Source organism: Vanessa tameamea, chromosome 31, assembly GCF_037043105.1.
Source record: "Vanessa tameamea isolate UH-Manoa-2023 chromosome 31, ilVanTame1 primary haplotype, whole genome shotgun sequence".
Taxonomy (NCBI): Eukaryota; Metazoa; Arthropoda; class Insecta; order Lepidoptera; family Nymphalidae; genus Vanessa; species Vanessa tameamea.
In genome coordinates this window covers 1958163-2018059 of record NC_087339.1, presented here as the reverse complement: position 1 = coordinate 2018059, position 59897 = coordinate 1958163, and the positions used below count along the sequence as shown (strand labels likewise).

At 36.1% G+C, this 59897-nt stretch overlaps 1 protein-coding gene and 3 non-coding genes across 4 annotated transcripts; 2 read left to right on the top strand and 2 right to left on the bottom strand.

Moving 5' to 3' along the window:
- The first annotated feature begins 11411 nt into the window (after nucleotides 1–11411).
- On the top strand, nucleotides 11412–53434 carry Orp8 (Oxysterol-binding protein-related protein 8). The gene is made up of 20 exons (XM_026629421.2): nucleotides 11412–11579; nucleotides 12948–13011; nucleotides 15267–15373; nucleotides 17895–18068; nucleotides 18711–18797; nucleotides 19370–19514; nucleotides 20335–20455; nucleotides 21508–21605; nucleotides 42572–42726; nucleotides 43028–43206; nucleotides 43453–43633; nucleotides 44714–44810; nucleotides 45298–45437; nucleotides 47689–47745; nucleotides 48397–48522; nucleotides 50145–50285; nucleotides 50998–51118; nucleotides 51704–51746; nucleotides 52198–52362; nucleotides 53005–53434. The coding sequence occupies exons 1-20, from the start codon at nucleotides 11460–11462 to the stop codon at nucleotides 53243–53245; spliced, it is 2562 nt and encodes an 853-aa protein (XP_026485206.1). The 5' UTR covers nucleotides 11412–11459; the 3' UTR covers nucleotides 53246–53434.
- Nucleotides 14980–15053, bottom strand: Trnan-guu (transfer RNA asparagine (anticodon GUU)). Its single transcript has one exon. It is a non-coding gene; the product is annotated as a tRNA-Asn (tRNA).
- Nucleotides 16872–16943, bottom strand: Trnac-gca (transfer RNA cysteine (anticodon GCA)). The gene has a single exon. It is a non-coding gene; the product is annotated as a tRNA-Cys (tRNA).
- Nucleotides 46441–46514, top strand: Trnan-guu (transfer RNA asparagine (anticodon GUU)). The gene has a single exon. It is a non-coding gene; the product is annotated as a tRNA-Asn (tRNA).
- Nucleotides 53435–59897: the final 6463 nt, after the last annotated feature.

Sequence of the window (59897 nt, the reverse complement as noted above, 5' to 3'; positions counted from 1 at the left end):
CCGTCGTTACTTCTGATTTTCCCTAACACAAGTGCTTTAGCTACTTACATTGAGATCAGAGTAATGTATGTGATGTTGTCCAATATTTATTTATTTATTTAATATTTGTAGTATACTAGCGACCCGCCTCGGCTTCGCCCGGGTGCAATGCTGATACTAAATATACTACAGAATGTCTTACAACGTTCACAGTTTTTCAGTCATTAGACAATACAAACCGCTATGTGCCTGCGTTTTAAATCTGTAATATCTTCGAAAATATTGATTTAAATTACACGCTGTAAAGGGCCATATTGATGTATATTAAATGCACGATTTATCAAAGGTACTTATTTGGTTAAAGATTAATGCTGTATTGCTTAAAATCGCTTCCAAAATAAGCCATTATTTTTCGTAATAAGTCAAGGCTAAAAAATGTTTATTGTGGGATATCCCTAAGAGATAGACATATACCATCCCGGACTTTTTTGAAGACATTTTTAAGTAATACTGTAGTACATTATTTTGATCTATCTCGTAGGGTTCAGCCAGCGTTTGCAATTTAAGCGCAAAAAATGTGCTTATTTACGACATCACTTTAGAAACCTCTAAAGTTATCAGCGTTTCTCTACTACATTGTGCATGTATTATACATATAAACCTTCCTCTTGAATCGATCTATCTATTAATAAAAACCGCATCAAAATCCGTTGTGTAATTTTAAAGATCTAAGCATACACAGGGACAGACCGCGTTAAGCGACTTTGTTTTATACTGTGTAATGATATTAATATAGAATTATTTAAAGCGATTTCGGTCGAGATGAACAGTCAGGAAACTCAGTAGTTACTGTTATTTACATATTGTAGTTAACATATATTAATTATTTGTAAGTATATTAATATAAACTTAAGATGTACTAGCTCTCCGTCCCGTCTTCGATTTATCTTTGTTTTGTGTAAATTGCTAATATATCAGATATATTGTGAACTACTAACGGTTCTTGATTAATATATATATATGTATATATATATACTCAACATAGTATATAACAAAGTCGCGTCCCGATGTCGATACGCACAGATGTTTTAATTTAAGCAATACGAGCGATTCAAGAGGAAGGTTTATATGTACAATACATGCGTATAATTGTGGAGAAAAGTTGAGATTTTTAACTTTTCTAGTCGGACGAAAGGTAGACTTGTTTTTTTTTTTTTACGCTATCGGTCCTCGGAGCCAGTTCCCGTATCCTCGCTTCGGGCGGACCTCGCGGCGGTATGTTCTTGAACGAAGTTATTATGAAGTCGTCTTCGTATTCAATCAATTCTTCTGGTTGCCGTGGACTGAAAAAAAAATACTGGGTAATTCTACTAATATATTGTCCGTCTATCGCAATCGAATCGAAACGAAATCGTTGCCGTTCAGCCGTTTTCCTGTTCCACTAACAAAACGATACATTTGAGGTTCGGTTGAAGTTTGATCGAAATAATCTGGAGCGTTATATAAAATGTTTTATGGCGTAGATTGGCTGACGAGCATATGGGCCATCTGATGGTAACTGGTCACCACCGCCCATAGACAATGGTGCTGTGAGAAATATTAACCAATCCCTACATCGCCGATCCGCCACCAACCTTTGGAGCTAAGATGTTACGTCCCCTGTGCCTGTAGTTACACTGGCTCACTCACCCTTCAAACCGGAACACATCAATACTGAGTACTGCTGTTTGGCGGTAGAATTTCTGATGAGTGGGTGGTACCTACCCAGACGGGCTTGCACAGAGCCCTACCACCAAGTAAACTTTTTTTTTTATATTTATAATTCAATTTAATAGTTGTATGTAGACACTTATTGTGCCCAGATAGGTATTTATAAAACAATACTTTATATTTGCTTCCGAAATTTCGATAGCAGTTCTGTCGACGTTCAAAACGGCAGTTTTTTTCGCATATTCCATAATGATAATCATAGATTATTCAAGCTCTCGACCAATGATGTCGCGTCATAACAAGGCCAAAGTTGTTTATTTGGCTTTTGTCCTTGTCGTTGGAATAATCTATACGTCTATACTTAATATTATAAATGTGAAAGTAACTCTGTCTGTCCGTCTGTCGCTCTTCCTCTACCAAAACAATGAACCGAATTTGACGAAATTTTGGTACGCAAACTTGAACTCCAAGGAAGGACTTTTTTTGCCTAACACATGACAACAACGTGAACAAAGCCTAGGGCGACAGCTAGTGATACGTAAATCGTTTATATTTAAAGACAAACATACAAATTCAAAATAAATAATAAATAAATATTGGACAACATCACATACTTTACTCTGATCCAAATGTAAGTAGCTAAAGCACTTGTGCTATGGAAAATCAAAAGTAAAGACGGCACCACAAACACCCAGACCCAAGACAAAATAGAATACTAATGAACTTTTTCTACATCAACTCGACCGGGAATCGAACCCGGGACCTCGGAGTGGCGTACCCATGAAAACCGGTGTACACACTATTCGGCCACGGTGGTCGTCGCAAAATAAATTTATATAGTTTTTATATACGCTAATTAAAATATAATTATATGTATACGAATTTAATTTTGAATATATTATCGAAGCATGGGAGTTTTTTTTTTTATTTTTAATTCTCACACATTGTGACGAAGGTTTCTATGCGTAAAACATTGTGTTGAGGTCTACACACAAAACGCGGCGACGCAGGTCGGAGTGACGTTGACGTTTCGGTGTATTTATACAAATATCCAAGAAAAATAAAAATATAATTTATTCTAGTAGACTCATGCGAGCACTCTTGCATCACTGGCTCGGAACAGGGCCGGCGTAACCGGTATCCCGGACCGGACATGCATTTGACCCATTTATATTCGACTGGTGTCAGACAGGGCTCTATGGGCCCGGCCGGTTCTATTTTCGTAAAGTAAGATCGAGGATCGACTCTAACGATGAGTGCAGATCACAGTGTTGAGGGTATACAGCACAGGAGGCAGGATAATCCAGACTTCTCGTTCCATCACGCACGCCCCTAACCTTGGCACTGGTTCGGAATGTATATTGTACCCAGAAGAACCGCCAAGAAACTCAGTTAGTACTCTTTTCTGACAATCAGTTACATTGATAATATTACCTTGAGTCATCGCCATGTCCAGTGCTTGCAAGTGGCTGAAATGAAGATGTTTAGGTGGATGTGCGGTGTGACCAGACGTGACAAAATTCGCAACGATTAAGTTCGCGGTAGCCTGGGAGTACGTGACATCGCCGACAAGCTCCAAGAAAGCAGACTGCGCTGGTTTGGGCACATCAGAAGAAGATCGCCAGAGTACATAGGAAATTTAGTGACCAGTCTAAACGTTACAGGATCAAGACCCAGAGGGCGACCTAAAACCAGATGGACAGATGTGGTCAGCAAAGATCTTAGTTCCTGCAATGTTACCGAAAACGATACGTCAAATAGATCGAAGTGGAAGCTAAAGACTAGGAAGGCAGACCCCACCATCAGATGGGAATAATAAATGCACGGGAGAGAGAGAGAGAATTACATTGATAATATAAACAATAATCCAATGATTCCTCATCTCACATGGAAGTCAACGAATCCTAAATCCATAATTCTTTATCGTCTCCTCAATTCTTTATCAAGTAATGCGCCTTATTAGTCAAAGTTTTCTCAAAATATGATTGAAGTTTATTAATACGCATAGGTAAAATTGTTTGAGAATTTTTTTTATAGAAGCGAATTCCTCGCGCAAGGAACGTTGTCTTTGTTGAGACGGTAACCAGTTATTACCAGTTTTTATTTATTACTTGTGTTTACACAGCTTTTGTCATTGTTTCCGTAAATATATTCATTTTGTTTATGTAGTTGATAGGCCATCGGGCAAATGGGCCAACTGATGGTAAGTGGCTACCAACGCGTTTGGACATCAGCGCCGGTTTTAATCATACCATAATCTCCAATGCGTCACCAACCTTGGGGATTGAGTTATTAAATCCCTTTTACCTGTAGTTACACAACTCGCCCTTCAAACTGGAACACAACAATACAGACTTGTTTGACGGTGGAATGATGAATGAGTGGTACCCATTCAGACTTGCACAAAGCCCAATATTGTTATTGTGATACGGCCGAGCTCTCAGATTGTAAATAGTTCTAATGTCTCCTTTTTTGTAAATGAATATAATTTCGTTATCAGCAGACGAAACATCCTGAGGAAACCTGCATAAAGCGCATGAGAATCTGTCCACATATACCAACACTTTTACCCAGCTTTAGCCCAGTAGTGGGTGAGTTATAAAATGTCGGTTGAACCATTATATGCACCAAGGTGTGGTGTGATGTAATCGTAGCTCAAAACGCTGTAAGACCAAGAAACGAAGCAAGGGTGCAATGTAAAACAGTTAACACTAGTTAATATTTAAAGCCTTTTCAGCATCATCGTAATTGTCGGTCATCTTCGAGTAGGCGTTAATTATCGGGTAAGGAGACGGTACCACAATTTAATAAAAATAAAGAAAAAAACACGTTGATGTAACTCCATTGCCGTTTTAAGACTGACATGACTACACGTCGAGCGTTGCGACGCCGCAATGGTCGTGTAGCCTCACTTGTAATACTGCATAAACAAAATTAAAATACTTAATTATTTGAAATTATTATCGGTTACGGTTTCGGATTGATTTATTTCGGATATCCGATAGTTTCGGTTACGGAGCTCCATAACAATCCTAATTTATACAGTATCCTTTTCATTATTAAAGAAAATTCCCAAGCCGGGTCGGGTCGCTGGGATGTAATACGCGTACGGCTAGGTGGGTCTCGTGTGAAGACTCCTTAAGATTATCGCTAATTATTAAAATATCGGTATATTAGATTAGAATAATACTTTGTTTATTAAAACACTAAAGTACAGGAAATACGAGAATGAGACGTTAAAAAAAACTTTTAACAATAATAAATAGAAGTTAAAGTATAACGAACTAGTTGCCGCGGTTCTGTCCGCTTGTGTAGGTGGGGACGGCTGATCAGGTGTTAGGTATCCTATGTTCTCTTATGTGGAGGCAATAAGGCGAGGTGATATACTTTTAATGAATATTTGCGGTACAACTCCAAGGTCCAAGTTTCAACAGCAAATGGGACAAAACATTTTTTTTTACGATATCTGTGCGTGGACAAGCATATGGGACACCTGGTGGTAAGTGGTCACCACCTCCCATAGATAATGGCGCTGTAAGAAGTGGTAACCATTCCTTACATCACCAATGCGCCACCAACCTTGGGAACCAAGATGTTATGACCCTTGTGCCTGTAGTTACACTGGCTCCATCACCCTTCAAATCGGAACACAAAAGTACTGAGTACTGCTGTTTGGCGGTAGAAAATCTGATGAGTCGGTGGTACCCAGACGGGCTTGCAAAAAGGCCTACCACGAAGTATTTGGAATAAGACACGAATTTTTGGATCGTTCGTGGTAAACTTTTTTGTGTATTGTCTAAAATATGAGAACAAATGAAGATGTCAGATAAATCAAGCCGACTGCGAGTTTTACGTGCGTCGCGTAAACCTGTAGTATTACGATATAAATAAATAAAAATTTAAATATATGTAAAAATATGATTGTTTGAACCCGTGCGAAGTCTGGACGGGTAGTTAGTGATAAACAAAACAAATATATTGGATACAATATCATATGTTGGATGTTATCAAACAGCTTATCAGACATATATAAAAATAATGTATATACAGTTTTTTTTGTTATATGTTGGTCATTTATCAGTTAACGAAGTATAATGTCTCCGTCCAGGAACGCTCGGTTTTGTGACGTTGGCGGTTATGAATTATTTAATCTGTATATTTAAAAGCGAAATACCACACACTGTTTAATCACGAAATTTCAGAAACTGTAACACGTACAAATTTGAAATTTGGCAGGTAGGTTCTTTATAGGGTGTAGACATCTGCTAGGATTTTACGAAATTCCACCCCTAAGGCGGCAAGACGGGGGTTTCGAAGAAGAAGACTTGAAATTTAAAATGTATGCTCTATAGATGGTGTACAAATAATCTTTAGAAATCAACACCCTATTGGGGTTAAATCGGAGGTTGGTTGTCACAGCTAGTTTATAATAAAAGAATGGGCATGACCGTAGAGGGGGGAGGAGAAGAGGAACCTAAGAAGACATTAATGGAGTGTGTGAGCAGGGATATAATGAATGAAAGAATGAATGAAAAGACATGCTGTGCGGACTCCAAATAGACTGGCACGTGGATCACATGGACCACATGTCACCGTCGTTAGAAGCCGTGAATATAAACTCTTTGATTCCGAGTTTTAACTCGCGTTGAAGCAACGTTGTGGATCATGCTCCGACCCATCTCTAAGGAGAAGAGGCTTAAGCCCAGTCGTGGAACATTTGGAGGCTCTTATTAAAAACAATCACAGTCGTTGAATATTAACACCTTTTTCTTGTTATTAAATTATAACTATATATTTAAAAAAAAAAACAGAGGTGTCGTGGGTAATCCTTCCGTGCGGGACGAATTCGCTTTCGTTGTATATTATGTATTGAATAACAGACTCAATGAAATAAATGAACATCGTTTGACAATAATTAAATGTCAATGAAAAAAATATAGAACAGTTTACAATAGAGAGAGACAGAGGCAAAGAGAAAGAGAGGTAAATATCGTCTGGAGGCGTAACTCTTTTTCCTTACGTGACGAAATCCAGTTCAGTCAACTGTAAGCCGAGTAAAAGAACTTCGTTCCAAAAATGTAATGTTTAATGTACATTTGGGTCATATAACTGTTATCGATATAAGTACAACTTTGACCCGGAACATCGTTTAAGTACAATTAAGGCACGAGTATTACCCGTTAGTGATCAAACATGAAAACTGGTACACTTCACAACTCATCATTCATTCGTTCGTTCAATTATTGTTTCTAATTAAAAGTGAACGAGCGTACGATTTGGGTTTCGAATTGCTTAGATTTTATACTTGGATCTGAGAATGGTGTTGATCTGGTGTTATTACCAGATTATCTTGACCTCGTCATCGGTCAAGGCTCAGACTCTAGCCGTGGGCGCAATGAAAATTATTTTGAGTATGTCCGTAGAGAATTGACAAGAGAGACTTGCCAAAGTTTTCACCAAGTTTCGGAAAGTAAAGAACGAATTGAGTAAAATTATTAATAATAATTTGACCATATTTCTTATCAGATACGAAGTTGTTATCAGTTTGTATTGAATGAGGCATACAGTGAGTTCAAGATATTATGAGCGTTCTGCTTGGAATTAAACTGTTTTTCGAATTTCAAATTCTGATAATCAAAATCAGAGTGGTCTCAACTAGATTAGGAGTAAACCGATAAACAAGTTTGACCTTGAATTGACGTAAATTCATTGGTCGAAATCTTGAATAAAATCTGTCGTATTCGTTAAGGATTCGTGAAAATTTAATTACTTATAAGTAGTTGAGTAGAGAGTGTACGTAGAGAGTTAATTCCATAAGAGCATAATATAGCAGAGCTACTAGCGAATCCCTTGGTATATGTACTTTGTACACTATTCAAATAGGTTTGAAGAAATATACTATTAATGTTCTTCAGTGTAACATGAAAGATATTCTTGGCCATACTGGGACCCGGATAAGAGCTCACAATCACACGGAACTATTATTTATATTGTTGTCTATTAAAGAAATTACGTAATTTCTGAGTTATGGACAGGCCCGTTTTAATCCTGAACTCAGCTGCTCGTTGGTTTTGTCTCAACGATGATCGAGTCTTCGAACATTGGGAATAAGCTGCTTCAGAAGATCTTTTAAAAATGTTTTTAGGGGAGGAAGTGAGATTGGCTAGACCCTCTGTAAGACATTTCTGTTGCCCACGTCGAGACTATTGGTTGCTAGTGAAAAAATTACGATGGAAAACTCTTATTTTTCAACATCAACCTTGACCTTGGGCGCGATAACAAAATATATAATCTATAAATATTCCATTGACTGTCAATGAGTTGGCAACTAAGAGGTCTAAGATGATGCATTCGTAGCGGAAATAATTAGGTTTTTTTTGCAATGCGATGCCAGTGTAACTACAGGCACAAGAGATATGACACAATAGTTACCAAGGTTGGCGTATTGGCGATGTGAGGAATGGTTGCAAAGTCCATAGGCAGCGGTGACTTAGCATTGGATGGCCCATTTGCCTATCTAACCAATGTTATGAACCAAAACAAGACTAGTCTTCAAGAGAAAGTAAAAAAAAGGCCTGTAAATCTCAACTTAGAAGATTCTGCATTACAGTCTAAAAATGGCGATCCATAACAGTAGTCTGGTTATTCCTTTTATCGATGACATCGAAGGTGATTGCTTTAACCGTAAGATCAGGGCCGGACCGTAAGTTTAGGGGGCCCTCGGCTAACACTACTCAGGGGCCCACCTAAGACATATCTGAACGTAGACTTGAATTAAATTAATTGAATGGGTTTGATTAATTGCAGGACTTGCAGCAAACCATACGATCTGTTTAATTTAATAAAGTTACGGAATCTTTCGCATTGTCGTCTATTTTTTACTTTGACTTGGCTTAGCTGAGGCCCCCTTGAGTCCACGGGGCCCTGGGCTGAAGCCCAAAAAGCCATATGGTAGATGTGATCCTGCGTAAGGTGATTGTGCCAGTTAACTAACTTAGTTACTTTGAATTCAGATATTTAATACAGTTGGAATTTATCAAAACTGACATCGTTAACAGTCTGATAAGAGATAAGATTACCTTGAGACCAATAAGTGTTGATTGATACGAGAATTTTTGGGCCGAAAACATTAGATGATACAATGTGTTCATAGTTAGCCTGGTTTGCGAAGAGTTTATTAGCATAACTAGTATTATTTGAAATCTCATGATATAGGTTTTTTTTTTTTAATTTTATCAGTAGGCAGACGAGCAAATGGGCGACCTGATGGTAAGTGGTCACCACCCATAGACAATGGCGCTGTAAGAAATATTTACCATTCCGTAAATCACCGCCACCGACCTTGACACCTAAGATGTTACGTCCCTTGTGCCTGTAGTTACACTGGCTCACTCACCCTTCAAACCGGAACACAACAATACTGGGTACTGCTGTATGGCGGTAGAATAGTTTTTTTGGTAGGCGGATGTTATTAGTCTGATGGTAAGTGTTCACCACAGCCCATAGATGACTCTGTGAGAAAATATTAATGATTCCTTATGTCAATGCGTCAAAAATCTCGGTTACTTAGTTATATCCGTTGTGTTAGAAGTTCGTTATATAAATGAACGAGTACTTCATTACATACCCAAAACGTAAACTCTATATTATATATATTTATATAATAATGTATGCTTTTTGATTTACCTTTTAGGAAGTAACCTAGGCGACAAAGCTCCGCTCGGCTCGGCCATGTGACCATTTGGAAATGAAAATTGTTTCTTGTGAAAACACATAAATTTCATTTATGTATATATAACTATATATAAGCATACACAATGAGCCGAGATGGCCCAGTGGTTGGAACGCGTAGCTTAACCGATGATTTCGGGTTCAAATCCAGGCAAGCACCACTGAATTTTCATGTGCTTCATTTGTGTTTATAATTCATCTCGCGCTCGGCGGTGATGGAAAACATCGTGAGGGAACCTGCGTGTGTCTAATTTCAACGAAATTCTGTCACATGTGTATTCCACCAACCCGCATTGGAGCAGCGTGGTGGAATATGCTCCAAACTTAGCCCAGCAGTGGGAAATATATAGGCTGCTAATGTAATGTAACGTAAAAAATACACAATGAAATAAATTAACAACCTTTGAAAATAGTTAAACGACAAGAAAAAGAATTGTAATTAAAAATCTAATAACTTTAAATCATGTTTATTCAAATCGTAAACGAGGGAAAGGTCGTGTCGAGGGGTCATGAAGTATTTACCTTACGTGACCATTTCAGCCAGGTCACTCTATCGTAAGCCGCGTACAAAAGAAAAATCTTCGCCCTTTCTCGACTATAATACGTAATAAACATATAAACGTTCCTCTTGAATCGCTCTGATTATTGATGAAAACTGCATTAAAATCCGTTGCGTAGTTTAAAAGATCCAAGCGTACAGACGGGATGCAATGCTGATACTAAATATACTACAGAATGTCTTACAACGTTCACAGTTTTTCAGTCGTTAGACAATACAAACTATGTCCCTGCGTTTTAAATCTGTGATATCTTCGAAAATATTCATTTAAATTACACGCTGTAAAGGGCCATATTGATCTATATTTTATTTTTATTTTATTTTTATTAGGACAACCAACAGTAGATACAATATCACATCTAAAATAAAAAATTACATTTAAAAATTATCAAGGCAAAAGTTCTACTACGTACAGGTAGTCTCACCGTGCATTATCATATTACACAATGTAATTAGTGAAAATATGAATTAAACATAAGCATAATAATTAAAAATAAGAAAAACAATACATTTTTTAAACTATTATATAATAAATAATAATTAATAAAACCAATATAATAATAATTTAATATTAAATGCACAATGTATTTAAGGTACTTATTTGGATAAGGATTGATACTGTATTGCTTAAAATCGCTTCGAAAATAAGTCATTATTTCTCGTAATAAGTAAAGAATAAAAAATGCTTGTTGTGGGCTATCCCTAAGATCTTTTTAAGGTGTACAATATTGGAGTACATTATTTTGATCTATCTCTTAGGGTTCAGCCAGCGTTTGTAATATAAGCGCAAAAAATTTGCTTATTTACGACATCACTTTAGAAACCTCTAAAATTATCAGTGTTTCTCTACTACATTGTGCATGTATTATACATGTAAACCTTCCTCTTGAATCGATCTATCTATTAATAAAAACCGCATCAAAATCCGTTGCGTAATTATAAAGATCTAACCATACATAGGGACAGACAGCGGTAAGCGACTTTGTGTTTGTAATGATATGTTTTAATTGATTGTTAATTTTTTCCAGGTGACCCCTTCATTCCTAATACCTATACCTTTAATTAGCATTCCATTATTAATATATAACATTAAAATACACTGCCAGTCATAGTATAATAAAATTATATTTCGTATAAAATCCCAAATTCCAAGAATACCATTCCATTAAAAAAAAAAAGAAATCTTAAAAATTTACAGTGTCTTTAACGGTGATAATAAACATAGAAGCAATATTTTAACTGTTTTATCTCGCTTTAGTATAAAAATAAAAAAAAAACACTATTTAAATAATAGATAATTATATTAAATTATAATAAATAAATAAATATATGTATATATAATATTATTATTAATATTTCACATTGCACTAATTCCATATAATATTAAAACTTTTATTATTCTAGTGATTTGCTAATTGCCTGTTCGTATTTCGTCGCCGTAACGTTTTTTTTTGTAAAATGATCGGATAATATATCCACTATGAGTTCATCCCCAGCCATCGAGGCTACCCCTACCGCAACCCCTACCGCTACCCCATCCTCCCCCGCGTTGAAGGCGCCCGACTACCATTTCCAGACGTCAACGCCGAATTATTACAAGGTAACTTTTTTTTTTTTTTTTTTGTTTAAAATGAGTAGGTAGGTTATTAAAATTAAATGGCCGCAACTGCCCTAAATATATAAAGCTTGGTAACTAATATGTTATATCCCCTGTGTCTGTTAAACCGGTTCACGCAAACTTAAGTATTGCTCTTTGACGATAGAATATATAATGACTGGGTTATACCAAGCATTGTATATCTTAGAATTCGAAATTAAAATGCTTACTTTATTCGAGTAGGCTTTTTTTACAAGCACATTTGAATCGCCATTTTACAGGTACAAAATTTAAAACTTCCCCCGGTTCGGAATGTATGTATATTCTACTGAGAAGTACCGGGAAACTCAGTTGTTACGCTTTTACAACATTTGAGATACAATATCATGTCGATCAAATACAATTAATTTGACATTAATATATCCTGTTTGATAGTCAACAAGTACCAGCTCGACGATTTTTTATTATCTGTATAATTTTGTGTTAAGTAATATCCTTTATTTTTCTTTTAACAAAGTATTTGAATTTATGCATTGGCAAAGTTAAATTTGTTAAGCATTTTTTTTTCTGCGTTGCGTTCGCACTACAAGAAATAAAGAGGGAGAGTCTGTTGTATTATAGCTCCTACGCAGTTGTAACGTCTTTCAAAATGGCCGCTGCTGTCAAAATTAAGTCAAACTGACATTATTACAATTTTTTACATACCAATGGCAGGATAAGTAAAGATAAACAATCGTTTGATTTAATATTTAATGCGTTTTGCTAAAACTTCTGGTATATTCTAAACTACAAACAGATTCTCGATTGATATATCTCTATTTATAATACAACATTATAACACTTAACTCTTGTACATTTCAATTTTACTTTTGATGTTCAGATAACAGCTTCGATGACGTTTCTAAACGTCATTCACGAATCTACAATGACGGCATAGATTATTATGATCAGTGATGTGACGTCGATTCAAGGTCAAATTTGTTTATCATTATTCCTGACATTGGCTTAGACTATGCTATTCGTCTCGTATTGTCTTGTCTTGTACAATATGTTCGAAATGGGAAGTACATAATTGTGAATATATATTTGTACTGGCTACCCGTTTCGGCTTTACACGGGTACAATAGGGGCCTATAAACCAAGTTTAGATTTATGAAGAAACATAAAAAGAAAAAATCCTTTTTTTTCGGCTGGGAAAGTTCAAATTCTCCTCTATAATATGTATGTATTATACATATAAACCTTCCTCTTTTGAATGTCTTTGTTTATTGATGAAAACTGCATTAAGATTCATTACGTATTTACGGGAATATACTTTGTTTAAACTGTGTTGAGATCGTGTATGTGATCGTATTTTTTATGTAATTTCAGAAACAACATCAACCCCTGAGCGTGGTATTATCAGCAACAGCCCCGTCGACGCCCCCTACTTACGGTTAGTAAATAAATTAACAAATAATTTAATTTGTACTTTGTACATAGTAAACAACCTGTGGCGTCCCACTGGTGGGATAACGCCTATCCTATTTGAGGAGTAGGCTTGGAGTTTATTTAATCACTTATAATGCGAATTAGAGGAACGGACATGTTGCAGGTTTCCATGAATTATAAGCATAAATCAAGCACAGCTAATCAAAGCGGTGCTTGTCTGAATAAAAAACACTTGGAAATTCGAGCCAAATATAATTATTACTACTTTTTTTTAAGCATGCATTTTTTCGATTTTTTATTAATAACACTGAAGTTCATCATAGCGACCAAAAACGAGAGGACTCGTGGGATCCGGTTGGAACGAAGTTGCTTTTGCTGTATATTATGTATTAAATAAAGGACAATGAAATAAACCAACAACATTTGATAAAAGAATCAATAAATATTTTTTACATAAAAAAATCTTTGTGTATGAATAAAATAACAAAAAATAAATTTACATAGTGTAATATTTCTGACAGTTCACTCTACTGTGAGCTGCGTAAAAGAACTTCGTTCCAATAAAAAAGAAAGTCGGTTTTGTCTTTGAAGACTGATGAGGGCCAGCGTTTGTGGTGGCAATAGTTGGCGCCACTAGCGTGTGAAATATCGCTGTCATTGAAAACGTATTCTCTGTTGCAAAGTCATGATTTTATTTTAAATTTGATAATCAAATAAATAATTATCACGCTCGAGTGAAAATATTGTTTGCTCTCTTGAATCTGAGAATAATTGACGATATTAATGATAAACCAATACCTCTTCGAATATTTATACATTTATCTAGATAGTGTCGCAGTACAAAAGAACTAAAACGTACGAGTCAACTTTTTTATCTTTGTGTGCGTGACAGCTATGATTGACACTCGCCGAACGTCATACTACTTTAGTAGTGTGCGTTGGTGGTCGAACAGGTGACAATTATTTTTTCGACGAGTTCTCAGCTTTGAGTCTTTCTAGACATATGAATCATCAATGATTGACCTATCGATTTGTTTCGTTATCATTTCGTGATTGCTCAGATGTTACGGTCAAAAAATTATAAAAAAAAGCAAGACGTGACGTAACAAAAAAAGTACCTTGTACTTTAACTGACCTATCGGAGACATATTTGGAGACGGATTTGTGTTAAACCGTACAAAAATGTTTGTACTGAAAAATTGTATGAAGGCGATGATGTCTGAATGTCTGACAGTTACAATATAATAATGTCCTAAGGACGTTCTGAGCGCTTCCATTTTTGTTGTTAGTTAGGTTAGGCGTACGAAGGGTGTCTGTCATATGTTTTCCCCTCCGACGTCGAGGTTCGGTCTCACAGGACGCCTTTAGGACGCGCGTACTCTTAGTCCGTCAGTGAGCTCCCAACGTCCGGTGTCTCTATAGAGACCGCTGTGGCCTCACCATCTACTGAAAAATATATAAATATATATATACGGACATTTTTGGACTGTACTGTGTTTTATTGCAATCACCCCGTAATGGTAATAAATGTCAATCATAACGACGGAAGTTGTTTTTCGGATCTTGAGTGTACAATTTGCTAAATTTGTATAGGTGATGGGAAAATCTGACTGCTGACGTTTGATATTTCAAGAGATCTTATTCTACACTAGCGCCTCTGATGGCGAATTCAAGGGCGATTGTTTTGAACCATATGTTTAATACACCGGACTACACATTAAATATTAATCTTCTAATGTTATTCTTTATATTTGTTTACGAATACAATCGTAGGTTTGTTTAAATTTGGTCCTCCTGCCATTGAAATATATGTTAGATGTTAGTGTCTGTCTTCCGCAATTGTCAAAAAATACATCTATAATTAATATGTTTTAAATCGATTATGACGTCGTAATTATGTAAATATGAACTAAAGAATATTTATAATAATTTTAATATAATTTTTTTTATTTAAAATTACAAAAATGTGTGCCGCCCCCGGGTGGGCTCGAACCACCAACCTTTCGGTTAACAGCCGAACGCGCTAACCAATTGCGCCACGGAGGCGATGGGAGATCTTGCGAAATAGAGAACCGAGTTTCACCAAGACATATTCGTGACGCGTGACATACTTCATTATCTATGTACTGTTTTTATTTTTTTTATTTTATCTTGTGTTTTTTGTTATCTGGTCGGGTATGCTTATTCCAGCAGAGATATATACAGGATGTTATTTTTGTTTGTTTTTCGAATATAACATCTTCAAACGTCACTTTCCAGGAGAACCGACGCTCACGCCGCCCCCGCGGTCCCCAGGCGCCCCGCTAGCGACTCCGGCCTCTGGTGACGGGAGGGCTCACCCTCCAGACGGAACATCCTCAGATAAGGTACTGATAATTACACTATAGCTATAAAAAAGGTTATCGAGGTTGACCATATTATTAATGAATAAAAATAGTTTTTTTTTTATGTCTGAATATCGTAATTGTGAAGTCAAATCAAAATATTATTTATTCAAGTAGGCTCATAAAAGCACTTTTGAAACGTCATGTTCCGAATATTCCGAAAAGAAACTCAGTAGTTACTTTTTTCCACCATTTTAATTACAGAGTATTTATTATTATATATATATATATATATATGTATATATTTATGTATTATATTAAAAAACATTTTTTTTTAATATCTGCCTCAGTCAATAAATACCAAGTCCACGCTTTTTATCTTTAATATAATCTTGTAGTGTGTAATATGCCTTATTTATTAATGTCTTTTTGACAAGAGCTGTATTTTTTTTTAATAGACTCAGTACTATCTGATTTTATAATTACAATCAACAATAACATTAATTACTTTAAATGAATAATAATTGATAACAAAATCTAACTAAAATTATAAATTTTCTATGACTCAGAAATAGTATGTCCGAAGCACTTAAACTTCGCGCCAAAAAGTAAAGTCAAGCCGCTGTGACAGGCAATCGCGCGCTTTTTTTTTTTTAATATAATACGCTATAAGGTATTGATGCATTCGACTGTAAAAAATATATATTTTTAAAGTAAAGATGTACGAGAAATGGGCCAGCTGGTGGTAAGTGGTCACCACCACCGGAACACAACAATACAAAGTATTAATTAATATTATATGGTAGAATATAATATGATGAATGGGTGGTACCTACCCAGAAGGACTTGCACGAAGCCCTATGTAATATTGAATGAAAAATTTGTATTGAATTTAACCAGCTAGCACCAAATGTGTGTAATATTTCAACACAAGCGGTTGTCTGGTATATGTGTGTCAATACAACTTAATATTTGATCGAAACAAACTATATTATGCACAAATTTTAAAGCCTATGGTGATTGTTAAAGAGTTACTCCATTCAGCCAATCCTGGGTTTGGAATCAGTTCCCCGATTACATAGGGTTAGTAACTCTTTTGTTGGGCTATGAATACCTTTTTTACAACAACATCCCAGTAAACCTTTTAAAATATTCAATTGTAAAATTAATAATTATAAATTAAAAAATGAATCGATTAAAAAAAGATCCCGCTGAGTTTCTTTGGCCGGTTCTTCTCAGGTCCGAGGTGTTAATTTCCGAACCGGTGGTACATTTTTGACTGTCAATAAGCAAGTGTAACTCTTCTATATTGAATAAAGATTTTGACTTTGATCACGACTACCATAAAAAATGGTCAACAGAGAGATTTCAACTCTGTATCATGACAGGAAGCATATTAAGCTTACAAGATTTGATCTAAACAAACATTGCAAGTTGAATAAAAGCTTGTGATAAATTTACATAATCACAGATAAAAAGTATATGTAATATGTATGATAAATAAAAATAAACAAAAAAAATATATAAAAGAAATTTTCCTAGGGGACACCCGGGTTTGAACCGGGGACCTCTCGATCTGCAGTCGAATGCTCTACCACTGAGCTATATCCCCGTTGAGTAATATGTTGAAAAATGTCATTATATTGTGTTGTAACGATTTTTTTTTTTTTATTATCTATAATAATTTAGGTCTTTCATAATTCTTACTAATATTTTAATGTGAAAGTCGATCCGTCTGTTACAAGATTTAAATATAATAACGTCTTTAATAAAAGTTTCAAGTGAATACCGATTTGTGCGTTTAATGGCATTGAAAAATTTTAATTATTAATTACTAAAGGGGTTAAATAAGGGATGGGAGTCTGTGTAATTATTCGTTATTTTTGAAAATTAGAAGTTAGGTATTTGATAAGTAGGTTTTTGTTTTTGAGATAATTCATGTGATTATTTTTTTTTTGTTATATTTGCGAGTAGCGACCTGCTCCGTCGTGTAATTTAATATCATAACATGATATAAATATAATTTACTAGCGACCCGTCCCGGCTTCGCACGGGTTATCCCTAAGAGATACACGTATACCATCGCGAACATTTTTGAAGACCGTTTTAAGACGTACAATACTGTAGTACATTATTTTGATCTATCTCGTACGGTTCAGCCAGCGTTTGCAATTTAAGCGCAAGAAATCTGTTTATTTACGTTAGTTAGACCTCTAAAATTATCAGTGTTTTTCAACTATATAATGCACGTGCTATAAACCTTCCTCTCGAATCAGTCTATCAATAAAAAAAAACCGCATCAAAATCCGTTGTGTAATTTTAAAGATCTAAGCATACGTACAGACAGACAGCGGGAAGCGGCTTTGTTTTATAGTGTGTAATGATCCCATAGCACGCAGGGATAATGTAGCTCTCTACCTTAGAAGAAAATGATCATTAATTTCGGAGATATATATATACTATACATACATAATTGGACTCATTTTTAATATTAGTATAGATTATCTTCATGTTTAAAATAATATTGCAGGTTTAAGTTGTTAATTGTTATTGAAATTTTCAGTCGTCAGAAACAGCTGTGGGGGGAGTATCGCGCACGGCAAGCACAGCGCTCTCGCGTAAAGAGAGTTACAAGGCTCAAAGGCAGCACTACAGGAAGGAGAAGAAGAGAGCTGCCTCCGCCCTCCTGCACTCCATAGAGGATCCATCGGTCGTTGTGCTCTCTGATTGGTTGAAGGTGAGAACTGAATCACTGGTCTATTCGACTGCTTATCTAGTGGTTTTGGGTTTTAACTTTAATTCCATGTGAATGGATTCCTTTGGTTTTTTTTATTATTGTACATTTATTTTTTCCAAACCTAGTTTGGCGGACGTGCAAATGGGCCATATGACAAGTGGTTACCACTGCCCACCACCACAATTTAGTGGTCATTTATAGGCTGTACTTTACCTTTGTTTTAACTTCCTCTTGAAAATCAGCATTTTTTTCTGTTCATAACATTGTTTGGCGGTCAGGTGAATGGGCCACCTGATGGTAAGTGGTCACCACTATCAATAGACATTGGCGCCGTAGGAAATATTAACCGTTCCTTACATCGCCATAGTTACACTGGCTCATTCACCCTTCAAACAGCAATACAATAATACTGAGAATTGCTGTATGGCGGTTGAATATGAGATGAGTGCGTGGGACCTACCTAGATGGACTTGCACAAACCTTTATCACCAAGAAGATGACAGCATTCTCAAGTACTAAAGTCAAGTACTGTAGGCAATATAAACATTACAGCAGGGTTCTTGGAATTAAAACGTGGAATCCCCCATACGGTTCCATATCCAAAGTAGTCTTGTACGTTCCTCAAAGTTGGCAATTCTCCAGGTTCGTGGATCGCTGAAGTCATGGACGAAATTGTGGTGCGTCTTGAAGCCTGGTCTGTTGCTGCTCTACAAGAGCCCCAAAGCTAAAGTGAGTACCGGAAATTGTTTATTGCAATGGCAGGTGTAATGAAAAATAAAAGCTTCGACCTTGAATTGACGTGACGTGTGGTTTAAAAAGTAACGTCCTGTACATATCCCAAGGCCTCTCCCTTTGAGAGGCTTGGATCTTATTCCACAATGCTGTACTACACGTGGGAGATTATACTCTGACACTAGGCAGGTTTCCTCACGATGTTTAACCCTTTGGACCATATCGGCTGAAACTTAGATTATAGCTTAAGATAAAATATACTATTAAATAAATATAAAGATTTAATTAATAAATTCCATATTTTAAAACAAAACAAATAATAATATAATAATAAAATCTTCAAAATAAAAAGACACTTCCAGTTGCGCTCACTCTGTGATGTTTGTTGTTCTGTTATGAATAACTTTTTAATTTTACCCTCTGTTTCTGTTAACGCTAGTCATGTAAACAAATTTTAATGTACCTTATTTTTCTCCTAAGTGAATTTTATTCTTGTGAGAAATATTAATAAAGATATCTCAAACCGTATTTAATTTAGGATTTTTTTATGATTATTTTTCTATTTACAGAGAAGTCACTGGGTTGGAACTGTTCTGCTGACGTCCTGTCAGGTTATAGAAAGACCCAGTAAGAAGGACGGCTTCTGTTTCAAACTCTACCATCCCCTTGAACAGAGCATCTGGGCTCCGAGGGGTCCTCATAATGAAACTATAGGTCAGAATATATATATTGTTAGATAAATAGATACAGTGTCGTATACTCTATTCCAACCATAGGAGGAAAAAACCAACTAAACAACATTTGACAGCAAATTGACGCGATATCATTGGTCGAGAGCTTGGTTAATCTATGATACTCACTGTGGATTCGCGAAAGAATGGCGTTTTGAACGTCGACGAAACTGTTATCGGAATTTTGGGAGTAAAATTAAATCGGATATAAGTAGTTAAGTGTAATAGTGTTGTGTTATAAATTTAGATATATCAATCATAAACTCTTAGTAGTCCGCAATATAGCAGAGTTATTAATAAATCTAAGGTTTGTTTACCTTTTTTCCTACTTCCATTGGAATAGGCTATAGGTACAGTCCATTCCACGAGACGAGCTCTCAAGGCACTTGTGCAATTGATGACCTGACTTATATTGGTCACGGCTTATAATCTCAAGGGAGACCAGCTAACGCAGGACATATTGTGTGTACGTGTGTGTGCAAACAGGTGGACTGTTCCCTCACACTCATAATCCGATGGGACGGCGAATCCGATACGACCGGATAGTTCAAGCACAGTATTGACAGCTTCACGTGCCTATCGAACACCTTGTGCAGTTATTCGTTGATACCTTCATTGGCTGAATAATTTCTTATATATATATATATCAACCAATGAGGTGCGAGTGTTTTTATCTCTAGGAGTTCGACTCGTGGAATTAACTGTATGATCGTGCGTCTCCACTGAGATATTAGTTTTTTGCGTGAAATGTGAAAGTCCATGTGCTGTGGTGAGTGTTATTCATCAGGTTGCTAATTTGCCAGGTGCCGTGGTCCAGCCCCTCCCCACGGCGCATCTCATCTTCAGAGCGCCCTCCCAAGCAGCTGGTCACTGTTGGTTGGATGGACTGGAACTCGCGTTGAGATGCAGCAATGCTATGCTCAGGTATGGCATACTTTATACATAAACTGTCTGTCTGACTGACTAACTTATAAATCTGCGGATCCCTAGGTCCTGGAGTTTAATTTTTGGTTTGGGGCAGTAAAGTGTTAAGTCAGTCAATATCAATAAATTATTATCAGTGCTGTTCACACTCTCGCTCTCTGCGCACGAAAACTCGCTGATCATGCAAGTGAACACTCTGCGTTTGTTGGATTGTGCCGCCTTCAATTTACGAGAGCGCATCTTTGGTTGCAGACTCACTGTGTTCTATGATATGTCCAACGCAGTTGTCTGGCTTCCTTTAAAAATGTCGTGCTCGAAGTCAGGACATCATCTTTCTAATATTGATTATTATTCGTGCAAGTACTCTGGTATATTTTAAGGTAGCCACTAGACCTTCATGGCAATCTTGAACAAGACATACATAAATATATGTATATAGATTTCATATATATTTCAGATTTCATAATTACGGAAAAAGAACTTTAATGTATCAAGGTGCTCAGTTGTACAATAAACTCCCAACAGATATAAAACATGCTAAATCTTTGTCTACATATAAAAGACTTTTAAAATTCCATATTTTAAAACAAAACAAATAATAATATAATAATAAAATCTTCAAAATAAAAAGACACTTCCAGTTGCGCTCACTCTGTGATGTTTGTTGTTCTGTTATGAATAACTTTTTAATTTTACCCTCTGTTTCTGTTAACGCTAGTCATGTAAACAAATTTTAATGTACCTTATTTTTCTCCTAAGTGAATTTTATTCTTGTGAGAAATATTAATAAAGATATCTCAAACCGTATATATATATATATATATATATATGTATATAATAGTGTTAAACGATATCAAAATAAATAACAATTATTTAATAATGTTCATAATTGAGACATCTTAGTTCTCAAAGTTGCGTGGCGTATTGGCGACGTAATTAATGGTCAATATTTCTTACCGCGTCAGTGTCTTCTGGGCAGTGGTGAGCACTTACCATCGGGTGGTCAATTTGTCCGTCGGTTTTTTTCTAATTGTATTTTTTTTTAACAATAGATGTTCCCGGTCGAAACCGGAACAGGCCGTGGAAGATGCTCCCGCTTCACAGACGAACATCTCCCACGAGGAGCTGGAGAAGCATTTCAATGAACATGGTTAGTGCAAGGTTGATTTTTATTAATTTACGCCTGCGGAAATTATCAGAGCAAACGTTACCCTTGATACTTTGTTGGATTTTTTCTTGTAGGCAAACTATAATATTCTTATAGCCGATTCCAATGGCAGGACTTTAATATTCCAAGTGATAATATTTATGCTGTATTAGGCATTACAGACAGTTCTTAAATAATATATCTTTATTCATAATACAACACTATTGAACAGAACTTCCAAATTTTATATATTAATTTCTTCGATATACAAATTACAGATTAGTTAGATGAAGACCAATGACGTCACGACAATTCAAGGTCAAAGTTGTTTATGTACTCCTTCCATTGGAATCGACTGTATGTTGATATGTTTTTTGTGTTTATACGTAAATTAAAAGGATTTTAGCTGATGTGAAATGTGTGTGGAATATAAATTATTATTTGAACACGAACGTTAAATTATATTAAAGTTAAGTATATTTGAAATCTTTTTTTTTTTTTATAGTTTTGATTTGATTACAATTATGCAAGTTTGTAATTTCAAAAAAGAATATATTCATAATGACTAGGGTTTTATTATATTTATATTTGAGAATTAATATACGTCAAAACGAAAATTGATTATTAACATGGAACCTGGTCGACTTTGACGTCACCCAACCTGAGTATACACTTGTGTGTGTGCGTATTACGTAAAATAATAATACACGCAAATATTAAGAGAGCACGTCTATTCCGGTTGGTGTCTCCGAATCGACTGTGACAATTTCGTGCAAATTTAACATCGTGACGTGTAACGATGCGATATTGTTTCGTGATGACGTATCGTGTGAATGTTTTCGCTCTTAGTATAAATCTAAGTAATATTGTATGATGTTTTTTAAAACGATATCACGATCCGTGACACGTCACGGTGCGGTATCGTGTCGTGATTTCGTGGATTGATTTCTATGTATGTATAATTATACTAATTTATGTATATATTATTCGCTTGCTACACAATCGCTTGCTACATCCTTTCGTATTGTCTGTGTTTGATAATGACAGTTTTGAGACTAGCCGAGTCGCCTTGTAGTTCTCCGTCCCCGCTTTTGTCAATATCAGATTATTCTCCCAAGAGTTTTCGGTCCGAGTTTAAAGCGTATCATTCGAAGGAGCATCAGAAACTCTCCAAGAGTCTCACGTCGAGCCCGTTCAGATTCGACACGAAGCTACCGATACTGAGGTGCTTCGAATTACCGAAATTGTCGTTCGGCGAGAGAAGTACCGAACGCGATAAAAATTCAATGAGTTTTTTAGATGATAATATTTCAAAGATGATCCTCAAGAGGCGATGCTCGACTCCATCTGTTTTAAAGTCGAATTCGTCCCAGAAACGTATCAGCGAGTTGAGGGAATCCGGCGTTAAAACTGACTCAGAAAATCACGAAGCTCTTCAATCTGAAATGATGAAACGTAGGGAGATACTGGAATCGGAGGTGTTGTTCAGTTCGCCGGAGAATTTTTTGATCACTAAAACCGCTCCGTCGCTGGAGAGATTCGCGGGATCGCTCGACGTATCGTCGTCCAGTGATGATATTATGACGTTTAGGTGATGAGTTCATGATTAACTGATTGAGTTGATTTCAATAGATCGTGCACGTATAAGGAATCATTCCAAAAATATTCCAGCTCCCGGTATCTGATATAGGGATGTTATGGATATGTCATTTCGGATCTGGATATACAGTTACAGATATACGAAATTATTACGTAATATTTATTGACGATAACGGATATTAGATCATTTAGAAATTCTAAACGAAAACATTACAAGAAGAAGGCTGTTGTAATATTATTAAATATTGGGTATAGCTTTAAAATACAATTAGTTGCTCCCTTTTTAGTAAAGCACTATGCAACGACAAAATTATAATAAATATTTTGTCCATCGGTTTCGATTGCGGTTACGGAGCTCCATAACATCCCTGATCTGATATATATATAGAGTCGCGGCACGTAACGTTGGAAGAAAGGGGGGAGGGATTTGTTGTCGCATAGGAACTTGAACATTTTGCAGTAGACTCGCTCGCCACTACGGGAACACGTAATTCTTACAGGCTAATCTGTGGAAGGCTGACTTCTCTTGCTCTGGCGATGATATTTTTAAAATGAACGTGACCTTTGATCTATTGAAGTTAACTATACCGTCCAATTTTACTTTTTAAACGAAACGGTTGTGACATAATCGTTTTGAATTTCGAATGCCTTTTTTTTAGAAATTCCACGCCGTACAGTCAAAAGTATTCTCTAATAAACTATGACAATTTGCCGTCGAACAATTTCGAAGCGTCGCAAACGGATAGGCGTGACGACAGATACACGGCCCAGAACGTGTATCTAGCCGGGAAAATTCTGAGAAGCGGTGAGGTGTTTTTGTTTTGGTAGAATTATTCGATAGGTTCCGAAGACCTCTCCACATGCCCTTGGGAATAATGACCGTGCACACACATTGGTCTCAAGTCAATTACTAGAAACGATCCAAGAAAGGACATGACTCTCATTGGTTAATGAGCGTGAATATCATTGACTAAATTATTTCTTGGTGTCGTCGTACGTGCTCGATTCGTTTCGGTTGTATCTCGTCGCGTGCGTCGAGGTGCGAGTGTTCTGTTCCCTAGGAATTCCTCTCGTGATGGACTATGGTATAGTTTCACGAATTCTTTGCAAATCTTCGCCGATTTGTCGTTCGTCTGGTCAGCCAGATGTGAACTTTGCGAGGGATACTCGTAGTGTAAGAAGAAACTCGAAACTCACTGCAGAACACGATCGTGAAATCTCGGTATGTGATTTCCGATATTCGTTATAATAATTTTAATATACACGAATCTAAATGGCGTATCACCGTCGGTTGTCAAAATTCCACGAGTGAGGTACGAAGCGATTTTTTACGGGATCGTAGTTCTTGTCGCGATTCGCGTTCTGAATTTTCAAGGCAATGTGGAGAATATTTGAGGCTTGATTGATTTTGTGTCTCATTTTTCTTATATTAGGGGGCACTACGGAGTTAACTTTAAGTTGGTTCGAGCATGACGAGTGAGCTAGTGTTGTTACAGGTGTCCGAAAATTAAAGTGATGTTCTTTCATTCGATAAAAAAAAAAGGACGAATTTTTATTTTCATTTGTAACTGATTATCATAACATTTTCATTTTATAAAATAGCTACCTGCTTGTTCTTTGCTCGGCTAGGTAGATTCTATCTATTATTGCGAATCTTCAACCGTTTACGCAGCGCACGCAACTGAAGCTCTCAAACAACATTTTTCATTGATGCTCCGATCCTATTGGTCGTATCTTTGTAATATATAACCTACAGGCCTATAGCCTTCCTCGATAGTTGAGCTATATGACGCAGATTTTTTTTTTCAATTCTACCCAGTATTTCCTTATATTAACGCGTTCAACCGAACAATCAAACTCTTCGGCTTTATAAGTTTATAATATTAGTATATTAGTATAGAAATGGCAATTGGTTTACTTGGTGGTGGGGTTTGTGCAAGTCCGTCTGGGTACCACCCACTCATCAGATATTCTACTTTCAAACGGCAATATTTAGTAATTTTGTGTTCTGGTTTTAATTGTAAGTGAGTTTAAATACAGACGCAGGGACATAACAATAACACGGGGTCGTTTAAAGAGTTAAATACATATAAAAATATGTACATAGATTTAATATAAACACTCTCAAAATAAGCAACAATAATATCTGTTCATTATTGGGACATATTATCTTAGTTCCCGAAGTTGGTGGTGAATTTTGATTTGAGTATTACTTTTGGTACAGCGTATGTTTTCTTACAGCGTAAATGTTTATGGGTGATTTTGACCACTTACTGGTGGTTTATTACCACGTCCGCTTACCTATCTTATGGAAGAGATGCTTACAGAAAAATATTGGATGTTAGGGATTTGAATACAAACTTATATAAATAATAAAATAATATGTCCTGACTGACTGTTTAGTCATCGCCGAGCGTAAACTGTTAAAGTTAGGGCAATGAAATTTGGTGAGTTGATTCGTTTTATTGAGTAGACGCCTACTAAGGAAGGAATTTTGGAAATTCTACCCCTAAGGGGGTGATATAGGGGTCGAAACTTTGTATGGAAGACCATCATTTTTTTGAGTTAGAACCAATCTTCTCCGATAATGTTACACGGGAATTTAAGATATCCAAAATGGCAAATGGCACCAGGATAAAACGTAATATTTAATTAATCTGTAATATAATCAACATCTACGTGAGCAAAGTCTCGGGCAACAGCTAGTATAATATATTATTCAAGATCCCGATCAATGTTATCGTGACAATTAAACGTCAAAGTTATCCTTATATATGACGGCTACTGCGATAGATCAGCGGCACGCCTGTCATCGGTAGGATCCTCTGGTACAGGGTTCATGGTGTAGGCTTTAGGCAACTACAAAGATAAATTATGATAATTCTTTTATTTCATGTAGATGATCAGCGATAACAAATTACAAAGTAGGTTTATTATAACTATCCGAGTTGCGTGAACCAACGGTCCTGTTTTGAAGGTCCGAACTCTGCAATGAATTGAGCTTCCGACGACCGTTGCATATCGATAGTCCACTATCGAAAGACTATCGATACTTGAGGTGTTAGCGATAGTATCGACAGTCTATCGATAGTACCGATAGCTCCCCATGACTATTACTGTCGATAGTATTGCAAAAACGATTACTTTTAACCTAAACTATCGATAGTATCAATATTATCGCTGCTACCAATAGTATCGCTTACAGAGAGCTAGCGATACTATCGATATCGATAGTTTTCGAGGTCAACTATCGATAGTCAAAATATCGATAGTTCTGCAACGCTGCTTCCGACTCACCGCTGTTGAAAGATTAAAATGTGACAGGACAGTTGCCGCACCAAACGATTCCGATCACGTGACTGATTACGTCACGGCGCTCACAGCCCACCGTTACAAAAAAAAATCGACTGAGCAACAAATCATTCGTATTCGACGGCATATGTGCATACATATGTTCTTGGTTTTACATTCCAAAGTCATTCGACGTTCGAGTTGGAGAATACAATTGACGTTAAAGTTCGCGTGATATTTTTCTGACATACTCGATGAGTTGGCGCGCGAGTCATCTTTTCTATTCTATTTCCGTTTCTTTATTTTCTCGATGACAGTTCCAATTTTATAGTTGGAGTGTTGTGACCAAATAAGTATCACGTGATCTAAAACACGAGCCGCCATGGTGTGACGTCATATAGGCAAAAACTGTCGTTTCAATATCATCTGGTACTTTGATAAACAACTTTTCTCGAGTTTTAATGCTAGTATTTGTACATTACACGCTAAGGATAGTGATTGTTATTCATTATTGTACCAAAAAAACAACACTAAATATTTATAGCAGGTAACGTTGAATGAGTGCCGGTCGTATGTAAACAACTGTTGTTTTTGTCAGTGTGACGTCACCAAAATGACAGGCAGCGTTTTCGCGGGACTAAAAGAGGTTTAAAATTTAATTCAATTTTATGGCAAGAAAACGTGTTTACTTTGCCGGAGTATATTTTTTTGTCGCTTTTTATTAGGGAAATCAACATTTTGAAGTAATTTTTAAAGCATAGAATACCCTATTTTGTACGAAGCAAGTTCGAACCCCAAGAAGTACATAAGTTTACTTTTTATACGAAAACCTACGACGCTAACATGTGAGCGGAGCCGCGGGTAAACCTAGTATAATACTTACTTGGTAGGGCTTTGTACCAGTCCAGATATTTATACCGCCAACCAGCAATACTGTATTGTTGTGTTCCGGTACAATGAGTGTGCATCACTACAGGCACAAGGTACGCTTGGTGATGTATCGGACATCAGAAGGGAGTTTAATATGTCATATAGTGCCTCTGTTTATAGGCGGTGATGACCTTTTACAACCAGGTTGAATGTATGTCAGTCCACCTACCGATTGGAAATAAAAAAAATATATAAATAGTATTTAAAACGTGAACAAGACATTCGTAGATAATGTCGAAATATCGAGCTCCACGAAATAAAAATAAAAAACATTGTAAATATCCCGTTTTAAATACTGTTAGTAATAAAAATAACCATGTTAATTTAAAATCTTATATATATATAAATACTTACTAAAATATATATTTAATACACACACAGAAGTACAGCGCACACTTGTACAAATCGCAATGAATATTATCGTTTCAACAACGATGACGTTAGACAGCTGATGACGGAGCTGAAATTATAATGTTTTTATCGCTACTTCCTGCTTAATGTCTCGGAAAGTATTTTCGCCTCGTTGGTATGGTGCTTTGTTTATACGGCTCCAGATCACAAGGTCCTATGTTCAGACCGAAATTTAAAAAAATATAAAATTACTACCTGCTCGTCCTGATTTCATGTGTTGAAATATCCTACTGGGTCCAATCTAAACAATAAGGGATTCACTCGAATACACACAAAAATACATCATCAAAATTGATACGGCTGTATAGAAGTTCGGATACACACGCATCCGGACGAATATTGGGACGAAAGGCGCCACCTAGCGGACATAAGCTGAATCTGGCTACGTCATACATCGCATGATGTCGGGTGGTGAGCTTCGATAGAGTCGTGGTGTTATTATCGCCTGATTCAGGTCCAATACAGACGCACCGAACTAAGTGAACCAAGATGACTTAAAGTGGATTTAAACAAGTCTACTGTTTGTATGTTTCGTTTTACAAAACGTTAAGAAACAACGTAACGTTGCGTTTAAGAACAAACGTAAAGAAAAATTCTTGTGTTTTATTTTTGTTCTACGATAATATGCATGTATTATACATTTAAACCTTCCTCTTGAATCGCTCTTGTCATTGATAGAAGAATCATGAAAATCCATTGCGTATAACGACGGCGAACTGTAGCCCGCGCGCTCATTGGTCGAATTAAAGCGCGCGCTTCTTTGACTTCCTGTTACGCATCGCCGTCCCTTTTCACGAAATCACGCCCACGGGTTGTTTGTAAGCGAGATGGAAGATGGATTGATCGATCGATTGGAACGAAATTGCTTTCGCTAAACATATATTGTGTATTAAATAACAGACGCAATGAAATTAAGTAACAACGTTTGAGTGTAATTAAATGTCAAGAGATAAAATTGTAATGAAAAATCCCGTGAGAAGTCCCGTTAATTTTTTTTTTTTTATTATAAAGCCAACTTACAGAACATATACCATTCATAGGTTAAAAATAAAGGTTTTTATTTTTATAGAAATAAAATACAATTACATTTATAGCTAAGTGTTGTTAAAAACCGTATACACTAGAAAGACACAGAGGAGAGTGAAAGAGAAGGAAATCTGGAGGCGGCATTTTTCCTTACGTGACGATTTCCAGTCTACTGTAGGCAGAGTAAAAGAACTTCGTTCAAAAATAATTAAAATTCGTAAATGAGTTTGAACTCTCAATCTTCATTCGTAAGATTCATATTCGCTCGTTAATAGACAACAGAATGATTTTGAAATTAAATTTCCTTAAATCACAAGTTATGTATTAATGACTAAACAAAACTTAACGCATAACCTATCTATTATAAGTAGGTTAGACATTACGACATCTTATCGCGAACTGACTTAGTAGGTAATGTATTACCGGCTTTGTAACACGCGTTCGTAACTATGCGTTAAATTTATTGACATTTAAAAAGTATGAGAACTAAGTGATAATTAAAAAGTTTATCTTCAAACCTTTGCCAGAGTTTGATGAAAAAAAAAATTGACATTAAATAGTGTGCGGTGATAGTGTTTTTTTTTTTTTTTTAATTTAGGCTGTTGATTTCAATACCTTCAAGTGCAAAAAAATTTTTTTTTTTTTTCTGTGCGCTGCCAAATTTTCCTATAAGATATATTTTATTGTGTGTAGCGTATCAATGGTGTAAGGATTGACAGTTTTAAATAGATATAAATAATCAAAGGACTACATTCAAAACGTGCAATGCTAATTTAATTGCTTTATCGATAAATGCTTTTGTGATTAGGTGAAAAACTGTTTTTGAGTTATCAACGAGTATTTTATGAAGGTCTTTCCGGGATATTGTCACCTGTTGAATAATATTATTTTATTACTGCAATATTTTATTAATATTTTTAATATACTTTATTTAAGTATGCTTTTACATGTACTTCTGAATCGTCATTTTACAAATTAAGTGAAGCTACCACCGGTTCGGAATGTAGGTTCTACCGAGAAGAACCGGCAAGAAATTCTAGAAATATTTACTCTTTTTCAACATTTAAAATACAAAGTTATGTTAGTTAAATACAGTTATATATGTATATAATATATCCTGCCTGGAAGTCGACAAGCATTAGGTCCACGCTTTTTTATCATATATATAATCTCGTATTGAATAATATGCTCTTTTTATTAATGTAATTTTTTTTTCAAATGATTTGAATTTAGAATCGGCAAAGTTAAAAATATCTGCGGAATTTTATTATAGGAACGTTAGACCAGCCAGCCTGCTTAATTATTTTAAATCAACAATAAAAGTTACTTATAATGACTTATACTAAAATAGTCGTACGCGGATTTGCTCGCGTTTTAGGGATTGGTCAAAATGAAGTAGTCTGTGTCCGTCGTTGAGGGTTAATTACTTCAGAATTTCATCAGCAGACAGACAGACAGACAGAGTTACTTTCGAATTAATAATATTAGTACATATCGATGTGCGTAGTCATATTTTTAGTTGATTTGTTTTATGATACGAAAAGAAAAGGAGACGTGAGAAGTTCAACTTCTTCGGCGTAATTAAAAACAGGTAGTTTTTAATTACGTGCAAATAATTAAAAATGATAATTTGTTCTTTTTAGAACGACTGTAACGCATGCTCGTATATACATAATATGTCATTTAAACATACACGATTAAATCGTTACGTAGTATAAAACAAATTTGCTTATCGCTGTCTGTCTGTCGCCGTGTATGCTTATAATATAATTGTAATCTTTGTAATTACACAACGGATTTTGATGCGGTATTTTTTAATGGATTGAATGATTAGGAAGTTCTGTATGTATAGTACATGCATATTATAGTAGAGAAAATTTAATAGTTTTATATTTTTTGCACTTCCATTGCAAAGCTGGCTGAACCCTACGAGATAGATTAAAATAATGTACTATAGTATGGTACACCTTAAAATGTCTTCAAATAAGTCCGGTATATGTCTATCTCTTAGGGATAACCCACAATGACCATTTTTAATCTTTACTTTTTACGAGCAATAATGGCTTATTTTCGAAGCGATTTTAAGCAAATCATCGTTAATCCTTATCCAATTAAGTATCTTAAATACATTGTGCGTTTAATATAGATCAATATGGCCCTTTACAGCATGTAATTTAAATGAATATTTTCGAAGATATTACAGATTTAAAACGCAGGGACATGGCGGTTTGTATTGTCTAACGACTGAAAAATTGTGAACGTTGTATACAAAGACTTTCTGTAGTATATTTAGTATCAGCATTGCACCCGTGCGAAGCCGGGGCGGGTCGCTAGTTTGTAATAAAATATGATAAGGTGTAAAGTTGTCTATTTCGAGTGACGTCACTTAAATCTCAGTTTCGCGAGCGACGTCATCGCGCGCCTTGTGCGCGCGCATCATAAGAATTTATCACGTATTTTTTTCATAAGACGCAAAATAAAAATGACAAGAAACTATTTAATATACCCCGTTCAAGTTAGCTTGATATTTTTGACAGACGGGCTAGTGATGGGAAACAGAAAATATAACATATATAACAGTCGATGGAACGATGGAATGCGTGATTCAAATTAGAATTCAAATTTTTACCTTATTTTTCTAAAAAGAGTTATACCAGCTAAAGAGACCCCAACCACTAGCCAAAAATAAACCCCAACCAAAAGGACCCCCGTTCCTAATAATAACTTAACAATGATCTTTAATAAGGATTTTTGTAATCGATATTTGTAGCAGTTGCCGCCTGTTATTCGCGTCCCTACCGTCCGACCGATGTAACATTGTACAAGCGTCTATTATTTTCAGTGTTTCTATTTAAATTTTACTTTGAAGCAATATTATATAATAGAAAACTCTTAAAAATTTCGGACAACGCTCGAATCTTTAGGAACTTTTTGTATTAAATGTATTTTTTTAAATGTTTTTACAATTTTTAAAATCATTAAATTAAGAAAATAATATTTTCGTCATTGCAAATTTATGTCGATCGAGAAAAATTTACATCTGTCAAAAAGATCAAGCTATCTTGTATAGGGTATAGTATCAAAATCAAAATATACTTTATTCAAGTAGGCTTTTACAAGCACTTTTGAATCGTCATTTAACAAACTATTTAAAGTAAAACTACCACCGGTTCGGAATGTAGATTCTAGCGAGAAGAACCGGCAAGAAACTCAGCAGTTACTCTTTTCAACATCTGAAAATACAGTCATGTTAGTTAAATACAATTATATACGTATGTCATGTCTCCTGCCTGGAAGTCAACGAGCATTAACTCCACGCTTTTATATCATCGATATAGTCTTGTATCGAATAATATGCCTTCTTTACCGATGTATTTTTTACAAATGACTTGAATCTATGAAACTATGAATAGAATATTGTTTATAGAAAGCGAGTTCTCTGTTAATTTGTGATCAGAAATTTTCATATAAATGACGCTACGTAATTGGTCAGTCTGTAGGAGGTTAATAAAGGCTTAACAGAATCTTTATTCAGTGTAGAAGCGTTACTCTTGCTCATGTTAACTTTAGAGCTATTCTGTAATGAGAAACTCGAATCTCATCCCACAAAACGAGCGTGAAATAATAAATAAATATGTAAATATTGGACAACATCACATACATTACTCTGATCCCAATGTAAGTAGCTAAAGCACTTGTGTTGTGGCAAATCAGAAGTAACGACGGCACCACAAACACCCAGACCCAAGACAACATAGGAAACTAATGAACTTTTTCTTCATCGACTCCCCTCGACCACGGAGGTCGTTAGAATATCGGAATATTATGTGTGTCACTGTGTCACTGTTAGTCGGTTGTCGGCTTCACGAGTGAGATACGAAATTGATTCTCACAGAATCGCAGTGCTGTTGGGGATAGTTCGTTAAATAAATGTGTTATATTAAAAATAAAATAACATAAATACATTGGAAGATTTATATAGATACATTAGAATTTAGGAATTAAAATAAACAAACCTTAGATTTACGTATTTCATACGATTCGCTAATAACTCAGCTATGTTGTGCACGGCTAAGAGTTTATGATTAATATATCTCTATTTATAATACACTTATTTCCACGTTAATTTTACTTCCGAAATTCCGATAACGGTTTCGTCGACGTTCAAATCGCCATTTTGTTTTTTAAGCAAATCATAGATTAGTCAAGCTCTCGACCAATGATATCGCGTCAATTTGCTGTCAAATGTTGTTTATTTTGATTTTCTCCTGTTACGGTTGGAATAGAGTTTAGTAATGTGGAAATATTTTTAGGTATCATTGTGTGTCGGTTTGAATGGGGAAGCCAGTGTACAGGCAGGAAAGGCACAGGGGAATTGTTTGATACTTTGTACCGTCTGTCTGTCTTAAATTAAAGTATTGTATTAAATTACAATACAGATACTGGCCGTTATGCACTCGTATTGAATTTTAGTAATCCGCCTCAGTGAGTCGTATTTTGATGTTATATAACGAAAATATATGTTTACAAATGGTAGGTTTGAGATTAGCAAGTTCAAACATACGGGGCCTCAATTCGTTGCCTAGCTTAGTACCTATCCGAGACGATCGGAATCAGATTGTCTGTCTGTCTGTTTGCTCCGGCTAATCTCAGGCACGGCTGGACGGATTTTGACGGGACTTTCACTGGCGGATAGCTGATGTAATAGGGATTAACTTAGGCTACAACGGTGAGTTTGACGCGCACGAAGTCGCGTGCACAGCTAGTTATAAATATATAATCACATTTATCAACGTGTCAATCTATTCACCTGAATTACTAATCATTCGTATACTAGACAAGCGTTATCATTGTTCTGATAAGGATAAATCAAAACGTACTTGTTAAGAACAAAATTAAGTTCTTAGTCTTGTTTAATACTGTTTGTGATAAAATTGTGTGCTTTGATTATGTTATATAATGTTTGAAATGACTTCTGTTTGTCTAATGTTGCCATCGCAACGGCACGTAGACGCGAGTGTTGCTAGCACATAATTTTTTTTACTAAAATTGATGCCGAATTGTCTTTATTTAGGAAATTTCTAATGGCGTCTTTTCTGCGTTTAGTCTTGGATTTGGCTGAGTTATGGTTAATCGCCATTGTACTCATTAAATAGCAAAATCTTTTCGGTTATAGGGGAACGCTACGGCACTCAAAAATGTCCTCCAAATTAAGGATACAATTTTTACCCTTTTGAGGAGCAAAACCCGTAGGGGGTTTTGCTCCTCAATTGGCTGTACTAGCATATGCAAATCACACCTTTAACACTTGATCTTCTTTCACACGCGTGAGTGTGCTGTGCGGGGGGGGGGGGGTTGCTCTCGTATGTTTTACGTATAAAAATTAGCCTATGTTCTTGAGAGTGCAAGTTTGCTTCACTTAAATTTCTCGTTTTAGAAAAGGGTTAACATATGGACAGACTGAATTATATACGCATTTATGATATTAGTATAGAGTTCGTTTTTTAAGTTTTAAACGCTGTTGTTATATTTTATTTATCTTAAATACAATACACGAAGGTCTCTGTGTAATGGCATTCAGGGTTTTCGTGTCAAGGTTATCTGTTATCTGTACTTAAGTCAGCCAGCGTGTCATCCATTCACGAATATCAATAAGTAATGTCGATTCCAATGGAAATAGTACCGGATACATGATAACTTCTTGTCGCTTGCAATGGAACGAGGATCATAGATATATAAACTCTGAGAGGTCGTGGTCGTCATGAAATGATTGATGTTACATTCATCAGGATGTAACACAATCTCTCTCGTCAGCTGTCATCCTTTATGTAATGGTTAACCCATCACAGATGTAATTTGGTCAGCCCATACGTACGTCCGACCGCAAGATCTGATGCCTTCGTCTAAAACTACCTTAAATAAAAATAACATTGAACTTGAATTGACGTGCTGTCATTGGTCGAGATTTAAATTAATAATTTTTGGTGTACATCGGAGTGGACTTAAGATAATGTTGAATATATTATTAATGACTAGTGGCTCTCCCGTGAAACTTCGCGTTAATTCAAAAGATTTTTTAGGAATTTCAAAAAGCTATGACAGTTTTTATTTTGATTTCATTTCGTTGTAAACTGCAAGTCACACTCAATGAAATGATGAAACCTAATTTAAATGAATTGTATAATGTCAAATAGTATACATTAGTTCAGTTTGAATTGGAGTATGTCGATAACAATTTACTTTAATTTTTTTTACGTTTTTAATTTTCATACACAGCTCTAACGGGTCAGTAATTTTTTCCGCTCTCTATAATTGATTCTGTTTTAAGTTGTAACAATTGAATAAGTTGCAATCAAGAATACTCTTTATTTTTCTGCACATCTACGCCTGGAGCTCGTCAAAATGAGACCATATACGATGTTTTATGTGCAGCCATCGTCCCGTAATCACTGGGACAAAAATCTTTGAAAACTTTGCGAAAATTATGAAAACTCTATAACACTATACAGATCATGGATGTGATGTAAATAATTATATTATGACTTGATTTTGGATTTCTCTCTCCCCCTCTACCCCCCTCACTCCCCCCTCTCTCCCCCCTCTCCCCCCTCTCCCCCCCTCTCCCCCTCTCCCCCCCCCCTCCCCCCCCCTCTCCCCCTCTCTCTCCCTCTATCTCTCAATCTCTCTCCCTCTCTCTCTCTCCCTCTCTCTCTCTCCCTCTCTCTCGCTCCCTCTCTCTCTCCCCCCCCTCTCTTAAAAGTAAGACTAACTTATTTATTTAGTCATTCTAGCTATATGGCCACGCCCGTCGCCACTTTTTTTAGTAAGAGCGAGCATCGATAACTTTAGTCCTCTCCTTTACACTCGTGTGGTGTATTTTTTGTATTCGTTTAAATTTCGTAACCCCTCTCTCCATACTCCTTTGGAATTATCTAATATTTTTTTTTACTTGACTTAGTATAAGTAGCAACTTATAAATGTCCCACGTCTGGGCAAGTATCTTCCTCCATATGAAAGCTCGAAGCTTAGTCCATACTCGTTTCAAGTGTATCTCGATCGAACGATTTAAAATATCCTGTTTTATATCATATCGATCGAATTATATAAAATTACAATTTAACAAATATACTCGGACACTATTGTTTATTTACTTTGGGTAGTTGAACTTAAAAATGTAATGATCGCTTCGAAACAAATGTTATTAGTTGATTTTGTTCAGTGAATCGTGTGTGTTGTTTTCGATCGAAACCCGAGTTTATATATGTTTAATTTGTATGTAATTTGTGTAATTATCTCGTTTATGTTATACTAGCGATCCGCCCCGGCTTCGCACGGGTGCAATGCTGATACTAAATATACTACAGAACGTCTTTATGTACAAGGTTCAACGCTATGTCACTGCGTTTTAAAAAAAAATATAAACTAACAGTGTTTCTCTACTATATTGTGCATGTATTGTACACAAAAACCTTTCTCTTGAAACAATCTATCTATTAAAAAAAACCGTATCAAAATCCGTCGTGTAATTTTAAAGGTCTAAGCATACACAGGGACAGACAGCGGTAAGCGACTTTGTTTTAATACTGTGTAGTTATGTAGATGCCGTGGACGGGCAAATGAGGTACTGTTTGATGATATACGGTCACCACAACATTAGTTGAATATATAATACTGGACTAAGATGTCATGTCCCTTGTGTCCGTAGTCGACTTACCCTTCAAACCGGAACACAACAATTGAAAGGTGGAATATATGATGAGTGGGCGGTGTCTACCCTTGGGCGTGCCCAAAGCCCAAAATAAAAGTATCTCCCTGATATTTTTTAGCTTTGCCAAATAGTTTATTTAAATCGCACGTTAAGATCACTTTGATTTGTAAAGCGGTTCTATTGTAAATTTCATATGAATCGTTAAGTTTGTGTGTTTAAGGTTATTTTGAAACTAATTACTCTTGAATGACTAATGAATTCGGGTTGTTTCAAATGGAAATTTGAAAATTTAATTATTCAAAGATCTTTTCGATCTTTTGGTGTCTGATGTGTTAATTTCCGAACCGATGCTAGTGTTTAATTTGACAATCAATAAGGTAAGTGTAATTGCTTCCATATTGAATGTAAACTAATGACTTTGTCGTTATTAATAAACGATTTTATAATTGACTAGGTTAATCCATGTCTTTGCCTGCGTGGAATTCAGTTTGTGAGGAAAATTAAAAAAAAAAAAATAGCATATATCTGTCCTTGGGGCTCAAGCTTCGAACCAAATTATGATATTAGTATAGATGTGTATATAAGGTACATTGACCTTTTTTTTTTTTTTGTTTAACGAGGAGGAAATGCATTTACGCATGCCGCCCGGTCGGGGGACCGGGACGGGTATGTGGGACTCAACCGGGGCCTAATGCCCCGTGCCAGGGCACGCTGATGCTAATGCCCTGTCCTACCCACTAAAACCATCCTCGGGTTTCCACCATGCCGCCGAGTGGTGAGGCAACGGGATCGCCAAGGGCATGCAACCGCGACCCCACCAGCGGCAGCCGCCGTAAGGCGGCTGAATATTCATGGAAAGCGCGCCTAGTGCGCGCCTTCCCCCTCATCCTCCACGTGGGAATGTGGCGAACTCCCCCGAGTCCGCCACTGGAGGCTGGGCGTCAACGAAGCTGACGCCCTGCGGCGGATAAGATGGTAGGTTCCGCCGCTGACCGCCGGTGTAAAACACCTGGGAGGCTCGAGTAGCGAGCCCTCCCACTCCCTCCTAGCCAACGAGGCCACTCACATGGTCCGCCCTGACGCCGATCAGGGACGTACCAGGAGCGGCCCCGCGGCATCCCTCCCGCCAGTCTTAGCCGCGGCCGACGAGCAAGCTCAAGCCGGCCCCGTTGCCCAGGGTACACCACGAGGAGGTGACTGACATGTACCCCAAGGTACATTGACCTACGTCAGGTGTTGCCAAATATTTTTATCGTAAGGGTCGCACTGAAGACAGACTTAGCCGATCGAGCTCGCGGGCCGGAGCGTAAACACCCCCGGGCTACGTTGTGCTATTATTTGTGATCATTTTATCAAGCTATGCGATTAGAAATTGAATTAAAATAATCTTAGATTTTACCTTTATAAATTATAGACCGGGGGCGAGTGTAAAAATAAATATTTTATTTTATTGCATACTATTGAATTATTTTTGTTATTAATGTTTAGAATTTATTAAAATAAGAATTGATAATATTAAGTGCTTAAATATATACAAATATGAATTAAAAATAGTTACTGTATAAATCTTGACCGCGTGGAATGGTGGCAAGAATGTTAGCAGCATTTCCCCGTTGAATCGCAATTCCGATCCTCTGGGCTAAAAACGAACCAGCCCTCCTCACATCAGTGGTCCTCCACTGGTGTCAGGAGGGCTGGTGTTAAAGTCCGACGTAAACGGAAATGAGAAACAAATAATTGATTTAAGAATATTATAAATATTGGACAACATCACATACGTTACTCTGATCCCAATGTAAGTAGCTAAAGCACTTGTGCTATGGAAAATCAGAAGTAACGACGGCACCACGAACACCCAGATCCAAGTACAACATAGAAAACTAATAAACTTTTTCTACATCGACTCGGGACCTCGGAGTGACGTACCCATGAAAACCGGTGTACACTCTACTCGACTACGGAGGTCGTCAAGAAATATTGTTATTTTTCATTGAAGTTTGAATTAATTAATCAATTAGTCATGATTTATCGCTGAAAGGGATTATATGTCATTTCAAAATCAGATAAGAGAAGGAGATTGATGTTATATATGTTATTAACAATTAATGTAATTACGATATTTCTTTTGTATTCATAATATTAGTATAGATTTTTCAAACTTAATGACGCTCCGTCGAAATCGTAGCTTTGCATAAAGTAGATAAATTTTCGATTAACAATGTTAAATAAATAAATAAAATTTTATATGTATATATATTTTTTTTTGTATTTCGATAACGCGAAAAATATTTTTATGTATCCATTCGCTGAAAAATTTGCTCCAAGTACATCTAGGCCAAAGCCAGCGTTGACTTTAACTCGGTTTAATTAATTGTATCTGAAAATAAGTCTACTATAACAATATATAATTATAGTGTATATTACAAAACATATCCATCGTTTAATGTCAAAATCAAAATTTTAAATAAACATTACAAACGACGATAACTCAAAAACACTTTTCAAAGTGTCAATTCTAGAACTTTTAGAAGTGAAAATCGGATTGTACAAATGAATTAGCTAATTTAAATGAAACAAGTGATGAATGAAGTGACTTTTGGAGGATGCTGATTTTAAGGACAGTTTAATTAAAAACAGTAGCAGATAGCGGTCAAGATGGATCAAGAGTCGAAAATGATGTCACAAGTCAAAGAGAAGAGTCGAAGGCGTTCGAGCATATTTTCGTTACTGAAACGACAGAAAAAACTATCGAGACAATACTCGGAGCCGACGAAGATTTTGAATAGGAAATTTTCAATCGACTCGGCGATTATCAATCGTTTTAACAACGACATCGTCAACGGCGAAACGAAGAGCGTGTCGGATCTGTCGCATTATGATGAGGGTTAGTTCGATTTTATAGTCAGGGGTCCGAACGACAAAAGTCGGTTGTACTTTGGTGGATAATTTTTTGCTTGGAAATGTTCAACTGGGGGATTTATTTTGGTTTTGGCTGTTATCTATGATGCCTCAATGTTGGGTGGGTACATATAAGGCGAATTGTTAACCATGCAGTTGCACGATGCTAACCCCACCGAGCACGAGGTGAAGTCTCAACTAGATCATTTAAAGGGTTGGTCATATAATATACGAAACATAATTGTTTTATGCTAAACATTTAGTCAGTGAAGCGCGTGTTGTAAATATCATGTGAATGACGCTACTAAAATGGCCGTTTTATCGACGTATAACGTATTTTTTTATTAGTATTGATACTATACCGAAACAAAATTCGATGTATACATAATATGACACATGACACATAAGCAGCCTGTAAATTTCCCACTGCTGGGCTAAAGCGTCCTCTCCCTTTGAGGAGAAGGTTTGGAGCATATTCCACCACGCTGCTCCAATGCGGGTTGCATTCCAGCACATGTGACAGAATTTCGTTGAAATTAGACACATGCTGGTTTCCTTCACCGCCGAGCACGAGATGAATTATAAACACAAATTAAGCACGTGAAAATTCAATGGTGCTTGTCTGGGTTTGAACCCGCAATCGTCGGTTAAGATGCACGCGGTTTAGTCTCATTTAAATTCTAAGAAAAAACGTATTGTAATTCTTCAGCTGCTGGTACTTATTTATGGAGAAATACGAATTTTATAGACATGATAACAGCGCCACCTACCGGGTCCAATATAAACCACCCAGGGACCCGAATACAGACAAGAATTTAATCGAATACGGTCCGACAGTTTATGAGTTCAGTTACATGCGCGTCTACAGAAGTAATATAATATTTGAAGACATTCAGCTGAATAAATAGCACCAAAATTAACACAATGAATATATTACACGTTTATCGGAATGTTTCAATCTTAGATCTTTATGTTTTTCAAATATTTATATATGTTGTTTGCTCGCGACCTTATCGTCGTATGACGTAACCTAGCTTAGTGTGTTTATGTGTGATTGTTTATGCGTCATCTGAATCGAGCACCATTTTTAAATCTTGGAAGCTTAATTTGTCCCGGTCTTCGATTAGGATGAAATTTTGCACACGCTCTGAGTTCTGATGACAATACACGACTAGCTATGAAACGTCATTACGAATCCAATATGGCGGCCTCCCCAAGATGGCGGACTGGCTGTTTGAAATGCACCCCCATGATATAGGTATCAAATGAAAGGGTTTGCTTTTGTAATTTTTAGTGCGTGCTAAAAGCGTGTTTTTTAGTTTTTTAAACTATTATTTGGAACGAAGTTCTTTCAAGCGGCTTATAGTAGACCGTAATGGCGAAAATTGTAACGTAAGGATGCCCTTGGGAATAAAGATGTGTCTTGTTACATACACAAACACAACCAATACTGTGGTCTGTTGTGTTACGGTTTGAAGGATGAGTTACTTGTGTTGCAGCACAAGGCACATAACATCTTAGCACAATGTCGGTGTCGCATTGGCGATGCAATGTCCATGGGGAACGAGGATCAGGTCCATTTGTCCGTTTTTCTACCTATATTATAAAAAAAACATGTATCAAGTAGATTTGGTAGTACAGTATATAGAATTAGGTATCAACCTTTAAGGTTATGACGTCTCACCAAATTCAATATGGCGCTCTCTAAAAGATTTACAATCCTGTTATTTAACATTATACTTTAACTTCCAGGCGATTTTCTAATAGCTGAGCTATATACAAACAGTTCTTGATTAATATATCTCTATTTATAATACAACACTATTGCACTTAACTACTTATATACAATTTAATTTTGCTTCCAAAGTTCCGATAACAATTCTGTAGGATGATTGTCTAGATTATTCAAGATCTAGACCATTGTATCGCGTCAATGCAAGGTTAAAGTTGTTTATTTGTTAACTACTCTGTGGTTGGATTAAGGTGTTAGTTGTTCAAGGGTTTGGCCTCATATTGACAATGCAAGGCGAAGGGTTCATATCAACACATCAACTTGTAAAGCCTGTAAATTTCCCACTGCTAGGCTAAGGCCTCTCCATTTGAGGAGAAGGTTAGGAGCATATTTCACTACGCGGCTTTGGAGCCGGCCAATACGGGTTGGTAGACTCACATGTGTCAGAATTTCGTTGAAATTGGACACATGCATGTTTCTTCACGTAAACATAAATTAAGCACATGAAAATTCGCTGGTGCTTGCCTGGATTTGAACACGCAATCGTTGGTTAATATGTGAAGGGCTCTTAAGCAAATTTATAATAAACATTATTCTTATATATTTTATTAATATTATGGAAACAATTTAATGGCTGTTGAAGAACGCGTGAGGCTAAGGCTAGTACTGAATTTTCACGTGCTTAATTTGTGTTTATAATTAAATCCTTCACACAAGAACGGTAAGCGTCAATATACAACTTTAAGATTGAAGAACAAACATTCAAAGAAATATTAGTTTTTTTCCGATTTGGAAAGTCGAAATTCTCTTCTTTTATCAATTGTAATATGATTGAAATTGTATTGAACATGTACACCTTCCTCTTGACTCGCTCTGTTTATTGATGGAAACCGCATTGAAACCCGTTGCGTAGTTTAAAAGATCTAAGCGTACTACGTACGTATTTAGAGGTATACGTGTTTTGATGACATTTTAAAAGTACTGTAGCGTACAAGAGAAAATAAAATAAACGTGTTATTGATTGAAGTTGGTGACCACCAGTTCAGTGATGTAATATTGTTTATACTAATATTATAAATGCGAAAGTAACTCTGTCTGTTACGATTTCACAGCCAAACTGAATCGAATTTGATGAAAATTGATATGAAAGCAATCTTGAACCATCAGGAAGGACATAGACTACCTACTTTATACCTAACACCTACGAAACCGCGGACGACAGCTAGCTTAAATAAGTTTCCGTAAATCCATCAGCTAATACGTGTCCTGTTAAATATTTCCCTTCAGCTAATATATCGTCTGAGTGTGTGTTCGCTAAATATGATGACTAGATCAGCTAGATTCCTGTAGTTAATACCCAGCACATTCCAACAGAATTAGCAGGTGCAGCGTCAGACACGGACAGCGAGGGTTCGAGACCAGGGATGCAAGACAGCCAGAATACGGACGACCAGGGGCTCAAGAAGGAAGACATCATCGCTAGGATAGAGAGCTTCTACGTTGAAGATCCGGATATTGAAATTGGAGTGGTTTGTAGTACTATCAATAATGAATTAATCTAAACTTATACTAATTACTTGGTAGTTCGTAGATATTGTACCGCCAAACAGCAATACTTAGTCAATTCCACGAGTTGAACCAGGGAACGAAATAATCGCACCTCATTGGTCGACGCGCGGCTAGACAATTCCAAGGTCACGCGCATCAACCAATAAGCGCACGCGATAAGTTCCTATGGGAGCTCGTCTCGTGGAATGGTCTCTTAAGCAGTACTGTTGCGAAAGCCGTGGGCGGTCGTCGGTGTTAATAGATATTCGTTTGTAATTCCAGGCAGGTGAGCTGGTTGAAGAAGTAGCCGAGGAAAACAAATCGTTACTATGGTTCCTCTTGAAGCAAGTGAGACCCGGAATGGATCTGTCGAAAGTGGTTCTCCCGACGTTCATTTTGGAACCCAGATCCTTCCTCGATAAGCTATCTGATAATTATTATCACGCGGACTTGTTGGCACAGTAAGTTGTCTCCTTGGCCTTTTAAACCTCTTGAGTGTACCAGAATTTTTAAAATGAAAATTGTCGAATAAATATTAATGAAAAAAATCATCATTTAAGTTAGTTCTTTGTAAGCAATTTTTGGCATGTTACACGATTAAATTTAAATTAAAAACTACCACTGGGTTGGAATGTAGATTAATACCGAGAATAACCGAGGACGTACCGTGTGATACCACCATTACATTTTTGTTCGTTATCTTGCAGAGCGCAATCCTTAGAAGATCCATACCAAAGATTTAAAGGGGTACTAAGATGGTATCTGTCTGGGCTTTACCGGAAACCGAAAGGTTTGAAGAAGCCCTACAACCCAGTTCTGGGTGAGACGTTCAGGTGTTGCTGGCGACACAGGAACAATGAAACATACACTTATTACGTTTCTGAACAGGTGAATATACTTTTAGGGTTCCGTGCCCAAAACGGGACCCTATTGCTAAGACTCCGCTGTCCGTCAGTCAACAGGCTGTATCTCATGAACCATTACAGTTAGACACTTGAAATTTTCACAGATGATATATTTTTGTTGCTGCTATAACAAGAAATACTTTAAAAAACAGGATAAAATAAATATTTTAGGGGATACAACAAAATTGATTTTTTGCCGGTTTTATAGATAATGGTACGGAACACTTCGTACGCTAGTCCGACTCACATTAAGTTTTGTCGCGATTCATATATTCGTTCAAAGATGGCGCATTAACCAATGTCTCTGAGTCCCGGATTAAGCACTACTGAATTAATATGCTGGGTGAAGGAAACATCGTTAGGAAACCTGCACGTGGTGGATGAGTGCCACGAGTATCCTGCTCTCTGCCTTCTCAAAGGGGAGAGGAGGTTATAGTGCAGCACTGCGACGTTAACAACTACACAAATTTTTACTTTCAATGATTAGGTTACCAAGCTCTCTGATGGACTGACTGTATCAGCAGACCGAATCCAAAGCTATTCTAGTGACCTTGAACTGAGAAAACAATGTCGACTTTTCTAGAACATTCGTTGATGTTTTGATTCCTTGAATTTATATAACAAATTAAAATACTTTTGGTAAATTAATTACAAGAATATGAAATAATAAAAATTAATAACAAAATACTTTTATTAATATCTGGTTTACGAATATTATTACAAAAACAGCATGACAATGACCGTATTTCCCGCCAAAAGTGAATATATTTAAAAGCAATCTGACAGCTTGACTATGACGTTCGAAAAGTAACACTAATTCTCATTATTTACATTATTTTCCCCAAATTAATATTTGATCTAGGGCAATATAGGTCTCAGTTTGTATTAACATAGTCATCAAACGAAATATAGATCAGGTACTGGCTATCCTGTGAAAAGGATAATCAGTCCTCTACGTGAAAGTTGAAATGATGACAAACATTGCATGATTTGAATAGAATTTTCATGAAGAAGCATCAAATTCTCGATTATTGATGTCAGAATATTGTTTTCTAATTTCCAGGTATCCCACCACCCACCGGTCTCAGCTTTTTATATATCCAATAGGAAGGAGGGTTTCGTCATAGAGGGCAGTCTCCTGGCGAGGTCTAAGTTTTATGGTAAGATTAAAGTTATAATATTTTGGCTGAATATCTTCAGGTCTCGGGCTAGATTCGTGGAAGTTATTACGCTTTTAGAGAAGTTCTCAGCTAGAATTCTGGAAGTTGTTGTTTTTGGACCTTTTTTTTGACATAAATAGGCGGACGGGACATTTTGCCACCGTTAAGATAAGTGGTCACAACCCTCCATAGACACTTCATCACCAATGCGCCACCAACCTTGGGAACTAAAATGTTATGTCCCTTGTGGCTATAGTTACACTGGCTCACGCACCCTTCAAACTGAAACACAGCTGTACTAATTACTGTTTAGCGGTAGAATATATTTTGACTGGGTGATATCTGAAAACATGTCAAAAAAGTTTTTGTGTATTTAATACATTTTGGAAGGCATGCTTATTCTTGTGTGCAGAATAAAAATAAATAAAATGAAAAGTACCGTTGACAAAAAAAATATGATATTAAATTTTATCGTTTATATTTTCAGGTAATTCAACGTCGGCCATTTTGGAAGGCTGCGCGCGGATACATCTCCTAAACTGGGGGGAGACGTACATAACTACAGCTCCGTACGCGCATTGCAAGGGTATCGTGATTGGAACCCTGAGCATGGAACTCGGGGGCAAGGTCAGTGAAGGTCGAAGCTTTTATCTTGGTCAAAACACGACCCTTATAGTCGAATGCTTCAGATGGATGGAAAATTTAGATTTGAACCTGTAACGGCTGATTTTCTGGACGAAAATAGTTGATAATCTTGTATTGATGTAGAGTATGGTTTCCAAGTCATAGATCTATATTGTAAGTAAATAATTTATTTTGGACCTTTGGCTGTAGGCATGAATTAATTAAAAAAGCAATGTACGCGCGTGTAGTTATACTTCTTTGGGGTTATTAAAAATAGTTGCACGCAAAAAAGCAATTACGAAAAAAAATCTAATAAATTTAAACAGTCACAATTTAAATTTGTAATAGAATAAACTGTAAAATAAAATAAGGTGTGAAGTTGTCTATTGTGAGCGACGTGACACTTAAATGTCGGTTTAGCGAGCGACTTCAGCATAGTTATGACGTCACAATGTGCGCGCGCAACATAAAGATTCACGCACAATTTTACAACGCGCCATTATAAATTCAATAAATAAAAGATTTTATGTAGACATATTATTTGTAATAATAATAGAATATCCAATAAAAATGTAATCTCTAATTCAGATGAAATTGAAAACACTATAAAAAAAAAACAAATTGAGATCTAAACTAAATCATTCCAGAATAAAACTGTCGAATAAAAAAAAGTATTTACGCAAACCCGAATATATATGATGAACTTATATCCGGAGAAAATATAAAAATTAAAATTTCCTTTATAATAAAGTATAATTTTAACATTGAACCTTTTCATTTTTAAAGTCGATTAAAATAATTTTAAAATGAATTATATACATACTCGAACGTATTACGTATAGAAAACTAGTTATTTAAAACAAGAACACCTTTAATGTTTTAAAAGACGTCGAATACAATACAAAGTTCTAGAAAGTACGTAGTACGTGACGCGTCTCCACAGTAGAAAACCGCGTTACATTACGTGTTGTGTAACGCGGTGCTCTATTTCGCAAGATCTCCCATCGCCTCCGTGGCGCAATTGGCTAGCGCGTTCGGCTGTTAACCGAAAGGTTGGTGGTTCGAGCCCACCCGGGGGCGGCACACATTTTTGTTTTTTTTTTTAATTATATTAGTATTTTTTTTTAAATATTTTAAATTTATTTTATTCATTTGTTTTTTTAAGCGACTTTAACAAAGATGTATTTTATTTTGCTTGTCTGTTTGTATGCTATTTCTATTAGTATATGTATATGTAACAACGAAATGAGAAAATATTTATTGAAGTCTCGTTATATGGATAATTTGATTTCGGCCGCGTGTTAAGTTCTAGGTTCTAGGTTTTAGGTATAAAAAAGTAACCTATGTCCTTTCTTGAGGATCAAGCTCGCTTCATATAAAACTTTATCAAAATCGCTTCAGTGCTTTGGCCTTGTAAGCGTAACAAACAGAGTTACTTTAACCTTTACAAAATGAGTATAAATTATTTTTGTTTTACCACGCTTATGTACTACTAGTAATCCGCCCCGACTTCGCATGGGTAAAATTTATTAATAAAATAAATTGTATGACATCAATATAATTTATACCATATTTAAAAAAATGGAGCCGAGAACAAAAATAAATCTTATCATAATTCTCGTATCACGACGAACAGCCGAGATTTCGCAAAAAAACGAGATACAACCCCTTTTTCAAGATGGCGGCGAACGCATATAGAAAATCGAGTTTGTTCGACACTTTCAAGTTAGCCTCTTCTAACACCCCCCCCCCCCTACAATATACCTAAAAATCAGCCTTCACGGTTCATTTGCAAATGTATAGTATTTAATGGCTGGAGTATTATAGCACTCAGGATGAATGTACCTTGGCGTTTGTTTTATTTTAGAATTGATCATTTACTAGGGCTTTGTGCAAGCATGTCTGGGTAGGTACCACCCACTCGTCAGATATTCTACCTCCAAACAGCAGTACTGTTGTGTTGCAATAAAGAGTACTGCTGTGTTCCTGTTTGAAGGGTGAGTGAGACAGTGTAACCACAGGCACAAGGGACGTAACATCTTAGTTCCCAGTGATTAATATCTCTTACAACGCCATTGTCTATGGGCGGTGGTGATCGCTTAGCATCAGGTGGCCCATTTGCTCGATCGCTTACCTATATAATATAATAAGAAAAACCAACGCACATTTGAGATGCGTTTAAGAAGGAATATTTTAAGACTTCCGTTTCCATGATTGTTCTAATTTTAAACGAACATATCTTTTTTTTTTTTAGATACATATAATATGTCAAGAAACGGGATACCAGGCGGACGTCGAGTTCAAATTGAGGGTATGTTTATTCTATTAATAACGACTTATTTTATCTGTGACGTTTACTTTCGAAATATTTGACCTTGAAATACTGTTCTTCGTTTTTTTTTTTTGTAGTGGTTTAGTTATAAGGCCGCAGATATCGAGAGGCTTGGAATCCGGGTCGGGTCGAGATATTAAAGGATTCACACACTCGCGCCTCGGAAAGCGCGTGAAGGGCAGTTCATGTCGGTCCTTTCCTTAAAGTCTGTCCGCTCGAGTCGGATTCACCTTCTCGTCGGATAACGATAGTTACGGAATAAATAGTGCACTGTTTGCGGACAAATTAGTGCGCTGTGATATGTCTTTTCAGTCCTCAAGGTCATTGGGCCACTTTGACGAAAATCACTCAGAACATAATTATCTAAATTGTCAAAAAAAAAATTAAGACATTACATTGCATACCCAATCCTTATTGTTTCCCCTTTTTCCTCTGGAAGTAGTCTCACATACCCCATGTGAGACTCGCCATTGCTTATTGCACCAGAATATCTATTAAAAAACCAGTGTATGCCTGTCCGTCTCTTCAGGGGTCGAAACAGGATCGCTTGATCGTACGTCGGCGTGATTTTTGTCTCACCTGATGTAAGGATGCTTTTTAAAATTGTAATAAAATATCTCTTGTTCTCAGTCTTTCCTCGGCGGTGCTGATCAGACGAACGCCATATCGGGTAGAATAAAACGCGGGAAAGATACCGTCGCGACGGTCGAGGGTTACTGGGATGGAAAGATCGACATTAAGGATAAGAAAACAGGGGTATGTCCTTTTTTTTCGTAGCAGGAAGGCAGACTGACTGATTGAATAACGTGTGTATACGTAGCCGATTCCAATGGAAGGATTAAAGATAAATTATCAACGGTGACCTTGAAATTACGTGACGTCATTGGTCGAGATTTAATAAAACATCTGTGACGTTCTGTTAAATCGGCCCTCTTCAATCAGTTTAAAAAAAAAAAGAAATGAAATAGAATTAAACATTTATTTAATATTTATTGGATATAGAATTAAAATAAGATATAGAATTAAAGTAAGAAATAGAATCTTTAGGCAGCCGTCACGGTTGTAAGTTGGAAGAGAACTAATCTGATGCTGAGCCCTACTACTGTCCCTCCTGCCTATACTGCTGACATTGCAGCTGCAACCCAGTGGCTCAGCGTTACCACTTACTGAGTACGGCTATAACAGTTCGTTGTCGATCCGTGACGTCACTAAAGTTATCGGAATTTTGGAAGTAAAATTAAAGTGGAAATAAGTAGTTAAGTGTTGTATTATAAATAAAGATATATTAATCGAGAACTGTTTGTTGTGTGTAATATAGCCGAGTTAGGAGCAAGTTGGATGGAAATGTAAATCAAAGGTTTGTTTGTCTTTGCTCCTCCTTCCATTGGAATGTAGCATATATATTAGAGCACAATTAATAGCTGCATCAATAATTATTAAAAATAGCGTGTCTTTTCAATTCTCAATGAAGAAATATTGTGAAATTCGTCCAGTGGCAAGATCGACAAGATTCACGATCATAACCGAAGATCGCGTCTTCAAACTTGGACAAATTTTCTCCGATCTCCGAATTTTCATGTGATTATGTTGTGTTTATAATTCATCTCGTGCTCGGCGGTGAAGGAAAACATCGTGAGGAAACCTGCGTGTGTCTAATTTCAACGAAATTCTACCACATGTGTGTTCCACCAAGGAGTGGAGCAGCGTGGTCGAATATGCTCCAAAACCTTCACTTCAAAGGGAGAGGAGGCCTTAGCCCAGCAGTGGGAAATTTACAGGCTGCTAATGTAATGTAAAATGTATGTAATGTATTTTGTGTTTACAAATCTCGTGCTCGGTGAAGGAAAACATCGTGAGGTAACCTGCATTTGGCAAAATCTGTGTATCTAGCAATATTTATTGGACATGTCATCATGGACGTTCAGCAGTGGCTCAACGTTCATCAAAACGATTTGTTTTAATTCTGGTAAGAGTTTGAGGTTCGCTGCAGCGATAAGTCTTCATTGTGTCATCTAATCGAACTATAAAAACATACAGCGTTAGATCGCTTAAAAATAATAGTTTTCCCGCGACCGCAGCGTCTTAAGCGATGGGAATTTCAAGGCGCTTATGCGTTTCGTTCAACGTTGTGCAACGATATTTCGGTTATTGACAGTTTGTAGGATAGCGTCGACTTTGAATATGTTTTATTTCTGGAGTGGTATACAATAATGTTAGCTAAGTATTTAATCGCGTGAAAAAATGTATTTGTGTTTGTACTACGCTCTGGATATGACGTATCTAGCGCGTAGTATATTTATATGGATGTTTTTATACTACTGGTATCTATGATGAGATATCAGACGTGTATTGTGACGTGTATTTATATTACGTTTCAGGAAGAATCGAACCTTCTCGACGTTGGGATATTGAAGGAGCAAAGGTTGCCGAGATTTCTCGTCAAGATAGACAGACAGCAGGAGTGGGAGTCGCAGAGACTCTGGATTAAGGTCTCCGAGGCGATCCATAATGAAGACCAGGTGAATATTATACAATACTTAAGCAATAATAGGTGGAAAATGCTGGCCAGCACTATCTCGACACGTCACGGAGATGAAAATGCTGAGGTGGATGTGCGGCGTAACGCGGGCGACCGCATACGCAACTCATACATCCGAGGCAGTATCGGGGTCCGTGACGTAGCGGATAAGCTCCGAGAATGTCGTATGAGGTGGTATGGCCATGTCGCGCGGCAACTTAAGGACTATGTCGGGATAGAGTGCCTTGATATATTTCTACCTGTAACTAGCCCAATGAAGCGGCTGGATGTCGCGAAACATGACATGAGAGCCCATGGACTCACACAGAATGATACTAAAGACCTTGCAAAGTGGAGTAGACTTAGTCGGAAGGCAGACCCTGGTGATATGGCTGGGTTTAATAAATCTCAGGCAGAAGAATAATAATAACTGGAAAATAGTACTTGAGTTTCTTAACAACTCTTCTCGGAAGAATGTGCGTTCCGAACTGATGGTTGATTTAAAGTGTTCGAGTGACTTTGATTTAAAAAACGATTTGTTTCATAACGTGTTGTCTTGAATTGTTAAATTTAAAACATCTTGCCCCAATCCTGTTTCATGTATATCCGCCTCGCAGAGGACCAACGTCATGGCATATACTCCGAATCCGTTTATTTAACAGGATTATTTGAGCTATGTGAAATTAACTGATATAATTTCTTATTTCCTTCAGGTGGTGGCTACAGAACAGAAGACAATAATAGAGGAGGCACAGCGTGCTAGGGCGAGAAGTCTTCTAGCGCCGTGGATACCGAGACTGTTCCACCGGGACTCTAGAAGCAGTCCACCAGAAGGTATACACTAAATACATACATACTTTTATACAAGTTCAACGACAGATTCTGTTCAATAAATATGTATTGTTACTTCTTGATGGTCACAGTATAACATATTACTAGAAATTTGTGCAAGCCCCTCTGGGTAGGTTGGTACCCACCACTCACCAGATATTCTACCATCAAACAGTAATGCTTAGTATTGTTGTGTTTCGCTTTGAAGGTTGATTGATAAAGTGAGGTAAATATAGGGTCAAGGGACATAACATCTTAGTTCCCAAGTATCTAAGTTCTGCGAGTATCTTTTTACAGAATAGCTTAGCAGTTTATAATTTAACATGCTGTATAATTTAACATGCTGTATAGTCAAGTAAAGTGACACCCTGTTAATGTTCCACTGCTGGGCCTGGTTCCTCTCGTTTTTGAGGAGAAGGTTCGGAGATTATTCCAGCACGCTGCCCCAATGCAGAATTTCATTGGAATTAGACACGTGCATGTTTCCTAATGTTTTCCCTCACCGCCTTCACTTGCATGAGACGATCGCTGTGATTGCAAGCGCATGGAAGTTCAGTTTGAATGAATATTTTTTCTTTTCTCTTCCAGGTATAACAGACCAGTGCTGGAAATATAACCATTCGAACACGAGGTAATTGAACTGTTATTAAATATTCCCCTTCAATGGGTAGGTACCACGCATTCATCAGATATTCTACCGCCAAACAGCAGTGCTCAGTATTGTTGTGTTCCGGTTTGAAGGGTGAGTGAGCCAGTGTAACTACAGGCACAAGGGACATAACATCTTAGCTCCAAAGGTTGGTGGCGCATCGGCGATGTAGGGATTGGTTAATATTTCTTACAGCGCCATTGTCTATGGGCGGGGGTGACCACTTACCATCAGATGGCCCATATGCTCGTCAGCCAAAAAAACATTTTATGTAACGCTCCAGATTATGTTTCGATCAAACTTCAACCGAACCTCAAATGTATCGTTTTGTCAGTGGAATAGGAAAACGGCTGAACGTCAACGATTTCGTTTCGATTCGATTGCGATAGACGGACAATATATTAGTAGAATTACCCAGTATTTTTTTTTTCAGTCCATGGCAACCAGAAGAATTGATTGAATACGAAGATGACTTCATAATAACGTCGATCAAGAACATACCGATGCGAGGGCCGCCCGAAGCGAGGATACGGGAACTGGCTCCGAGGACCGACTCGGACAGCCACGACGACCTGGCGAGAAGGTCGAAGACATCCACGTGAGTTGGAAATTAAACCCTATGCAATAAACAATAAAGATTAATTTTCATTGAATAAATTATTTATTGTATATGTAATACCACGACAGTCCATTTTAATGGCAGGGCTAGTAATTATAGATAAACTTTGACCTTGAATCGATGACTTCATTGGTCGAGATCTTAACGTGCAGTGTTCGCTGTGGATTCGTGTGAATTAAGTTAAAGTGTATGTAAGTATTTAAGTGGACAAATGTTTGCAGTGCATAACATAGCAGAGTTATTAGCATTGAGTTATATGTAAATCGAAGGTTTGTTTATATAATTTTCTTCTTTAGTTGGAATCGGGTATACTGACTGGCGTGTAGTGTCTACTCTGGTCAAAAATTCTTATTAACAAACGAGACATTTGAAGTTTTCAGTATGAGTATATACACTCTTATCTCGGATTAGCCTTTGTTACTGCGCCTTACGACCTTTTGACATTCAAAACGCCGTTTTATCCCGAATCCATAATGACAAACATAGATCACTCAAAATCTCGACCAATGATATCGCGTCAAATTCAATGTCTATGTTGTTATTTCGTTTCGAGCTTTAACGTTGTATTGTAGTTATATAGAGTTAGTCGAATGTGTATTATTAATATAACATTTGTTTCAGACGAACATTAAAACAGACTCTGTACGCAATCGACACGTCGTTGCGCGAACAGAGCATCGCGTTGGAGCGTTTGACGAAGAACGTAGAGTCGTTGACCGAGAGCCAGCGAACCGCGACGTACCGCCCGCAGAGCGTAGGCAGGGTCCCCACGTCGAGCCATTCCTGGGACCTGTTCGGGGGCTTCGTGCTAGCGATGGTGTTGCAAGCCTTGTTAAACTGGATATTCTACCAAAAAGACTGAGTGTTGCCACTTAAAAATAATAATACATCGACCAAATTTAGTTTATTGAACTGTCTTTCTGTCTGTCGTTTAAATTGAATTTAATGCATGCTTATTATTGCAACATTACTATGTTTAAATATATATATATTATATAATTGATAATATTTTCGTTTAAATCGTCGTAACTCGGGATAAGGCAGTCTATTCCAATAAAGGAACCTAGTAGATACTCTTTTCAAATACCCGTTTTTTGTAAACTACGAGGATTAATTTTCATATGACACCCGGTTAGTTAATACCGTATTTTTTTTTATATTTATATATATATATATAGGGTTACCAGATGTCCTTTAAGCAACATAGGAAACGTAAACAAAAGTTAAAAAAGGGATATTATTTTTTTAATTAAATATTATTTATTTGATCTATACATGTTTCTGAGTTTGTTACATGTTACAACAGTTTATTTTTAATCTTAAACCGAAGTGTCCGAGTTTTAACTGAACGTCTGGTAACCTTACGTACGAATTATATTACAGAGCAATAAAGTTTGATCACATAGTATGAAATATATATGTTACTGTAAAAGCTCGAACTACGGGTAAATATTAAGATTTTCCAGTAAAGCATAAGATTTACCAATTGTGAATGGTAAATGTCCATAAAACTTTGGGATTCGAACTTTTAAATTTTTCATGATTCTTAGGATTTACATGTTCGGTTAGGTTAGGTTGGAATGTTAAAAGTCCGAAAAAGTCGTCCTCTTATAATAAATACTTACATTTACCAATTCATGTCGGTAAATCTTAGGTATTACTGGAAAATATTAAGATTTACCTTAGTTCGAGCTTTTACAGTAACATATATATCATAAATAATACGAGTAATGGCTTCTTTACGTGTGTAAATAATACCCTCCCGGCCCGCGCCACCCCGCTTTCACCCTACCAATGTGTATATCGCTTCAGAACTGCGTAAAACTAAACTTAATGACAATTTAATTCGAAACATAAAAAGATAAAATGGCGTTATTTAACTAACTTGTAGTTATTACGTCTTTGAAATATATTGAGTTATAGTTCTATACTCGTATTATTTATTATTATAATTTTATAATTGTCTTTGGATTCAATTTCGATTGATATATTTTTTGGACATAATACTTTTAATATTTCGTATTTGAATAAAATGTCTGAATTAAATCTTATCATAAACAACTCTGTTGCCATAGCAACCATTTAAATGTAATAATAACAACTGTTATAGAAATAATTTTTACTCTGTATGTATATATGCAGTTAAGTGACACACAGACGGAAGGACATATTTCAACACGCCTACGCTTTCCAAATGTTTAAATATATATATCATTTTTAGCTTATTATACGCAGTAAATTGAGCTTAAAGTGATTTGTCTATGGAATATGTTATATATTTTTTTAATTCATTTCATATTAAATGTAAACAAAATAGAAAGAAAAAAATCTTTAAAATTTGTAAAAAAATATATTATTTTAATTCTGTACAAAACTGTCCGTAGAGTTTTGAAAAAAATTTTTGTTTTTTATTTTTTTGTTTACATTTTCTACGGAATGAATCTTTGGTTGATTTAAGACACTCGAATTGAAATCTCCAATTTTTTTTTTTAATCGTAAGTTTTTTTCTTGTAATAATTGAATTATATTGCCATTAAATATTACTTGGAGGTTAAAATAGGATTATAAAAAAGACATTTAAATTATATAAAAATAAATAATAAAATTAATTATTATATACAATTTAAATCAATCATAATTTATCTTTAAATTTATTAAATCAATACGTCAGTTTAAGTCGTGGCTCGGTGCTAAAACAGTCTAAGTACACTTTTGAGTGAATTGCATTTTGCCTATTAACAATATTACGCATAGAACAAAGTCGCTTCCCACCGTCTGTACGCTTGGATCTTTTAAACTACGCAACCCATTTTTGTGCGGTTTTCATCAATTGACAGAGCGATTCAAGAGGAAGGTTTACATGTATAATACATGCATATTAGAGTCGAGAAAAGCCGAGAATTTACAAATTCCTAGCCGGGAAAACACAAGTTTTTTTTAATGCTTGTTTTTTAATCTAAAAGTTACATACAGACCTTTATTGCACCCGTGCAAAGCCGGAACGGGTAGCTAGTATATATATTATATAAAACAGTCTGTTCATTGTCTATTCTAATTACAAAAAGGAAGAATTATTGATATAGGCCCTTTTATTCACGGTTATATCTTGTATGAAAAACACGTTACAAAGATGGCGTCGTATTCTGTAAATTTACTAATTATTTGGCATTCAACATGCACTTATTGCATTATGTTTGATGTAAATATATTTCACCATTATAATTTAGTAAGCATGACACGTCGTGCCGTTGTCCGATTTGTAGTGGAAAATTAAAAAAAAAATGTGCGAGTTAATTTTCAACGTTATGTCAAATATAATAAATTTCGCAAAATCTTTTCATAGTGCTGCGCTATGTTTAAAAATAGAACTTTGAAATTAATTCCAGTATATATTTTGCTATGAAAGCTTCGACTGTTTAAACAGGATATCGTTTTCTATGACACAAGCTGTTTTACAAGGACGCCCGAATAGATCGAACGATTACGAACAATCTTTTCAACATTATAAATTCAGTATAGATATGCAAAATTCGTGAGTCTGTTCCACGAAATGAGCTACCGAAGGAAATTGCCCTAATGCGCTCATTGGTCAATTCGCGTGAGTTTCATTGGCTAAATCATTTCTTAGAATCGTCTTAAATGACGGTTTCGTTTCGCTTATATCTAGCCGCGCGTATCGACCAATGAGGTGCGATTACTTTGTTCCTCAGTAGTTCGAGTTGTGGAATGGGATTTTTAATCTGAGTAATTCCTGTGAATTTAAATTTAAAAATACATTGACAACTCTAGAAGCTCTTTTGTGGCGTCACATAACTTGGATTTTTTATGATTGATTGCTATCGATGTTTTTTTTTTTTTTTAGAAATATTGGTCATAGATGAAATGTTATTGATTTTAATTGTATATAAATGAATTTATTTTTATATAAAATAATAATATTAAAAACAATTATACGGCTTTACCCATAACATGTTTATGGGGGGTCTACTTAAACAATGGTTTCTTCTTTCACAAAACATTGTTTATCTGAATACGTTTATAAATGAGGCCGTTAATGATTAATTGATATTTGAAAATTTTCAGTAAATTTATAGCGTTTTCAACCGAAAAATTGTCCACAATAAATATATATTATTAGATTCTCTTGTACACAATCTCAGCTGACGCACGATTCAAATATATTATTTTGTATGTATTTGCATTCTCATAGTGGACGTTTAGTTAAAAACATATCTAACTCGTTCTGTCAATGTTGTTCTGATATTCGAAAGAAGAAGACAGCGTTATTTAACTAAAGACCCGCTATAAAACATTTTAAGAAAATCCGTTTTTTTTATAATTTCGTTCGACAATACGAATAACATTGGTTATTAAAAACTTATTTCGACTTAGTACGCGTTTGTTCATAATAAATCGCTTGAATTTAATAATTTTGTTACGTAATCTTTAGTTTAAATAGTTGTCGGCCATTTTTTTTTTTTGATTCGTGACGGGATGTCATTTTGACAGATTGTGAATAATAGAATCGAACATTGTTTCTGTAAATGATATTGCACTTTATATTGTGAAGCCATTTATCTTGTCATTGCTAAATAAATATATAATTTTTTTATAGTTTAATAATTTTAAATAATACTTAACCTATTTCTTATTTTTATTTTGGCGGCAATTCTAATGTCAAGTTTAGAAATACAGTGTTGCCAGTCCTAAAATCCATTCGATGGGAACTCTGAGGTATTGTAGTCGAAACTTTTGGTAGTGTTCCGTCGATAGCAATGGTATTGCCATTATCAAAGTATTAATTCCTACTTTATTGTAGATAATAAAGATTCTATTTTTTCCTGTTTGTTTTTTTTTTTCTTTATGGAGTATTTGTCACTGTTTATATAAATTTCGCGTTTAAATAACACTAAGGGTCGTTAGATTGTTGATATTTCGTTGTTTTATTCAGTGATTATATATTTTTTCCAATTTATTTGTTGTTTTATTATAAATATGCATAATTAAATTATGATTATAAGCGAGAGATGTTAAAGGGGATGCCATACGACGGACGAGAATTCAGAAGAACGACATAAGGCGTGTCTCTGTCAGCGTAATTTGTAATGCTTGTTGAATTTCTTGACAGACAGACAGACAAGAAAAATACATTCGTAACCATTGCGATAGTTTTAGTGGTGGACGATGTAAGGAATGGTTATTTCTTGGCAGTGTAAATGGCACCTTTGCCTATCAATTATATAAAAACAATAATTAAGGAAAGAGAACTGGCACGCATTCTGAGTGAACGAAAATGTGACCCTCGTATAGTCCAACGCGCACTTTGCATGTTAATATTATATTGCAATAAATAATCCTAATATGTAGATGTTGTTGTTTGGTACAAATACCACGTCTGTGAATTATGAAAAGAAAAATTATATAAAGAATACCTACTTTAAATTTTTTGTCTTCGTTTAATGAAATGGCATCAAACAACAAGTAACTCATCCAAAACAATATATTTCCAAAACGGTTCGTAAATGTCGTAGTTTTGAGAGAAATATAAATGAAAAATTATAATTATAAAATTCATAACTGTTAGGAATATAATCATAATTAGTAAAAAAAAATTGTCTATGTCTGAATCTCGTTGTCTCTGATTTATAATATTTGACAGTGCGCCAGTAGGCTATGCTAGAGGGGGTCACTGGGAGAGGACTCTTTAGTATTAATCAGCATATAGTGTTATGTAGTAACTAAACAAGACAATAACTATAATATAAAAATACAAGAAACTCCTTTTTCAATGAGTCTATACAAAAGCACTAGACATTATAAAGACGTACATTGTCGTACTCTACAAGTTTCGGACAATAACAGCAAACAGCTACGTCGAAATAAAAGACGAAATTTGAAATTAAATACACATTTTATTAATAAGGTATCCTATAACCCGAATATTTACCCTGTGGTCTATTGATCCAGTAATTCCTCAAACTCTTTATATCGTTTTCGTCCCAGTGAAGTCTTTTCGGAAAAAAGTACGGTAACCTTCTCCGACTGTCTTCTTGGTACAACCTCGACGGACCTTGCATGTATAGAATTTGGACATTTTTCACTTTGGGAATTGTTTTTTTTAATTTAGGCGTTAATTTTTTAGGCTTTACTTTTTGAATTTGCATTTCTTCGGAACTTATTTCTGCGCTGCTGTCTATGTCAAATGATTTATCAGCTGTTTTGTGACCACGCTGCGATTCTTTTCTCATTCGATCGTCTTCCTGTGATCCACTGGACGCACTGTAGTCAGAATTCGAGTCAGATCGACTTCTCCTAACTTCATAACTCGGATTATACTTTCTGAATCTAGATAAATCGTAATCGAATCGACTGTATTTATTTTTCGTTTTCACACTTTTAAGGACGTACCTTTTCTTCGCTTTGTCGTCTTTTGTAACTGCGTTCGTTCGCAATAGATCTGCAACGTCCAAGTAATCTTGTGAGAAATTGCTTCGATTGCTAAATGATTTGTTGAGATTCGTTTTAGTTAGATCCGTTTCGTCCGAGTCGTATTCATTAAAATCTTTCTGTATATTGTATTGATAATGTTTGTTATTCTTCGGGAAATGATTCTGACTACGTCTCTCTTTGCTTTTGTCGACTAAATATTTGACACAATTGAGTTTATTCATCGAACTGTCTCGTTTATAAAGGCAGTTATTGATGTCGTTTCGTTTAGTGTCTTGTGTTTTTAGTAAATCTATAGCCTTTTCAATCAGTTCGAGTCTGATTCGGGCGCTGTTTGTTGCTTGCTCATTCGCTTGCCAGTTATATCGTGGACGATTATCGTAGCCATCCAAGTTTAGTTTTAGGTTTGAAGGCGATGGTGCTGTTTCAGCTGAAACCAAAATAATAATAAAATAAATAATAAATCATTACTAATATTATAAATGCGAAAGTAACTCTGTCTGTGACCTTTTTAAATTTCCTTTGTTAACTCGAAATCAAAATCAAAATACTCTTTGTCGTACACCAGTAAACACATAGTTTAGTCACGTTTAAGAAAGTTGCACAAGAGGCGACCTTGACGCTAAAACAGCGATCTCTTCCACGCAAGCTTAAGGTAGAGGAAAGAATCAGATATAGAAACTAGAAAGAAGTAAATCAAACTACATTCCGCACCAGTTGTTTTAATTTTTTTTTTTAAATGACACCTCTAAAAAAATTAAAAGAGCCTTCTTGAATAAAGAATATGACGAAATCTTTATTTTGAAAAACATTTGTACCGATCGTAAATGTAAAATAAAAATGTCTCTATAATATACAATATTTTTTTTTGCATTGGAACGACCGGGCAAATAAACCACCAAAGGCTTAGTGGTGAAACTGAAACCGCCCACAGACATTGGCGTCGTTAAGATAGTTAGACATTCCTTATATTGTTAATGCGCCACCGACCTTGGGAACAATAATAATAATAATAACACTAGAATTACTGCTCGGCGGTAGAATATTTGATGAGTGGTTGGTATCTT

What these genes read in the sequence shown, in the direction of transcription:
- Orp8 (XM_026629421.2), top strand. Translation starts at nt 11,460, where the DNA reads ATGAGTTCATCCCCAGCCATCGAGGCTACCCCTACCGCAACCCCTACC. An exon ending in CACGCGGACTTGTTGGCACA is followed by an intron (nt 43,207 to 43,452) that starts GTAAGTTGTCTC and finishes GTTATCTTGCAG; the next exon opens with AGCGCAATCCTTAGAAGATC. An exon ending in TAGAAGCAGTCCACCAGAAG is followed by an intron (nt 51,119 to 51,703) that starts GTATACACTAAA and finishes TTTCTCTTCCAG; the next exon opens with GTATAACAGACCAGTGCTGG.